The 72,089-nt window shown below is 42.1% G+C and overlaps 2 protein-coding genes across 5 annotated transcripts; one reads left to right on the top strand and one right to left on the bottom strand.

Annotated features, from left to right (window-relative positions):
• Positions 1-14,862: 14,862 nt before the first annotated feature.
• Positions 14,863-48,224, top strand: LOC111972537 (progressive ankylosis protein homolog). Its single transcript, XM_023999543.2, has 12 exons — positions 14,863-15,431; positions 25,551-25,767; positions 26,041-26,159; positions 28,009-28,092; positions 28,282-28,452; positions 33,234-33,368; positions 40,527-40,619; positions 40,766-40,858; positions 45,725-45,854; positions 46,157-46,280; positions 47,464-47,563; positions 47,699-48,224. Exons 1-12 carry the CDS (start codon positions 15,336-15,338, stop codon positions 47,807-47,809), a joined length of 1,473 nt encoding a protein of 490 aa, XP_023855311.1. The 5' UTR covers positions 14,863-15,335; the 3' UTR covers positions 47,810-48,224.
• A 4,934-nt stretch (positions 48,225-53,158) lies between these two features.
• Positions 53,159-67,733, bottom strand: LOC111973295 (ubiquitin thioesterase otulin). 4 transcript variants are annotated; one of them, XM_024000611.2, is made up of 8 exons: positions 67,592-67,733; positions 58,895-59,145; positions 58,672-58,760; positions 57,723-57,829; positions 57,470-57,637; positions 57,029-57,160; positions 54,569-54,838; positions 53,159-53,965 (listed from the first exon to the last, which is right to left on the bottom strand). In XM_024000611.2, the coding sequence occupies exons 2-8, from the start codon at positions 59,041-59,043 to the stop codon at positions 53,702-53,704; spliced, it is 1,179 nt and encodes a 392-aa protein (XP_023856379.1). In that variant the 5' UTR covers positions 59,044-59,145; positions 67,592-67,733; the 3' UTR covers positions 53,159-53,701. The 4 variants fall into 4 exon arrangements, with proteins under 4 accessions (XP_023856379.1, XP_023856383.1, XP_023856381.1 ...); XM_024000615.2 differs by having other exon boundaries at positions 57,470-57,613; positions 67,592-67,732; XM_024000613.2 differs by lacking the exon at positions 67,592-67,733 and adding an exon at positions 66,816-66,995.
• Between the last annotated feature and the right edge of the window lie 4,356 nt (positions 67,734-72,089).

Genomic DNA, 72,089 nt, shown 5'->3' with positions numbered 1-72,089 from the left:
TTCTGAGGTCTTAACTGATTTCTTTTGATTTTCCCATGATGTCTAGCAAAGAGGCACTGAGTTTGAAGGTAGGCCACAGGTGCACATCCAATTGACTCAAATTATGTCAATTAGCCTATCAGAAGCTTCTAAAGCAATGACATTTTCTGGAATTTCCCAAGCTGTTTAAAGGCACAGTGAACTTAGTGTATGTAAACTTCTGACCCACTGGAATTGTAATTGGTCTGTAAACAATTGTTGGAAAAATGACTTGTGTCATGCACAAAGTAGATGTCTAAACCAACTTGCCAAAACTATAGTTTGTAAACAATACATTGGTGGTAGGTTGAAAAATGAGTTTTAATGACTCCAACCTAAGCGTATGTAAACTTCCGTCTTCAACTGTATAATTAATATATCATGTTGCGAACAGAACTAGTTTAATAGGTTTCAAATTGAACAGGTCCAAAGTACCCCGGGCCAAACGGACAATTTAACACACTGCCACAGATTCAACAGTTTTATAGGGCCTACATTTCTCCACTCAGTGGCGTTGTGGCTGGTGTATCACCATGAGATTGCAACGTTGTGGGTTAAATCCCTGATCGAGTCTTACAAAGTTCTTGTCATTGGGATACAATGTTGCAAGTTTACAAGTATTGCACCAATTTGCTATATAGGTTCCAGAATTTTTTTTTTCTTCCTAAAGGCATCCATTTTACTGCACAACCCATAAAACATTATAGTGTAGGATCTTGAGGATACTGTAAAAATATTCCATGTAGGCTAGTAGTTTGTGTGTGTTTTGAAGTTTAATCAGCTGCTACCTTTATAGTTTGGACTTTTGCTTCTTCAGCAACCCTCATAGGCCTACAAACTCTGCATTCAACTGTGGTGAAGGTAGGCAACAACACCTCCACCACGCTGATCCTCAACACTGGGGCCCCACAAGGGTGCGTGCTCAGCCCCTTCCTGTACTCCCTGTTCACCCATGACTGCGTGGCCACGCACATCTCCAACTCAATCATCAAGGTGGCTGACGACACAACAGTGGTAGGCCTGATTACCAACAACGATGAGACAGTCTACAGGGAGGAGGTGAGGGCCCTGGCAGAGAGGTGCCAGGAAAATCACATCTCCCTCAACGTCAACAAATGAAGGAATTCAGGAGACAGCAGAGAGAGCATGCCCCCATCCACATCAACTGGGCCGCAGTGGAGAGGGTGAAAAGCTTGAAGTTCATCAAATGGTCACACCACACAGACAGTTTGATGAAGAAGGCACAACAGCAAGTCTTCAACCTCAGGAGGCTGAGGAAATTCAGCTTGGACCCTACGACCCTCACAAACTTCGACAGATGCACCGTTGAGAGCATCCTATCGGACTGTATCACCGGCTGGTACGGCAATTGCAAAATCCGCAACCACAAGGCTCTCAAGAGGGTGGTGAAGTCAGCCCAACACATCACTGGGGGCACACTGACTGCCCTCCAGGACATCTACAGTACAGCATCCGGTGTGTCATGAGGGCCAATAAGATCATCAAGGACCTCAGACACCCGAGCCACGGCCTGTTCAACCTGCTGTCATTTAAAAGGCAGAGACAGTACAAGTGCATTAAAGCTGGGACAGAGACAGAATATGTTTTTAGACTATTAAGAGTCCCCACTAGCCGGCCTCCGCCCAGTACCTTGCCCTGAACTTAGTCACTGTTACTAGCCGTCTACCACCCGGTACTCTACTCTGAACCTTAGAGACTGCTGCCCTGTGTACATAGCCATTGAACACTGGTCACCTTAATAATGTTTACATACTCAATCAATCAAACGTATTTATAAATCCCTTTTCCTACTTCATATGTATATACTGTATTAGAGTCAAGGCTCATCCTATATAACTACTGCTGTACTCACCATTTCTATTCATATACTGTCCATTCACACCATTATATAATATACACTACATGGCCAAATGTTTGTGGACACCTGCTTGTCAAACATCTCATTCCAAAATCATGGGCATTAATATGGAGTTGGTCCCCTTTGCTGCGACAACAGCCTCCACTCTTCTGGGAAGGCTTTCCACTAGATGTTGGAACATTGCTGCAGGGACTTGCTTCCATTCAGTCATAAGAGCATTAGTGAGTTCGGGCACTGATATTGGGCGATTAGGCCTGACTCACAGTCGGCGTTCCAATTCATCCAAAAGATGTTCGATGGGGTTGAGGTCAGTCAAGGCCAGTCAAGTTCTTCCACACCGATCTCGACAAAATATTTCTGTATAGACCTCTCTTTGTGGACAGGGGCATTGTCATGTTTAAACAGGAAAGGGCCTTCCCCAAACTGTTGCCACAAAATTGGAAGCACAGAATCGTCTAGAATGTCATTGTATGCTGTAGCGTTATGATTTCCCTTCACTGGAACTAAGGGGCCTAGCCCGAACCATGAAAAACAGCCCCAGAACATTATACCTCCTCCACCAAACTTTACAGTTGGCACTATGCATTGGGGCAGGTAAAGTTCTCCTGGTATCCGCCAATCCCATATTAGTCCGTCGGACTGCCAGATGGTGAAGCGTGATTCATCACTCCAAAGAAAGCGTTTCCACTGCTCCAGAGTCCAATGGCGGAGAGCTTTACACCACTCCAGCCAATGCTTTGCCCAATGACTGCAAGCCAGGCCTAATTGCCCAACATCAGTGCCCGACCTCACTAATGCCCTTGTGGCTGAATGGAAGCAAGTCCCCGCAGCAACTTTACAACAACTAGTGGAAAGCCTTCCCAGAAGAGTGGAGGCTGTTATTGCAGCAAAGAGGGAACAACTCCATATTAATGCCCATGATTTTGGAATGAGATGTTAGACGAGCAGGTGTCCACATAATTTTGGTAATGTAGTGTATATACACTTACCGGACAGTTTATTAGGTACACCATCCCGTTCACAAAAATGGATCGCTCCTACATACAGTGAGTCACGTGGCCGTGGCTTCCTGTATAAAGCAGGCAGACAGACATTGAGGCATTCAGTTACTGTTCAATTGAACGTTAGAATGGGCAAAACTAGTGACTTAAACGACTGAGCATGGTATGATCATCGGCGTGCCTGTGAGCATGGTATGATCATCGGGGCCAGGCACGCCGGATCCAGTATCACAGAAACGGACGCCCTGTTGGGCTTTTCACGCATGACAGAGTTTCCCAAGTATGGTGGCACACAAAAAAAAATCCAGTCAGCGGCAGTCCTGTGGGCGAAAACCGCTCGTTGATGAGAGGTTGAAGAATGGCACGAATCGTGCAAGCTATCAGGCGGGCCACAAACAGACAAATAACGGCGTAATACAACAGTGGTGTGCAGAACAGCATCTCGGAACACACAACTTGTCGATCCTTATCAAGGATTTCCAGCAGACGACCACAAAGAGTTCCACACCTATCAGCTAAAAACAAGAAGCTGAAAAACCATTGCCTGGTCCGACGAATCCCGGTTCCTGTTGTGTCATGCTGATGGCAGAATCAGGATTTGGCTTAAGCAGCATGAGTTCATGGACCCATCCTGCATGGTGTCAACGGTACAGGCTGGTGGCCTTGGTGTATCGCTGTCCAATCTGCAGAAACTGTGTGATGCCATTGCGTCAGCATGGACCAACATCCCTGTGCAACGTTTCTGACTTGTAGAAGCCGCACCCGGAGAATTCAGGCTGTTCTGGAGGCAAAGGGAGGTCGTGGTATCAACGGTACAGGCTGGTGGCGGTGGTGTACTGCTGTCCAATCTGCAGAAACTGTGTGATGCCATCGCGTCAGCATGGACCAACATCCCTGTGCAATGTAGAAAAAGGCCAAGATGGCGTCGCTGTGAGAGGGAGTGTTTTCGCGCTCTTCAAAGCAATATTGAGGGTTAGGTGGTTAACAATCAAATATTGGCTATTAATATTGAAATAAACTAACTATAACTAACTATATTTTTATGGACATGGGATAAGTTTAGAGTTAGTTTTTGTCAAGTTGAATGGGAAGAACACGACAGAAAGACAAAAGTAGACGAAATATCCAAGTCTCACAGAAGACGGCTGACATGCTAGCTAGCCACAACGAGGACCAGAGCAGCATGGATACACAAGAAGCCGCGATCTCTAACAAGAGAAAGAACAAAACTGACCAGGATGAAATCCTTGCAACCTCTTTACCTCAGACCCCAAGTAAAAATCCTCCGGTGAAAAAGGTAAAAGACGACATCTCCATGTCGGAACTTTTCTCTGCAATCCAGTCCCTGTCTACTAAACAAGACGCCACGCTCTCCAAAGTGTCCATCATAGAGTGGGCTACAGAAGAAACATCAAAGAAGATCGATAATTTGTCAGAAACTGTCAATCAACTACACAAAATTGTGAGCGAGAACAAGGAAAAGATAACGTTCCTAGAGAATGAGCTGAAGAAAATGCAATCCAAAAATAATGAGCTGTGTGAGAATGTAGCTGAACTTCAAAGGTACTCTCGCAGGTGGAATCTGAAAATCCAAGGTGTAAAAGAGGTAGAGGGAGAGGATATTAGAGAAGTAGTTATTAATATCCTGGGAAAAGTGGCACCATGCATCAAAGACAGGCTAAGAGACGTGATTGATGTGGTACATCGACTTGGGAAACGAAGATCTGATGGACCCCCTCGTAATATCATCTTGCGCTTAACTATGGGCCATTACAGGGACATCATATGGAAAATGGCCAAGGGGAACAAGTTTCTGGACGAGAAGAAACTCCGCATCAAAGAAGCTCTGATACCGCAGGATCAGGCTGCCAGAGAGAAACTGTGGCCGCTGATACAGAAGGCGCGACAAGAGGGAAAGAAGGCGGGGTTCAAGGGCCCACATGCGTTTATCGAAGGAAGAATGATTACTGGGTAACTCTGTTGACATGAACCAAATTGGAACTGTGAGTACTACCATGAGTACAGTTAATGTACTGCCAATAATACATGTACCGTTCGAACTACAACTGATGAACACTTGCCAAAGAAAAGGAAGTAAATAGATGTGTTATTCTGTTAACCACCGCTACCTCAGCTGAGCGTAGTTTCCGTCGAGTAATCCTCTCAAGGTTCACTGTTTGTTTTATTGTTCATATTAATACTTATCTAATTTGTGTTTTTTATTTTTTTTTTAAATGCAGGAGTTCGTTTTCAATTCACTCAATATCGTTAGTCTGAATGCTAGGGGTTTGAGAAATCCTACAAAAAGGAAAGCTTTATTTTTATACTGTAAACGCAGTAATGCAGATTTTGTCCTTCTTCAGGAAACTCATTCGGGTGAAAGTGATTTGAAATTTTGGAAAGCACAATGGGGAGATATGGCCTATTTCAGTCATGGATCAAATCATTCTGCTGGTGTTTTAACACTTATTCACAAGTTTAAAGGTGACYTTCTAGAATCCACATCTTCACAAGACGGCAGATGGGTCATAGTAACTGTTAAACTTGACAATGCTATTTTCATCATCTGTAATGTATACGGACATAACTCACATGCTCCTAATAAGACCCTTTTTACCCAATTTACCAGGAAAGTACAGGATTTAAACATCAAATACTCAGAGGCTTTTCTAATTATTTCAGGGGATTTTAATGAAACACCTGATGCATCTGTTGATCGTTTTCCTCCTAGAACGAGTCAAAACCCTCAAAATAGTAACATTATTACTACATTATGCAAGGATCTCTGTGTTGAGGATGCCTGGCGTTATTTCAATCCGGATGCTAAGGGTTATACCTGGACCAACAAAACTATGTCACGTAAATCTAGAATAGATTTATTCCTAATTTCCCCTTTTTTGTTACAATTTGTTATAGATGTAGATKATCAGTTGGCTCCCTTTTCTGATCATCACTTGATTTCCCTGAATTTACAAGCTACTAAAAAAATCAAAAGGTATTCGAGGATATTGGAAATTAAACAATACACTTCTTAAAGATACTGATCTCATTGAAAACATCAAATCATTAGCTAAAGATATTTTTGCAAGAAAAGACTTGGGTCATGGAAGTAGATGGGGATTTTTCAAATATAAAGTCAGAGTTGTAGCCATTAAACGCGCCAAAGAGCTGATGCAATTAAAGAACCATAGAGAAAAGGAGATGATGAGCAAGCTTGACAGTTTTCTAAAGAAAGATAATCTATCTGAAGAAGAGGAGTCTGTGTTCAGGTCTTTACAACTAGAATTAGAACAGACTTACACGGATCTGGCAAAAAGCGCCTTTGTAAGGTCAAGAGCAAAATGGATTGAAGAGGGGGAAAGAAACACTAGTTACTTTTTTGCACTTGAAAAGAGAAACTACAAAAGAAAATCTATAACTGCACTCAAAATTAACAATGTTTTATGCAAAGATCCCATTACAATATCATCATTTGTCAATTCCTTTTATGAAAACCTTTACAGCTCTCAATTTCAGGAAGATGGTTGTGAAAGCTACATTTGCCACATTCAGAATTGTGTCCCTGTAATTGAGGAGGATTTCCACTCAGTTTGCAATTCACCTGTGTCAATTGGAGAAATTAGAGAGGCTCTGAATTCAACGAAAAAAGGGAAATCACCTGGCCCTGATGGCCTGTCAGTTGAATTCTATAGACAGTTTTGGGAGTTGCTAGAAGACCCGATTTCCAATATGTTTCAAGATTGCATTAAAAATGGGGAAATGGTCTCCACTATGAAACAGGGCCTTATTTCATTGATTCCGAAGCCTGATAAAGACCCTTCTCTCATTGACAATTGGAGACCAATTACTTTATTAAATGTTGATTACAAATTGATTGCTCTGGTTTATGCCAAAAGATTAAAGAAAGGAATAGATACCATTATAAATGAGACTCAAACAGGATTTATGAAGGGCCGTCACATAAGCTCTAACATTCGTTTAGTCTTGGACCTTATAGATTATTCAGATGCAATTGACTCAGATGCGGTTGTCCTATTTCTGGACTTCTGTAAAGCCTTTGACACAATTGAACATGAATTTCTCTTTAGGTCTCTTAAACTTTTTGGATTTGGTGAACATTTTATCAAAGTAATTCGCATGTTTTACAAAGATATAAATAGTTCTGTGCTACTAAACCTTAATTCTTCCAAAAGATTTAGTATCAACAGAAGTGTACGACAGGGATGCCCAATTTCACAATTTTTATTCATTTTGGTTGTGGAACTTCTATCTCTAGATATTCTGAATTATGCAAATTTGTATGGCTTAACCATTTTTAACAAAGAAATCAAAATTTCCCAACTGGCTGATGATACTACTCTTTTCTTAAGAGACAAAGACCAGGTCGCACATGCCCTTAATGCTATAACGGCATTTTCTATTGCATCAGGATTAATGCTGAATGTTTCTAAATGTGAAATCTTATGTTTATTTGACTCTGATGATAAAGGAATTGAAAATATTCCTGTAAAGGACTGTGTTAAATATTTAGGAATACATCTGTCAAAAAACCACTTAGTCAGACAACATTTGAATTTCTCTCCTAAAATTAAGAGAACTAAAAATATATTTAATAATTGGCTACAAAGAGATCTTTCTGTATTTGGGAGAGTACTTCTGTCCAAGGCAGAGGGACTGTCGTTTTGTGTACCCCTCATTATCATTATGTGTAAATCCAGCTACTTGTAAAGAGGTCAATAAGACCTTTCTTGACTTCATCTGGAAAAATAAGTCTCAAACTAAAAAAATCTGTCCTTTCTAACAAAAGAGCTGAAGGCGGTCTAGAAGTGTTGGATTTTGTTCACATAAATAACACTTTCAAGATAAACTGGCTGAATTTTTTTTTGCTCGATACTGACTCAATATGGTATTTCATTCCAAATAATGTGTTTAATAAATTGGGAGGTCTTCGATTTTTACTGAAATGTAATTATATTCCTGAAAGATTACCTGCTAAATTGGCTAGGTTTCACCAACAAGCTTTAATGGCCTGGAAAATATGTTTCCTGCACAATTTTTCCCCTCATAAAGCTCTTTTGTGGAATAATTCAGACATTACTGTAAGGAATAAGTCATTGTTCTACCCCAGCTGGCATGAGAGGAATATTGACTTTGTTCTGGATATTTTTTCGACAACAAGGGTAATATTCAAATCAAATCAAGTTTATTTTATATATCCCTTCGTACATCAGGTAATATCTCGAAGTGCTGTACAGAAACCCAGCCTAAAACCCCAAACAGCAAGCTATGCAGGTGTAGAAGCACGGCGGCTAGGAAAAACTCCCTAGAAAGGCCAAAACCTAGGAAGAAACCTAGAGAGGAACCAGGCTATGAGGGGTGGCCAGTCCTCTTCTGGCTGTGCTGGGTGGAGATTATAACAGAACATGGCCAAGATGTTCAAAATGTTCATAAATGACCAGCATGGTCAAATAATAATCAGGAATAAATGTCAGTTGGCTTTTCATAGCCGATCATTAAGAGTTGAAAACAGTAGGGCTGGGACAGGTAGCACGTCCGGTGGACAGGTCAGGGTTCCATAACCGCAGGCAGAACAGTTGAAACTGGAACAGCAGCAAGGCCAGGTGCACTGGGGACAGCAAGGAGTCATCATGCCCGGTAGTCCTGACGCATGGTCCTAGGGCTCAGGTCCTCCGAGAGAGAGAAAGAGAGGAGAGAATTAGAGAGAGCATACTTAAATTCACACAGGACACTGGATAAGACAGGAGAAGTACTTACATTTACATTTTAGTCATTTAGCAGACACTCTTATCCAGAGCGACTTACAGTAGAGTGCATACATTTTATTACATTTATTTATTTATTTATTTTTTTTTACATACTGAGACAAGGATATCCCTACCGGCCAAACCCTCCCTAACCCGGACGACGCTATGCCAATTGTGCGTCGCCCCACGGACCTCCCGGTTGCGGCCGGCTGCGACAGAGCCTGGGCACGAACCCAGCCCAGCCTGGGCGCGAACCCAGAGACTCTGGTGGCGCAGCTAGCACTGCGATGCGGTGCCCTAGACCACTGCGCCACCCGGTTATACTTCAGATATAACCAACTGACCCTAGCCCCCCGACGGATAAACTACTGCAGCATAAGTACTGGAGGCTGAGACAGGAGGGGTCAGGAGACACTGTGGCCCCATCCGATGATACCCCCGGACAGGGCCAAACAGGAAGGATATAACCCCACCCACTTTGCCAAAGCACAGCCCCCGCACCACTAGAGGGATACCTTCAACCACCAACTTACAATCCTGAGACAAGGCCGAGTATAGCCCACAAAGATCTCCACCACAGCACAAACCAAGGGGGGGCGCCAACCCAGACAGGAAGATCACGTCAGTAACTCAACCCACTCAAGTGACACCCCTCCTAGGGACGGCATGAAAGAGCACCAGTACAGCCAGTGACTGAGCCCCTGTATAGGGTTAGAGGCAGAGAATCCTAGTGGAGAGAGGGGAACCGGCCAGGCAGAGACAGCAAGGGCGCGTTCGTTGCTCCAGAGCCTTTCGTTCACCTTTCACACTCCTGGGCCAGACTACACTCAATCATAATGACCTACTGAAAGATAGGTAGGAGCCAAGCCCATGTAACGCTTTAAGGTTAACAGTTAAAACCTTAAAATCAGCCCTTGCCCTAATAGGGAAAGCCAAGTGTGTAGGGGAAGCTAAGCACTGGAGTAATTATCTGAATCAAATTTCTTGGTTCTAGTCAGGATTCTAGCAGCCGTATTTAGCACTAACGAGGTTTATTTAGTGCTTGTAGCCGGAAAGTAGAGCATTGCAGTAGTCTAACCTAGAAGTAACAAAAGCATGGATTAATTTTTCTGCATCATTTTTGGACAGAAAATTCTGATTTTTTGCAATGTTACGTAGATGCGAAAAAAGCTGTCCCTTGAAACAGTCTTTGATATGTTTCGTCAAAAGAGAGATCAGGAGTCCAAGTAACGCCGAGGTCCTTCACAGTTTTAATTTGAGACGACTTTACACCATCAAGATTAATTTGTCAGATTTAACAGAAGATCTCTTTGTTTCTTGGGACCTAGAACAAGCATCTATGTTTTGTCCGAGTTTAAAAAGTAAGAACGTTTTCAGCCATCCACTTCCTTATGTCTGAAACACAGGCTTCTAGCGAGGGCATTTTCGGGGCTTCACCATGTTTCATGAAATGTACAGCTGTGTGTCATCCGCATTAGCAGTGAAAGTTAACATTATGTTTTCGAATACATCCCAAGAGGTAAAATATATAGTAGAAACAATAGTGGTCCTAAAACGGAACCTTGAGGAACACCGAAATGTTACAGTTGATTTTGTCAAGGAACAAACCACTTCACAGAGACAAAACTGATATCTTTCCGACAGATAGATCTAAACCAGGCCAGAACTTGTCCGTGTAGACCAATTTGGGTTTCCAGTCTCTCCAAAAGAATGTGGTGATCGATGGTATCAAAGAGCCACTAAGGTCTAGTAGCACGAGGACAGATGCAGAGCCTCGGTCCTGACGCCATTAAAAGGTAATTTACCACCTTCACAAGTGCAGTCTCAGTGCTATGATGGGGTCTAAAACCAGACTGAAGCATTTCGTATACATTGTTTGCCTTCAGGAAGGCAGTGAGTTGCTGCGCAACAGCTTTTTCTAAAATTTTTGAGAGGAATGGAAGATTCGATATAGGCCGATAGTTTTTTTATATTTTCTGGGTCAAGGTTTGGCTTTTTCAAGAGAGGCTTTATTACTGCCACTTTTAGTGAGTTTGGTACACATCCGGTGGATAGAGAGACGTTTATTATGTTCAACATAGGAGGGCCAAGCACATGAAGCAGCTCTTTCAGTAGTTTAGTTGGAATAGGATCCAGTATGCAGCTTGAAGGTTTAGAGGCCATGATTATTTTCATCATTGTGTCAAGAGATATAGTACTAAAACACTTAAGTGTCTCTCCCGATCCCAGGCCCTGGCAGAGCTGTGCAGATCCAGGACAGCTAAGCCCTGGAGGAATACGCAGATTTAAAGAGGAGTCCGTAATTTCCTTTCTAATGATCATGATCTTTTCCTCAAAGAAGTTCATGAATTTATTACTGCTGAAGTGAAAGCCATCTTCACTTTGGGAATGCTGCTTTTTAGTTAGCTTTGCAACAGTATCAAAAATAAATTTGGGATTGTTCTTATTTTCCTCAATTAAGATGGAAAAGTAGGATGATCGAGCAGCAGTGAGGGCTCTTCGATACTGCACGGTACTGTCTTTCCAAGCTAGTCGGAAGACTTCCAGTTTGGTGTGGCGCAATTTCCGTTCCAATTTTCTGGAAGCTTGCTTCAGAGCTCGGGTATTTTCTGTATACCAGGGAGCTAGTTTCTTATGACAAATGTTTTTTGTTTTTAGGGGTGCAACTGCATCTAGGGTATTGCGCAAMGTTAAATTGAGTTCCTCAGTTAGGTGGTTAACTGATTTTTGTCCTCTGACGTCCTTGGGTAGGCAGAAGGAGTCTGGAAGGGCATCAAGGAATTTTTGTGTTGTCTGAGGATTTATAGCACGACTTTTGATGCTCCTTGGTTGGGGTCTGAGCAGATTATTTGTTGCGATTGCAAACGTAATAAAATGGTGGTCCGATAGTCCAGGATTATGWGGAAAAACATTAAGATCTACAACATTTATTCCATGGGACAAAACTAGGTCCAGAGTATGACTGTGGCAGTGAGTAGGTCCAGAYACATGTTGGACAAAACCCACTGAGTCGATGATGGCTCCGAAAGKCTTTTGGAGTGGGTCTGTGGACTTRTCCATYTGAATATTAAAATCACCAAAAATTWGAATATMATCTGCTATGACTACAAGGTCRGATAGGAATTCAGGYAACTCAGWGAGGAACGCTGTATATGGCCCAGGAGGCCTGTAAACAGTAGCTATAAAAAGTGATTGAGTAGGCTGCATAGATTTCATGACTAGAAGCTCAAAAGACGAAAACGRCATTTTTTTTGTAAATTGAAATTTGCTATCGTAAATGTTAGCAACACCTCCGCCTTTGCGGGATGCACGGGGGATATGGTCACTAGTGTAACCAGGAGGTGAGGCCTCATTTAACACAGTAAATTCATCAGGCTTAAGCCATGTTTCAGTCAGGCCAATCACATCAAGATTATGATCAGTGATTAGTTCATTGACTATAACTGCCTTTGAAGTGAGGGATCTAACATTAAGTAACCCTATTTTGAGATGTTAGGTATCACGATCTCTTTCAATAATGGCAGGAATGGAGGAGGTCTTTATCCTAATGAGTTTGCTAAGGCGAACACCGCCATGTTTAGTTTTGCCCAACCTAGGTCGAGGCACAGACACAGTTTCAATGGGGATAGCTGAGCTGACTACACTGACTATGCTAGTGGCAGACTCCACTAAGCTGGCAGGRTGGCTAACAGCCTGCTGCCTGGCCTGCACCCTATTTCATGTTCCAGAAAAACTTTCCTCTCGGTGTAAGTTGGTTTTGTGAATGAAGAATTTGTCTTATATATTTATTACAACAAGATTTCTCAAGTAAGCCCACACCTTCCAATCTGAGTTCTGGATAAACTTTGTTATCATTTCCAAAATTATCTCCCAAAATTAATATTCTCACATATGAACAATTTATAACAATGAAAGAGTTTCCAATACCTTTCAGAGAGTTTATTTCTGTGATCAAAGCCGTTCCCAGTGGTCTAACTACACTTATGAAAAGTAATCTTAATTTTGGGAATGATAACAAAGTTTATCCAGAACTCAGATTGGAAGGTGTGGGCTTACTTGAGAAATCTTGTTGTAATAAATATATAAGACAAATTCTTCATTCACAAAACCAACTTACACCGAGAGGAAAGTTTTTCTGGAACATGCTTATTCCTGACATTGTCTGGAAAAATGCATGGTTAAGGCCTTACAAATACTGTATACCAAACAAAGTTAAAGAAGTGCACTTCAAAATTTTACATAAGATATATCCATGTAACTCTATGATTTCCAAATTTGTGGCTATTGATGATATCTGCGTTTTCTGTGAAAAAGAAGGTGAGAATCTGTCTCACTTGTTCTTTGAATGTAAATTTGTGTCAGAATTTGGGGAAAAACTTGTACTTATTTACCATTATGAACACTGCCTATAATTTTAACATAAAATATATAATATGTTACTATTGCAATGATAACAAAACCACTGAAATGATTGTTAATTTTTTTATTCTTGTTGCCAAATACTTTATACACAAGCAAAAATTCCAAAATTCTATACCAAAATTACAAATTTTTCTGATTGAATTTAATTATCTTATTAAAACACTAACCCTAGTGAATAACAACAAGAATAACACCTTCATGAATCATTATAATAAGATATTTTCAGAGTGAATATAATTGCACTTAAATGGTTTATTTTTTTGTATTTTATTTTTATATTTTTTGTATGTTTGAGCATTGTTAATACCTGTGTTTGGTTTGCTAGACATGTTTGATGTAGCAATGTAAGTTGATTTTTGTATTATGAATAAAATACATTTTAAAAATAAATAAAGTTTCTGACCTGTAGAATCTATTCCGAAGAAGGGAGGTCGTGCTGTATTGGCTGTCACAGGCACACTATGCCTGCAAACAGTTCCATCTGAAAATAATCACTGCACCGCCATAAGAATATCATGTTCATGTCCGAATCATCTCTTGTATTTATCTCAACTTGCGCATTATTTCCCCTTGCTTCCAGCCTAGCATTTAGTTTGGTACAGCGCCTGTCCAATCTCGGAAACAATGTTTAAAAAGAGATGACAACTTTTTTCTGAGCTAGGCGAAATCACGCATCAACGTCATTATCATGGACAAATCGAAGTAAATGCCAATAGGGGGGGAAAAAACTAACGAAAATGCAGCTATACTGTCATTCCAGGTTCAATGTTTGTCGTGACAGAGTTATCTGAAGTTGGTTAGCTAGCAAGTGACAAGAACATTATCCAGCCTGCATAGCAAACATTTTTTTTTACAACGGACTACCATCCATCTGCATTGCAACTATGCAATGTTATGTTGGTAACGGTAACCGTTTTATAAAATCAATAAGGCACGCGAGGCAGTGCTGTATCTTGAATAGTCACATGTAAATGGGTAGTCCATTTTGTTAAGAACGGACGACCAGACCTTCTGCAAAGCAACTATGCAAAAGAATTAGCAACATGACCAAAATAACTAACAACCAGATTTTTGTCCAGACTAAATCTTCTGGTGGAAGAATTAAATTGTATGAACTGACTTATCAAAATAAAGCTTTAATGACAATTAAATATGTTGGTAAAAGTACGTTTTATTAAAGCAATAAGGCATTGTATCGCGTCGGGGCGAACAATGTCATTTCTTTACCTGTTACAGCGCTACCTCTTGTGCCTTATTGTTTAAGGCTGTATTCTTAAATTTCCTCCACTCCAGTGAGTCAGAACGCGCTCTGGGTCGTTCGTAAATTCTGAGCATTCAGAGCGCACACTGGAAAGCTCCGACAGAGGATTGATCCGAGCGTTCTGCCCTCATAACCGCAGCCAAGCACCCAAGCTAACTGGTCGTGTTAGCTACCTTGCTAGCTACTTCCAGACACAAATAAGAGAACACCTCACTCTGACCATTTTACTCGCTCTAGCAGAGCTGGTTAGGCTGTTTCCATGTTAAATAGAGCGTTAGTGAATGTAATTACCCCCCCCCCGACGTTTACTGACACCGGCCATATTCAGAGGCTGTTTCGCGTTCGTAAATTAATCAGTTATTCTGCGCTATGAAATCAGCGTAGATAGCCAGAGTGAGTTGACGAACGCAACCTAAGTATACTGCACTGTTTGAGCTAGAAACATACTCATTTCGCTGCACCAGTGATCACATCTGCGAAATATGTGTACACGACCAATACAATTTGATTTGTCTACCTATAATTCATGACGTCAGGAGTAGGTGGAGGAAGTTTAAATTTGGTGCCGACCCACGTGTGTGATGGTTAGGTTTCAGGCAAGGCGGTGATGGCTTGCTGGCTGTTGAACGCTCAGAATCGTATGCTACGAGAGTAAAGCTTTCTGGAATTCCCTCATTGTTTTGATACAAGCCGAGGTTCTCGGTCAAATTTTTTGATGCAGCTAGCTGTCATTTTCTCCAACGTTGTCGAGCAATGGAGAAACGCCCATCTGCAATAATTCTTATGACCTTCGCCTCCTCTGCACACCGATACGTATTTCTTGGATCCAGCGATGCGGGGAGCGTTCTGACTTTGATTGTCAGTTGAATTGACATTTATTTAAAGAGAAGTGAAGTGCCTACCTACAATCTATTCTACCGATTTAACGTAATATTATAAATAATCACGACTGAAGCAGATGCCCCTGGTTCTGTCACCCCGGCTATACTATGTTGGAATTTCCATCTCTCATTCCATATTGGCCTCTCATCCGCTTTCTGGTGCCTATGGCTATTACCAATGTAGCCATCGACGTCGGTGAACAGGTAAGTCGGCGGCATCAAATTGTCATGAGACAGCGATATTTGCATAGGGTATGTGCTAGTCGGTAGCCAACATTGGTGTTTGAGGCAAGAGTTACGGATGAACGTCAACAATTAGCTAGATGTCACGCTCTGTCAAAACACGGTCCGGCTAACTTCTAGCGCTTGTTTGATTTTGACTTGAACTAAGCATTCAACATGGTACAGAATGTTGTATCTATCCATCAGACCACCACTAGTATTGGCCTACAATTCCAGAATTTGATAAATTCAGAACAGGCGCGTGTATAATTTAAAAGCCGGCAGATGGCGATATTGAGACGGGTCATTTTACCGTCCAAATAAATTATGGAGTCAGCAATACATTCGTATCACTTGTGGACCGGTTCGTACCTGACATATTCTCCATTCAGGCTGCATAGGCTTCGATTTCCTCAACTTTATTGAATGGATAGATGGCGGGGAAAATATGCTTACTTTATGAAAGACCTTTTTCCACCACCAATACTAGTGGCAAAATGCTAATCCCGCCTATACTTTCTTTGGATTGGTGGATACATCTCATTTGTTTAAATACCTTTTTGAATATTCGATTCGTTGTTGATTTCAACCGCATGTATTCAACGGAGAAATGCAACGCTACTAGCCTCATAACATGGATATGCTTAGTCATCTCAATTACAACTCCGATAAAAGTGTTTTTTTGCAAAGTTGTGGGGAAGTCACGTGTCCTACTTATATCAGTACTCCTAACAACTAAAGTGTTATGCAATTTATATTCAATGAAATAAACCTCACGTAGTAAATAAGCCATATTTTTGGGGGGGGGACCAAATTCGACACAGCATTGACCTCCATACAAAAACGTGCTTGGTAGGTGAATTTTGTTTTGTTTTTAACGTGTTAGGAGAATTAGGTTAAGGTTAGCTAAAATGCTAAAATAGTCCCAGACATTTGTTGCCATAACCAGGTCTGCCCTGAGAGTAGTCTTGGTTTCCACCAATGCGATGCTGCTACAGCAGCAGGCATAAAATAAACATAGCCCATGGTCTGGTAGTTTCAACCTGATTGGTTGAACAGATATACAACATCCGGGATTAATGTTAAACCACTCTAGCATGGGTGGAAAATGGTGTTTCATAAGGAAAGTAAGCATATTTTCCGTTACAAGAACATTCATGTGTCCAGTTTTCTGAGGGTTGGGAGAACATTTCATTACTTCCCACAGAACATGGTTGCTATGTTCTCAGAATATAATTGATATTAATGTTGTAGACATGTTTCATGGGAATGTTACAGGAACATTTGTGTATCAGAAATCAACTGATTGTACCAAAGAAGCTTTCTCCCCCTCATTTCATTTCACATCACTCCTTGTGAGGCCCTGATTGGTGAACCACTGATCCATTCAGTGTTTCGTCTGTTGGCAAAGTTAGGAACACACACAGTTTGATTAATCCCGCCCGGGTGCCCTTGTAGGTGTTTTGCTTAGGCTGAAAGTTGAATGCTTTCTATTTGGAACCTGGCTGCCTCCCGGGCGTGAGTCAGGTGCCCTGCGAAGTCGGCTCAAAACAAAAGTGACGTAATTAAGCATGTGTAGCAATTACTATGATTCTGTGTTTTCTCATGCAAAAGGGATTGCTTTTGATAAAAACGCTTTATCTGCCTTCCCAATGAAAACTATACATAAAATTATAAATGCAACATGCAACAATTTCAACGATTTTACTGAGTTACAGTTCATATAAGGAAATCAGTCAATTGAAACAAATTCATTAGGCCCTAATCTAGGGATTTCACATCAATCAGAATGAGTTTTTCTCCACAAAAGGGCTTTATTACAGACAAATACTCCTCAGTTTGTGGAGATAGTTGTGGAAGAACTTGACTGGCTTGCACAGAGCCCTGACTGGCTTGCACAGAGCCCTGACTGGCTTGCACAGAGCCCTGACTGGCTTGCACAGAGCCCTGACTGGCTGGCACAGAGCCCTGACTGGCTGCACAGCAGCCCTGACTTGGCTTGCACAGAGCCCTGACTGGCTTGCACAGAGCCTGTACTGGCCTGCACAGAGCCCTGACTGGCCTGCACAGAGCCCTGACTGGCCTGCACAGAGCCCTGACTGGCCTGCACAGAGCCCGACTGGCCTGGCCACAGAGCCCTGACTGGCCTGCACAGAGCCCTGACTGGCCTGCACAGAGCCCTGACTGGCCTGCACAGAGCCCTGACTGGCCTGCACAGAGCCCTGACCTCAACCCCATTGAACACCTTTGAGATGAATTGGAACGCCGACCGTGAGCCAGGCCTAATTGTCCAACATCAGTGCCCGACCTCACAAATGCTTATGTGGCTAAATGGAAGCAAGTCCCCGCAGCAATGTTCCAACATCCAGTGGAAAGCCTCCCCTGAAGAGTGGAGCTGTTATAGCAGGAACGGGGGACTAACTCCATAGTAAAGCCCATGACTTTGGCCATGTGGTGTATGAAGAAATAAAGCTAGAATCTTAAATGTTCTAGGTGCACTGGTGTTCCTAAATTCAAATTCCAGGTCGCACAGCAAAATATTTAGGCGCGTATGTTAATAAAATGGTCCCACTGTAGAGCCCTGGTGGCAAATACCAGGTTATACCAAATAGCCTATATGATTGTTGAGTTGCGACTGTCATTGAAAAGTAGAGGCACAGCCAGGTATTACTGCTGTGAATTGCCAGTGACCTCACAATACGATGTTATCACGATACTTAGGCTCTGTTGCGATATGTATTGCTATTCAGTATTATATTGAGAATCGATATTGTGATTTTATTGCGATTCGATTTGCCGAACATATTGCTCACCATGTCTGCTGCAGAGGGACGAGCCATGAGAAAGAGGTCAAAATCTAATTGACTCATTATTTAAACAGAAAATGGAGAAAAAGCTATGGAGTTTTGGTGCCGGTACAGCAAACTAGCAATTTTTATTTTATTTTTTATTTTCAAAATGATACGATAGTCAAAAATAATGTCCCCATATGTACCTATTGATCCCCCATCACTACCAGGCATATTGCAATATTTCAAAACATAATTGCTGGAAAACAGTTTGGAAAGCAAGTAGTTATTGCTGTAAAGAGAAGACAATGAAAATACTAATATGTCTATTAGTTATCATAATACTCAACTAAATTTAGCGAACAGTATAGCCTATCTTGGCACCAGTGGAGAGAATTGGCTGAGAGTGTGCATATTCACACTCTATCATTGTTCAGCCAGTGAAAGTTTGATTTTGGACAACAATTTCCTGCTCCAGGTTAGATGGGTGTCATATTGTATTTGTGTCTCACCTTCTTGACTTAATACATTTTGTTAAAGTTTTTTTGCAAGTTTATTTTTAATACATTATCACATTTACATAAGTATTCAGACCCTTTACTCCGTTCTTTGTTGAAGTACCTTTGGCAGCGATTACAGCCTCGAGTCTTCTTGGGTGTGACGCTACAATCTTGGCACACCTGTATTTGGGGGGTTTCTCTCCTTAGCAGATTCTCTCAAGCTCTGTCAGGTTGGATGGTGAGCGTTGCTGCACAGGTCTCTCCAGAGATGTTCGATCGGGTTCTATTCCGGGCTCTCGCTGGGCCACTCAAGGACATTCAGAGACTTGACCCGAAGCCATTCTTGCGTTGTCTTGGCGGTGTGCTTAGGGTCATTGTCCTGTTGGAAGGCGAACCTTCACCCCTGTCTCAGGTCCAGAGCGCTCTGGAGCATGTTTTCATCAAGGATCTCTCTGTACTTTGTTCTGTTCATTTTTCCCTCGATCCTGAGTCCCTGCCATTGAAAAACATCCCCACAGCATGATGCTGCCACCACCATACTTCACCATAAGGATGGTGCTAGGTTTCCTCAGGACGTGACACTTGGCATTCAGGCCAAAGAGTTCAATCTTGTTTCTCATGGTCTGAGAGACCTTCAGGTGCCTTTTGGCAAACTCTAAGCGGACTCATGTGCCTTTTACTGAGGAGTGGCTTCCATCTGGCCACTCTACCATAAAGGCCTGATTGGTGGAGTGCTGCAGAGATGCTTGTCCTTCTGGAAGGTTCTCCTATCTCCACATAGGAGCTCTGTCAGTGACCATTGGGTTCTTGGTCACCTCCCTGACCAAGGCCCTTCTCCCCCGATTGCTCAGTTTGGCCGGGCAGCCAGCTCTAGGTGGTTCCATTTAAGAATGATGGAGGCCACTGTTCTTGGGGACCTTCAATGCTGCAGACATTTTTTGGTACCCTTCCCCAGATCTGTGCCTCGACACAATCCTGTTTCGGAGCTCTACGGAAAATTCCTTCGACCTCATTGCTTGTTTTTTTTTCCTCTGACATGCACTGTCAACTGTGGGACCTTATATAGACAGGTGTGTTCCTTTCCAAATCATGTCCAATCAATTGAATTTACCACAGGTGGACTCCTATCATCCTTGAAATGTTTCTACAACTTGATCAATGGAAACAGGATGCACTGGAGCTCAATTTCGAGTCTCATATCAAAGGGTCTGAATACTTATGTAAATACGGTATTTGTTTTTATTTTTTATAAATTGGCAAAAAAAATCTAAACCTGTTTTCGCTTTGTCATTATGGGGTACTGTGTATGGATTGATGACATTTTATTTAATCCATTTTAGAATTAGGCTGTAACGTAAGAAAATGTGGAAAAGGTTAAGGGGTCTGAGCACTTTACGAATGCACTGTATATGCATAATGTATAATGGCTTCATAATTCATAAAGGTCATGTTAACTGACTGATATTATCTCATAGAACAATACGTGTAAGATATCTTAAGCGTCTGTTAACCTCTGACCTTTTTTTGGGGCGTTTATCCCAAAACCCTATTCTTTCCTCATTCCTTTTCATAAATAGGGATAGCTTAACAAACCAGAGGTAACTCATTTCTGTATTTTAGGACTTCAAGCTCCATTTGTGATATCTAGAGCAGTGAATGTAAACTAAAGCCCTTGAATTGTAGCATGGATCTAGAACCGTGAGCAGCAGATGTCTACTATAACATGGAAAGAAGAGTAGCTTTTTGTTGAATGAGTGGTGACTGATTTTAATTATTAGTAGGTGTATTGATCTACTTGTGTATCTTTGTGGCTTCTGAAAAGGCCATAATGCACCCAGAACTAAAGCCCAGTTCAGTGGAGATCTTATGAATATCATAGCCCCACGCCAGTGACCCACAGCAGTCCCAGTCATATGACAGATGACAGGCCTACTCATACTAGCTGGTATTCTTGCCTAGTCCTAGTGGGCAGTAGGAGTCCAAGCGTGCGTCTCGGAAGAGGTTAGGATTATGCATACGTAAGGGCCGTGTGAGGAGCTATAAATCGTACCCAGCCCCCTTCTATGGAAAGAGGCAGCTGCGGATCCTCTCTGGAGGCAAAGCTAAATGGAAATAATGTCTAATTCGCCTGAATGACTAATTCAGTTGTTCAGGATCACGACAGGGTATAAAGTGTTTTTAGCATAGAACTAGAATGAGTTGAATGGGCTTGGAGTTTGGAACCTGACTGGTGAACTCATGGGTACGCTCGCGATGACTGCCTGGTAATGTAGAATGTTAATTTAAATGATGCTAACTTAAGTTGCTCATGGAATGTATTTTTTGTATTGTCAATTAAGTTTATTAAACTAATCACAGAACAGATTGATAGGTACACATCCTGCTTTTACATCCTGCTTTGCTACTATGGGTACATTTGCAATTTCTGCCAGTCCACCCATTATGCCATCATTATCTTTAATGGGGACGCATGTTCTATTCTTTCTATTTCTATGGGTTTTTACATATTTCCACATGCATCCATTATGTATAGGAACATGTATATGGTCTCCAATGCAGATTTTGTTACAATATTTCAGAAAAATTTAACTGATAAAGGTTAATTTAGCTATATGTAGATATCTCAGAAGAAGAAAAACGTCCTCTCACTGTCATCAGCGTTTATTTTCAGCAAACTTAGCATGTGTAAATATTTGTATGAACATAAGATTCAACAACTGAGGCATAAACTGAACAAGTTCCACATACGTGGCTAACAGAAGTGTAATGATGTGTCCCTGAACAAACGGGGGTCAAAAGTAACAGTCAGTATCTGGTGTGGCCACCAGCTGCATTAACTACTGCAGTGCATCTCCTCATGGACTGCACCAGATTTGCCAGTTCCTGCTGTGAGATGTTACCCCATTCTTCCACCAAGGCACCTGCAAGTTCCTGGACATTTCTGTGGGGAATGGCTCTAGCCCTCACCCTCCGATCCAACATGTCCCAGACGTGCTCAATGGGATTGAGTTCCGGGCTCTTCGCTGGCCATGGCAGCGGAAATCACACACAGAACGAGCAGTATGGCTGGTGGCATTGTCATGCTGGAGGGTCATGTCAGGATGAGCCTGCAGGAAGAGTACCACATGAGGGAGGAGGATGTCTTCCCTATAATGCACAGGGTTGAGATTGCCTGCAATGACAACAAGCTCAGTCCGATGATGCTGTGACACACCGCCCCAGACCATGACGGATCCTCCACCACCTAATCGATCCTGCTCCAGAATACATGCCTCGGTGTAACACTCATTCCTTCGATGATAGACGCGAATCCGACCATCACCCCTGGTGAGACAAAACCACGACTCGTCAGTGAAGAGCACTTTTTGCCAGTCCTGTCTGGTCCAGCGACTGTGGGTTTGTGCCCATAAGCGACGTTGTTGCCGGTGATGTCTGGTGAGGACCTGCCTTACAACAGGCCTACAAGCCCTCAGTCCAGCCTCTCTCAGCCTATTGCGGACAGTCTGAGCACTGATGGAGGGATTGTGCGTTCCTGGTGTAACTCGGGCAGTTTTTGCCATCCTGTACCTGTCCCGCAGGTGTGATGTTTGGATGTACCGATCCTGTGCAGGTGTTGTAACACGTGGTCTGCCACTGCGAGGACGATCAGCTGTCCATCCTGTCTCCCTGTAGCACTGTCTTAGGCGTCTCACAGTACAGACATTGCAATTTATTGCCATGGCCACATCTGCAGTCCTCATGCCTCCTTGCAGCATGCCTAAGGCACGTTCACGCAGATGAGCAGGGACCGTGGACATCTTTTTTGTTGTTGTGTTTTTCAGTCAGTAGAAAGGCCTCTTTAGTGTCCTAAGTTTTCATAACTGTGAACTTAATTGCCTACCGTCTGTAAGCTGTTAGTGTCTTAACGACCGTTCCACAGGTGCATGTTCATTAATTGTTTATGGTTCATTGAACAAGTATGGGAAACAGTGTTTAAACCCTTTACAATGAAGATCTGTGAAGTTATTTGGAGTTTTACAAATTATCTTTGAAAGACAGGGTCCTGAAAAAGGTATGTGTGTGTGCCAGTCAAAGGTTTGGACACCTACTCATTCCAGGGTTTTTCTTTATTTTAACTATTTTCTACATTGTAGAATAATAGTGAAGACACCAACTATGAAATAAAATAACACACATGGAATCATGTAGTAACCAAAAAACTGTTAAATAAATCAAAATATATTTTCTATTTGAGAATCTTCAAAGTAGCCACCTTTTGCCTTGATGACAGCTTTGCACACTCTTGTCATTTTAGAGTCCTTTTACTGTCCCCAGGACAAGGTGCACTTGTATAATGATCATGCTTAATCAGCTTCTTGATATGCCACACCTGTCAGGTTTATGGGTTATCTTGGCCAAGGAGAAATGCTCACTAACAGGGATGTTAACAATTTGTGCAGAAATCTTCAGAGGAATAAGCTTTTTGTGCATATGAAACATTTCAGTGATCTTTTATTTCAGCTCATGAAACATGGGACCAACACTTTACATGTTTAGTTTTATATTTTTGTTCAGGGTAGGACAGTAAAAAATGTTTTGGTGAGACCTGTGGTACACTGTCTAAAATACCATGGGATTCAACCAACCAGCATTCAGGTTACAAATCACCCAGTTTATAATTAAACAATAAGGCTTGAGTGCGTGTGGTATATGGCCGATATACCACGGCTAAGGGCTGTTCTTATACTAGACCCAATGCGGAGTGCCTGGACATAGCCCTTAGCCGTGGTATATTGGCCATATACCACAAACCCCCGAGGTGCCTTATTGCTTTTATAAACTGGTTAACAATGTAATTGGAGCAGTAAAAATACATGTTTTGCCATACCCGCTGTATTTGGTTTGATATTCCACAGATGTCAGCCAATCAGCATTAAGGGCTTGAACCACCCAGTTTCTAATTGTAAATAAATCCCATTTGCGCATTTGCATAACTGACCAATCCAACAGGAGAGTTTGAGTGATAACTCGGACAGAGGATCTCAATCTTTGCAAGAAACACTTGGACGAACTTCAAAAAACCGAATGTTCGGCTATTTTCTGGCAATTGTGCCTTTTATTATGTGGCAGATGTTAAAACTACAAATGTTATAAATGGCTCATTTGCTAGATTGACTTGTTATTTCAATAGGCATAGGCTACTGACTAAAATCTGGGTTTATAATTGCAATTCAACTTTGCCATGGTTTGCTGAGCAAGATGCAGGTATTCTTATATCCCAACATCTAATTTCAGGGAAAAGTCCACAATGAAACGGACATTAAATTTGGAGAATGATACATTTATGATAGAGCTGTGACCATGATCAGAATTGAGAACTTTGAATTGAATTAACTAAACATGGCCATTTAATAATTACATAATACCACATGGCTATAACAACAAACTGAACTTATAGGGTATTAAATCTGTTTGCTAGCTCCAGCCAGGTAGGCAACACAGGTGACACATTGATTTGCATTGACTCCAGTGATATCTCCATTTCGACATATTTATTGTATCAAATGGTAGGCTACAGTAGCCTGCAATGGCATTGAAATTAACAGCCTACTTGATTCCCAACAGATGCAAATGTATCATTCTTTACATTTTAATGTCTGTTTCATTGTGGACTTTTTCCCCATAACAGAAGCACACGAGGGAGTTCCATAACTTCCATTTCAAATTTCCACTCGCTTGTTTCATGAGGTTTCCCAAAAGAAAAGTCAACATTTGAATGAAGTTTCCTTTAAACCACCTCAGAGTGAATTTGTCTAAAGCACTCTAGTGCACCTAAAGTCGTTTTCCACTGCTTTGTCGCCATTACAGTGCTGAAATAGCAGCTGCATCTTCTGATTTACATGGACAAGGTGGACCTGATCAGTAATCCTAGATCAGCAATGCTACTCTGAGACACTTTGTGAATACAGTCCTAGATCTTCCCTAAATGTTAGTTATGTGAGTGAGTACGTGTCTGCCAGGGGAAGAGGGCCGGGAGAGGAGTGTACTGAAGGTGTGTGTGATGGCCTGGCCAGTCATTTGTGGTTAGTCTCTGTAGCCTCAGGCCTTTGGCTCTTAATCTGAATCTCTCACCCAGCTCGCTACCTCTTCATTGTCACTGTTGAATGTCCTTCTCCGATCCCTCAACTCTTCTCCTTTCCTCAGCCCATGCCACGACAGACAATGGCGACACCAGTAGCCTCAGCACCACTCATTCTGAAAGGACACATTCTTCAGAAATGATATACGATGCTCAGATTACCAATGGTTAACTAGGGAGCTAGGATATATCAGGTAGCTAACCATTTACAGTCACAGCAGTTCATTAATAGGTCAATAAGCACTAACATAGTCACAACAATATTATAATCTTAAATCTCAAATAGAAATGGAGAAATGCCACTGTCTTGGCGTTAACAGAGGCATTAATATGTGGGAAAATATCCAGGCGGCATCACATCCGGCCGTGGTTGGGAGTCACATAGGGAGGCGAACAATTGGCCCAGCGTCGTCCGGGTTTGGCCGGGTTAGGCCGTCATTGTTAATACGAATTTGTTCTTAACTGACTTGCCTAGTTAAATAAAAAAAGATCTCTTAATAGATGCATTGACAGTTTATCCTGAGTTTAACTCAATTGGCCGAAGTTACCTCGCTAACTCCTCAATCCTGATTTGTACTATAACCCTCAGGCTAGTGCGTACTGGTATGAATGATGGTTGTATGATGCTGAACCTTGGGGCTAATGCGTTCTCACTCTTTCCCATCCATTCCCTTGGCCTTGTGGTCCTTGGCAGGCTCTAAACCGGGGTTTAGCGGGCTTTAAAGAGGATGCGGTTGAGATGCTCGCCAGCTACGGGCTGGCCTATTCGCTAATGAAGTTCTTTACTGGGCCCATGAGTGACTTCAAGAACGTGGGCCTGGTGTTTGTCAACAGCAAGAGGGACCGGGGCAAGGCTGTGCTGTGCATGGTGGTAGCAGGCACTATGGCATTCATCATTCATGTTCTCATAGGTGAGGATTAAACATGGTTGTTTTGTCCCAAACCATGACATTTAATAGTAACTAACTACTAGTATTTATTCTTATTTATTCCAAGTGATTATTTTAAATCCAGTGATATATCAGTTGTAAACTGCTTTAAGTTCAGCTTTTTCAGTTTTCTTCTTTTTTTTTTTAAATTAAGAGGCCAACCCACGAGCGTTTTATCATCTCAAAAGTTTCAAAACGAGTTAGTGGTGTCATCTCCTCAGTCCTTATAGTATTCTTCTTCTCTCCCCTCTCTAGCCCAGACAGACCTAGGCTACTACATTATCAATAAGCTGCATCATGTGGATGACTCCGTGGCCAACAAGACCAGGAGGGCTTTCCTCTACCTGGCAACTTTCCCACTGCTGGACGCCATGGTGAGTACTGAGTAGAGTATACGGCTTGATTCAAGGCTGCGTCCCAAATGGCACCCTATTCACTATATACAGTGTATTAGTTAAGTATTCAGACCCCTTTCCCTTTTTCCACATTTTGTTACGTTACAGCCATATTCTAAAATTGATTAAATAAATATTTTTCCTCAATCTACACACAATATCCCATAATGACAAAAAAAAACATGTAATACATTATTTACAGAAGTATTCAGACCCTTTGCTATGAGACTCGAAATTGAGCTTGGGTGCATCCTGTTTCCATTGATTGGACATGATTTGGAAAGGCACACACCTGTCTATATACGGTCGCACAGTTGACAGTGGATGCCAAAGCAAAAACTAAGCCATGAGGTCAAAGGAATTGTCTGTAGAGCTCCGAGACAGGATTGTGTTGAGGCACAGATCTGGAGAAGGGTACCGAAAAATGTCTGCAGCATTGAAGGTTCCCAAGAACAGTGGCCTCATCATTCTTAAATGGAAGAAGTTTGGAACCACAAACTCTTCCTAGAGCTGGTCGCCTGGCCAAACTGAGCAATCAGGGAGAAGGGCCTTGGTCAGGGAGGTGACCCGATGGTCACTCGGACATAGCTCTAGAGTTCCTCTGTGGAGATGGGAGAACCTTCCAGAAGGACAACCATCTCTGCAGCACTCCACCAATCAGGCCTTTATGGTAGTGTGGCCAGACGGAAGCCACGCCTCAGTAAAAAGCACATGACAGCCCACTTGGCGTTTTCCAAAAGGCACCTAAAGGACTCTCAGACCATGAGAAACAAGATTCTCTGGTCTGATGAAACCAGGATTGAACTCTTTGTCCTGAATGCCAAGTGTCACACCTGGAGGAAACCTGGCACCATCCCTACGGTGAGGCATGGTGGTGGCAGCATCATGCTGTGGGGATGATTTTTAGTGGCAGGGACTGGGAGACTAGTCAGGATCAAGGGACAGATGAACGGAGAAAAGTACAGAGATCCTTGATGAAAACCTGCTCAGGGCCTCAGACTAGGGTGAAGGTTCACCATCCGACAGGACAACAACGCTAAGCACACAGCCCAGACAATGCAGGAGTGGCTTCGGGACAAGTCTCAATGTCCTTGAGTGGCCCAGCCAGAGCCCGGACTTGTACCCAATCGAACGTCTCTGGTGGGACCTGAAAGTAGCTGTGCAGCGACGTTCCCCATCCAACCTGACAGAGCTTGAGAGGATCTGCAGAGAAGAATGGGAGGAACTCCCCAAATACAGGTGTGCCAAGCTTGTAGTTTCATTACCAAGAAGACTCGAGGCTGTAATCTCTGCCAAAGGTCCTTCTACAAAGTACTGAGTAAAGGGTCTGAATACTTAAGTAAATGTGAGATTTGCTATTTTTGCTTTGTCATTATGGGGGTATTGTGTGTAGATTTGAGTGGGGAAAATACAATTTAATCCATTTTAGAATAAGGTTGAAAATGTGGAAAAAGTGAAGGGGTCTGAATACTTTCCAAATGCACTGTAGTGCACTACTTTGAACCAGATCCCTATGGGCCATGTTCAAAAGTAGTGCATTATGTAGGGAATAGGGTGCCATTTAGGAAGCAGCCTGGCTCTCATGAACCAAAGCATGGCTAATCATGGCAGAAAGAAGCTTAAAAACACAAATGTATGTATAATTGCATTGACATCATGCTGATCTTAAAACGTACACACTCTTGTCCCTGTATTTCAACTACCGCATATTGACACATTTCAATGTGAGCTTTTGGGTTGCTTTTATTTTTTACAGAAAATAACTTGGTGTGCAAAAATTATTGGGTGGAGAAGCAACTATTGTCTCCTTAATTTTTTTTTTTTTTAGTGTTGGATACATGCTGGAATCCTCCTCAAGCACAAATACAGTGTCATTGTAGGCTCTGCCTCCATCTCTGATGTCATCACCCAGGTACTCAACAGATTGCTTCCTTGTTGTTCACTAATTCCCAATACAGTGAAGATGGGTCCTTGTAGCCAAAACAAAAATGCAATTACCCTCAAAAGTGGACTTGGCAGTATGCCCTGCTCTGATGGGTTGTGAGTGTGATGTGGTCCTAAGGGAGTGTTTCTGACTGTGGCCCCCCCCTCTCTGTGGCAGATTGTGTTTGTGTCCGTCCTGCTGCGTAGTAACCTGCCGTGTGTGGAGCCCCTTCTCATCCCCATCCTCGCCCTGTACATGGGAGCCCTGATGCGCTTCGTCATCTTGGGCCTGGGCTACTACTACAACATTCACGACAACATCCCAGACTCCAGTGGAGTTGACGTGGGGGTACGCTGTTTCCTTCTTCACCCAGCTGAGACCTTTTTAAGAGTTCAACGTGTTGTTTATTTAACACTAGAACCGCTGGGCCTTTCAGGCGATAAGTATCCGCTGCAGCAGGGGTTCCCAAACTGGGTCGCAGCCGAGACGTTTGTGGTGCATTGCATGAAAATACATTTGAGGGAATGGGAAAGAAATGCTTTCAGTGTAAACTTAACGACTAAAACAAAATAGAATGTTTGTAGAAAAAATACTGCACCTGTATATTTTTTAATAATAGCCTATAATCTTTTAGAGCCTATAATGAGCTAAATAAAAGCTAGACAATCAGGGGTCCAATTGATTTTGCTATGTTTGAGCATAAGAACACCACATTTTCCATGTCAAAATGCGTAGAATTGCAGGAAATTAGCTGGTGGCCGTGGCTCAGTCTTCGTCAGAAAATCTTAGACCCTCTTGGCCGCAGAGACAAAATGTTTTAAAGCTTAATTCCCTGCAATTGTACATATTTTGCCATGGGGCGGAGAGACATTTTTTAAATTTTTTTTATGTAAAGCTAGTTTCCTATAATTCTACACATTGTCATGGGACTGAGAAAAAATTGTGGTTTAAAAGCTAATTTTCTGCAATTCTACATACTTTACCATGGTTTATGCCGTGTTCTTAAGCCATCTGAGTGACTCAAACATTATACCATAATCAATTGGGGCCCCATGCCGTGAAATGTTTTTAATTTCAGATTCACCCTCACTGTCTAGTTTTTGTTTTATATACAGCTCCATTATCTTTTCTACATACTTTATCTGTTTTTTTACTGAAAACGTTTAAAATAAGTTGGGGAAAAATTGAGTGGCGGCAATGATTTAGGCCAGGGGTGTCAAACACATTCCATGGAGGACCTAGTGTTTGTCCTTTCAATTAAGCCATAAACAAACCAGGTGTGGGTTCCTTACTAACTAGTGACCTTAATTCATCCAAATACAAGGGAGGAGAGAACCTGCAGCCTCTCGACCTTCTGTGGTTTAGGGGAAAGACTGCATCAATATTCTAACAGTCAAAAAATTAAATTCCATATGCTATCAGAAGAATAATCATCGGTGTGTTTATGAAGGTCTTGGGTAACATTAGTATACGAAAAAAACCTATTTCAAATAACATAATAGCATTTCATTAGTTTGTTACTGTAGGTTATATGTGGAAACCATTAAAACCACCACAGCAATTTAGTTTTGGCAGGTCTTGAACATTATGGAAATAAGAAAATGTATTTCAAAAGAACAGAATAGCATATTTTAAGTTGTATTACGTTAGTACTTTACTTAGTAGCCTGAGCAATGATCCCACGAGTGCTCATGTGCTGAATGCATATACAGCGTGGGTATTCTTGGGAAAAGTGATATTTTAAAATTGAGCTCACCTCATGAATTTCTAGTTATTTGACAAAGGTCAGTGTCTTAGAAACTGCAGAATCTGCTGTTTTCTGATACTATATAGAAATCAACATGTCTTACCTACATGTGACTCTGGAGGTGGATTTGAAAAAGTGGTGACCCTTTCCCTGCTTTTGTCAATGACGAGCTGCACCTATCTCTTCATGTACATTTGGACAATTAAGTGATAATACCTGAGAAGCTAGTGTTGGAGGATATATTGGCACGGATGTTTTTCGTGTCAATATCCTCTAAACACCAGCTTCAAGGGCTTTATTACTTTTAATAATATGGACGTGAGTCAGTCATTTGTTCTAAATGTTCCGTTGCCATGGTGGTTGGCAATGTTTTTATCCCTTGCTTGCTAAGCTAGGCAATTTTGGCTTACACAATCATGTCAAATAGTGCAACAAGAATAACAGCAAGTAGCTGCATTTGCATTTGTTTAAGCTGTTTTCTAGTGTTTTTTGGGGGGGAGATGCATCCATAACAATGAGCTAATGATGTGTGATTTTTGCCTGGCGTAGAACATTTGTTCTCACGCCAGGCCACTGTTTAGAAGAGCTAGCCATCTACACTGCTAACACAATCACTTCAAACTGAAGCTGAAAACATTTTGTGTTTTTCTATTGACATTTATTTGTATATATCCAAATTATGTTGATTCGTGATTACAACTAGCTGACAAAAGCTGCCTGTCTGTCTCGTCCCGACTCCCGACACGTTCATTAGCATAGGACAGCTGGAGATCGAATTTCAATATTGAAACAATGTTGCAAATGTAGGAGAGACAGACGGCAAGGTCATTACAAATCTCTGCTGTTGAAAACCTAAATGCTAGTCTCAAAGAAATGGGACATAATGTCTAGTTGCTTTTTAAAGTGTATATCTAGAATATAAATTGCCTGGCTGAGCTGAGACTGGATTGCGCAGTCAGATGAAACGGTAAATAAGCATTTCAACGTGATAGATTTAGCCGGTTGTAACTTGTGGAATAGACACCGTCTGAATGCGGTTTTAACCAATCAATATCCAGGATTAAACCCACCTGTTGTATAATTTAAGCAATAAGGCACGAGGGGGTGTGGTATATGGCCAGTATACCACTCCTAAGGGCTGTTCTTAGGCATCGCGGTGTACCTGAACATAGCCCTATACTGAAAACCCCCAAGGTGCCTTATTGCTATTATAAACTGGTTATCAACGTAATTAGAGCAATAAAAATAAATGTTTTGTCATACCCGTGGTATACGGTCTGGTTTACCACAGCTGTCAGCCAATCAGTATTCAAGGCTCTAACCACCCAGTTTATAATTGATAATATTGTCACCCGTCAGACCTTTTGGGTTACTACATGATTCCATGTGTTATTTCATAGTTTTGATGTATTCACTATTATTCTATATTGTAGAAAATAAAGAAAAACACTCGAATGAGTACAGTGAGGGAAAAAAGTATTTGATCCTCTGCTGATTTTGTACGTTTGCCCACTGACAAAGAAATGATCCGTCTATAATTTGAACAGTGAGAGACAGAATAACAACAACAAAAATCCAGAAAAACGCATGTCAAAAATGTTATAAATTTATTTGCATTTTAATGAGGGGAAATAAGTATTTGACCCCCCTCTCAATCAGAAAGATTTCTGGCTCCCAGGTGTCTTTTATACTGTTAACGAGCTGAGATTAGGAGCACACTCTTAAAAGGAGTGCTCCTAATCCCAGTTTGTTACCTGTATAAAAGACACCTGTCCACAGAAGCAATCAATCAATCAGATTCCAAACTCTCCACCATGGCCAAGACCAAAGAGCTCTCCAAGGATGTCAGGGACAAGATTGTAGACCTACACAAGGCTGGAATGGGCTACAAGACCATCGCCAAGCAAATGGAAGAAACGCAAAAGAACTATCAATCTCCCTCGGCCTGGGGCTCCATACAAGATCTCACCTCGTGGAGTTGCAATGATCATGGGAACGGTGAGGAATCAGCCCAGAACTACACAGGAGGATCTTGTCAATGATCTCAAGGCAGCTGGGACCGTAGTCACCAAGAAAACAATTGGTAAAACACTACGCCGCGAAGGACTGAAATCCTGCAGCGCCCGCAAGGTCCCCCTGCTCAAGAAAGCATATATACATGTCCGTCTGAAGTTTGCCAATGAACATCTGAATGATTCAGAGGACAACTGGGTGAACGTGTTGTGGTCAGATGAGACCAAAATGGAGCTCTTTGGCATCAACTCAACTCACCGTGTTCGGAGGAGGAGGAATGCTGCCTATGACCCCAAGAACACCATCCCCACCGTCAAACATGGAGGTGGAAACATTATGCTTTGGGGGTGTTTTTCTGCTAAGGGGACAGGACAACTTCACCGCATCAAAGGGACGATGGACCGGGCCATGTACCGTCAAATCTTGGGTGAGAACCTCCTTCCCTCAGCCAGGGCATTGAAAATGGGTCGTGGATGGGTATTCCAGCATGACAATGACCRAAAACACACGGCCAAGMCAACAAAGGAGTGGCTCAAGAAGAAGCACATTAAGGTCCTGGAGTGGCCTAGCCAGTCTCCAGACCTTAATCCCATAGAAAATCTGTGGAGGGAGCTGAAGGTTCGAGTTGCCAAACGTCAGCCTCGAAACCTTAATGAKTTGYAGAAGATCTGCAAAGAGGAGTGGGACAAAATCCCTCCTGAGATGTGTGCAAACCTGGTGGCCAACTACAAGAAATGTCTGACCTCTGTGATTGCCAACAAGGGTTTTGCCACCAAGTACTAAGTCATGTTCTGCGGAGGGGTCAAATACTTATTTCCCTCATTTAAAATGCAAATCTATTTAAAAAATTTGTGGTTTTCTGGATTTTTTTTTGTTATTCTGTCTCTACTGTTCAAATAAACCTACCATTAAAGTTATAGACTGATCATTTCTTTGTCAGTGGGCAAACGTACAAAATCAGCAGGGGATCAAATACTTTTTTCCCTCACTGTAGGTGTGTCCAAACTTTTGACTGGTACTATATATGTAGGAAAAGTCAGGTAAGGAGCAGGATGTTTTTTTGGGTGGCTTATTTAAAATTAAAATTAAATAAAAAAGTACATTTACAAAATCAAACATCGGTTGCCGTTGTCCTATGGCGGTTCTCTTGTTAATCTTGGTCTTCTAAAAGTGGCTTTAATGCAGTTGCCGACTACCTAGATAGTAGCCCATGTCCCAGAATTAACCAGGACAATTAGGTCAATGGCCTCTATTTTATCTCGTAATCAATACTACTGCTCTCACGTATGGCAAGGAGCTACAGCTACAACTCTAAGGCACCCAGATCGAACATATCCTTGTTTTCCCCTATCATTTTGCTTCTTTGCAGGGAGATGTCACCATCGGGAAGATGTTGAGTTTCTGGTGGCCTCTGGCCCTCATCCTGGCTACCCAGCGGATCAGCAGGCCCATCGTCAACCTCTTTGTGTCCCGGGACCTCCATGGCAGCAGCGCAGCTACTGAGGTGAGTTTGAAGCCTACCTAGTCCACTCCCCAATAATATACTACAAATCAAGCTAGATCTACTCAGAGTTTTCTAAAGCTAACCAGCTTCAGTTAGCTTCGCATTCCAGCTCAGGCTTTATCTGTACAACGACAGTGGATATTGCTTGTCTGCCTGATGCTAACTCTAGCAGGCCTGTAACTGCGTGTGCATGTCGCACGTGGCTAGTCGAACACTGAACTCTTCATTGAGACGATGCATGAAAAATGGGCAAGTCAATGCCACTTTTTCATTTGTGCCAAAATCAAAATGAAGGAGAAGTTAGCCAGAGGCACTTGTCCAGGTCCTCCATACCAGGCGGTGTCAGAGGAAGGCCCCAACAATTGTCAGACTCCAGCTACCCGAGCCATAGACTGTTCAAATTGGATTTGACGCATGATTTGTAAACAACAGGTGTAGACTAATCGTGAAATGCTTACTTATGGGCCCTTCCCAACAATGCAGAGAGGGAGAACATTTTGAAATAATAAAAAAAAGTTAACGATAATTTGGCTATATACAAGGGCTACCAGTACCGGCTCGATGTGCATGGGTACGAGGTAATTAAGGTAGCTATTTTTGTATATATAGTGTATGTGGACACCCCTTCAAATTAGTGGATTCGGCTATTTCAGCCACACCCGTTGCCGACAGGTGTATAACATTTAGCACACACCCATGCAATCTCCATAGACAAATATTGGCAGTAGAATGGACTTACAGAAGAGCTCAGTGACTTTCAATGTGGCACTGTCATAGGATGCCACCTTTCCAACAAGTCAGTTCGTCAAATGTCTGCCCCGCTAGAGCTACCCCGGTCAACTGTAAGTGCTGTTATTGTGAAGTGGAAACGTCTAGGAGCAACAACGGCTCAGCTGCGAAATGGTAAGCCCAACAAGCTCACAGAACGGGACCGCCGATTGCTGTAGCACGTAAAAATCGCCTGTCCTCGGTTGCAACACTCACTACCGAGTTCCAAACTGCCTCTGGAAGCAAAGTCAGCACAATAACTGTTTGTCGGGAGCTTCATGAAATGGGTTTCCATGGCCGAGCAGCCACACACAAGCGTAAGTTCCCTGTGCTATGCCAAGCGTCGGCTGGAGTGGTGTAAAGCTCGCCGCCATTGGACTCTGGAGCAGTGGAAACACATTCTCTGGAGTGATGAATCACACTTCTCCATCTGGCAGTCCGATGCACAAATTTGGGTTTTGCGGATGCCAGGAGAACTCTACATGCCCCAATGCATAGTACCAACTGTAAAGTTTGGTGGAGGAGGAATAATGGTCTGGGGCTGTTATTCATGGTTCGGGCTAGGCCCCTTTGTACCAGTGACGTGAAGTCTTAATGCTACAGCATACAATGACATTCTAGATTCACTGCTTCCAAAGTTGTGGCAACAGTTTGGGGGAGGCCCTTTCCTGTTTCAGCAGGACAATGCCCCGTGCACAAAGTGAGGTCCATACAGAAATGGTTTGTAGCGATCGGTGTAGAAGAACTTGACTGGGCTGCACAGAGCCCTGACCTCAACCCCATTTGAACACCTTTGGGATGAATTGGAACGCAGACTGTGAGCCAGGCCTAATTGCCCAACATCAGTGCCCGACCTCACTAATGCTCGTGGTTGAATGAAAGCAGGTCCTTGCAGCAATGTTCCAACATCTAGTGGAAAGCCTTCCCAGAAGAGTGGAGCTGTTATAGCAGCAAAGGGGGGACCAACTCCATATTAATGCCCATGATTTTGGAATGAGATGTTAGACAAGCAGGTGTCCACATACTTTTGGTCATGTAGTGTATGTACATATAACTAGGAATAAAGTGATTGCTTAATAAACAGTAGCAGCAGCATATGTGATGCATCAAAAGGGTGAATGCAGATAGTCTGGGTAGCTATTTGGTTAACTATTTAACTATTTAGCAGTCTTATGGCTTGGGGGTAGATGCTGTTCAGGTTCCTGTTGGTTCCGAACATGGTACATTAGTACCGCTTGCCGTGCGGTAGCAGAGAGAACAGTATAAGACTTGGGTGGCTGGGGTCTTTGACAAATTTTAGGGCCTTCCTCTGACACTGCCTTCTATAGAGGTCCTGGAGGGCAAGGAGCTCGGCCCCAGTGATGTACTGGGCCGTACGCACTACCCTCTGTAGAGCCTTGCGGTCGGATGCCAAGCAATTTGCCATACCAAGCGGTGATGCAGCCAGTCAAGATGCTCTCAACGGTAGAGCTATAGAACTTCTTGGGGGTCAAAGGGCCCATGCCAAATCTTTTCAGCCTCCTGACGGGGAAGAGGCGTTCACGTGCCCTCTTCATGATTGTTTTGGTATGTGTGAACCATGATAGATCCTTAGTGATGTGGACACAGAGGAACTTGAAGCTCTCCACCCACTCCACTACAGCCTGTTGATGTGAATGGGGGCATGCTCAGCCCTTCGTTTCCTGTAGTCCACGATCAGCTCATTTTTCTTGCTGACGTTGAAGTCGAGAGGCTGTTCTCTCTGCTACCGCATGGCAAGTGGTACCAGTGCACCAAATCTGGAACTAATAGGAACCTGAACGGCTTCTACCCCGAAGCATTAAGACTTCTAAACAAGACAGCTAAATAGTAATGAATGGCTAGCTGGGCTACATGCATTGACCCTTTAATTGATTTGTATTAACTCTCTTGCTCTGACTCTACACACATACTTACACCCAAACACACACATACAGTACACTGACACACACATGCATACTGATGCCACACACACACACACTTTCACACTCACGACATGCTCTACTGCTCACAAGCTGCTGTTACAGCGGTCTATTATATCATGTTGCCTAGTTACTTTACCCCTACCCTTGACTTATTCCACAATTTTTTGTTAAAACCTGAATATTTTTTATCACCCAATACCCCATAATGACAAAGTGAAAATATGTTTTTAGACATTTTTGCAATTTAGTATTCACACCCCTGAGTCAATACATGTTAGAATCACCTTTTGGCAGCAATTACAACTGTGAGTGTTTCTGGGTAAGTCTTTAAGAGCTTTGCACATTATTATTTAAAATAAGTTGGTTGTTGATCAAATCCAGTGTATATTTGGCCTTCTGTTTTAGGCTGTCCTGCTGAAAGGAACCGTTGTCTCCCAGAAAGCAGACACAACCAGGTTTTCCTTTAGGATTTTGCCTGTGAATACTTTAAGGCACTCTATGTACAGTGCCTTCGGAAAGTATTCAGACCCCTTGACTTTTAACACATTTTGTTACGTTACAGCCTTATTCTAAAATGTTTTTTAAAAATGTAAAAAATTCGGAGCAATCTACACACACTACCCTGTAATAACAAAGCGAAAGCAGCTTTTTTGAGTAGTTTTGCAAATTTATAAAATGTAAAAAACCTTTATTTAACAAGGCAAGTCAGTTACAATGACGGCCTACCAAAAGGTCTCCTGCGGGGACGGGGGCCTGGGATTAAAAATAAATATAGGACAAAACACACATCACAACAAGAGAGACAACACTGCATAAAGTGAGGCCTAAGACAACAACATAGCAAGGCAGCAACACATGACAACACAGCATGGTAGCAACACAACATGGTAGCAGCACAAAACATGGTACAAACATTATTGGGCACAGACAACAGCACAGAGGGCAAGAAGTTAGAAACAACAATACATCACACAAAGCAGCCACAACTGTCAGTAAGAGTGTCCATGATTGAGTCTTTGAATGAAGAGATTGAGATAAAACTGTCCAGTTTGAGTGTTTGTTGCAGCTCCTTCGTCGCTAGCTGCAGCGAACTGAAAAGAGGAGCGACCCAGGGATGTCTGTGCTTTATGGAACCTTTAACAGAATGTGACTGGCAGAACGGGTGTTGTATGGGGAGAATGAGAGCTGCAGTAGATATATCAGATAGGGGGGAGTGAGGCCTAAGAGGGTTTTATAAATAAGCATCAACCAGTGGGTCTTGCAACGGGTTTACAGAGAAGCATAGAGTGCAATGATGTGTCCTATAGGGAGCATCGTGGAACAGCCAAGACTTCCTAGAGCTGGCCGCCCGGCCAAACTGAGCAATCGGGGGAGAAAGGCCTTCATCAGGGAGGTGACCAAGAACCCAATGGTCACTCTGACAGAGCTCTAGAGTTCCTCTGTGGAGATGGGAGAACCTTCCGAAAGGAAAACCATCTCTGCAGCACTCCACCAACCAGGCCTTTATGGTAGAGTGGCCAGACCTGAAGCCACTCCTCAGTAAAAAGGCACATGACAGCCCGCTTGGAGTTTGCCAAAAGGCACCTAAAGACTCTGACCATGAGAAACAAGATTATCTGGTCTGATCAAACCAGGATGGAAATCTTTGGCCTGAATGCCAAACGTCACGTCTGGAGGAAATCTGGCACCAAAATAGCTGTGCAGCGACGCTCCCCATTCAACCTGACAGAGCTTGAGAGGATCTGAAAAGAAGAATGGGAGAAACTTCCCAAATACAGGTGTGCCAAGCTTGTAGCGTCATACCCAAGAAGACTCGAGGCTGTAATTGCTGCAAAAGGTGCTTCAACAAAGAATTGAGTAAAGTGTCTGAATACTTATGTAAATGTTTTATTATCGGGTAGTCAGTTAGGAAAGCTAAGGCTAGCTTTTTCAAACAGAAATTTGCATCCTGTAGCACTAATTACAAAAAGTTTTGGGACCTGTCTCTTATACACATCTAGATGTGTATAAGAGACAGCTGTAGCACTAATTACAAAAAGTTTTGGGACACTGTAGTCCTTCGAAACAAGAGTACCTCCTCCCAGTTGCCCACTGCACTGTCACCACCGATAAATCTGCGATAAGCAATAATTTCAATAAGCTTTTTTCTACGGCTGGCCATGCTTTCCACCTGGCTACCCCTACCACGTCCAACAGCTCTGCACCCCCTGAAGAAACCTGCCCAAGCCCCCCCCCCCCCCATACACTTCTCCTTCACCCAAATCCAGACAGCTGATGTTCTGAAAGAGCTGCAAAATCTGGATCCCTACAGATCACCTGGGCTAGACAATCTGGACCCTCTCTAAAATTATCCGCCGAAATTGTTTCAACTCCTATTACTAGCTTGTTCAACCTCTTTCGTATCGTCTGAGATCCCCAAAGATTGGAAAGCTTCCACGGTCATCCCCCTCTTCAAAGGGGGAGACACTCAAGACCCAAACTGTTATAGACCTATATCCATCCTGCCCTGCCTTTCTAAAATCTTCAAAAGCCAAGTTAACAAACAGATCCCCGACTATTTCGAATCCCACTGTACCTTCTCCACTATGCAATCTGGTTTCCGAGCTGGTCATGGGTGCACGCACCTCAGCCACGCTCAAGGTCCTAACCTGTATCATAACTGCCATTGATAAAATACAGTACTGTGCAGCCGTATTCATCGACCTGGCCAAGGCTTTCGACTCTGTCAATCACCGCATTCTTATTGGCAGACTCAATAGCCTTGGTTTCTCAAATTACTGCCTCACCTGGTTCACCAACTACTTCTCAGAGTTCAATGTGTCAAATCGGAGGGCCTGTTGTCCGGACCTCTTGCAGTCTCTATGGGGGTGCCACAGGGTTAAATTCTCAGGCCGACTCTTTTCTCTGTAAATATCAATGATGTCGGTCTTGCTGCTGGTGATTCTCTGATCCACATCTACGCAGACGACACCATTCTGTATACATCTGGCCCTTCTTTGGACACTTAACAAACCTCCAAACGAGCTTTAATGCCATACAACACTCCTTCCGTGGCCACATTAAGCATCTCCAATCCAAAATGAAATCTAGAATCGGCTTCCTATTTCACAACAAAGCATCCTTTACTCATACCCTCGTAAAACTGACTATCCTACCGATCCTTGACTTCGGCAATGTAATTGACAAAATAGCCTCCAACACTCTACTCAGCAAATTGGATATAATCTATCACAGTGCCATCTGTTTTGTCACCAAAGCCCCATATACTACCTACCACTGCGACCTGTATGCTCTCGTTGGCTGGCCCTCACTTCATATCCGTCGCCAAACCCACTGGCTCCAGGTCATCTATAAGTCTCTGCTAGGTAAAGCCCCACCTTATCTCAGCTCACTGGTCACCATAGCAACACCCACCTGTAGCACGCGCTCCAGCAGGTATATTTCACTGGTGATCCCCAAAGCCAACACCTTTGGCCACCTTTCCTTCCAGTTCTCTGCTGCCAGTGACTGGAACGAATTGCAAAAATCACTGAGACTGGAGACTTATCTCCCTCTCTAACTTTAAGCATCAGCTGTCAGAGCAGCTCACAGATCACTGTACCTGTACACAGCTAATCTGTAAATAGCACACCCAACTACCTCATCCCCATATTATTACTTACCCTCTTGCTCTTTTGCACCCCAGTATCTCTACTTGCGCATCATCATCTGCACATCTATCACTTCAGTGTTAATGCTAAATTGTAATTACTTTGCCTCTATTGCTTTACCTCCCTAATCTTACTTAATTTACACACACTGTACATAGACTTTTTCTATTGCGTTATTGACTGTACGTTTGTTATCCCATGTGTAACTCTGTTGTTTTTGTCGCAATGCTTTGCTTTATAATGGCCAGGTCGCAGTTGTAAATGAGAACTAAATTGTTCTCAACTGGCCTACCTGGTTAAATAAAAAAAAGTATTGTATGTAGATTGAGGGGAATAAACAAAGCAATTTTAGAATGACTAACCTAACAACATTTGGAAAAAGTCATGGAGTCTGAATACTTTCTGAAAGCTACCTCAATTACCTCATACCTTTGCCAATTGACTCGGTACTGGTACTTCCTGTATATAGCCATGTTATTCTATGTGTATTTATTCCTTGTGTCACTTGCTATTTATTTTATCTTTAACTCTGCATATTTGGAAAAGGACCCGTAAGTAAGCATTTCACTGTTTATCTACACCTGTTGTTGACCAAGCATGTGACGAATAATATTTGATTTGATAGTTATGGGAAAATCCACATGTGATTACCAACTTAGCACATTCATAATTGTCTTTGTTGACAGGCTTTGGCTCACAGTTGTTTTAACAACTTTTCTACATTACTGTAAGCTGTTTAAAAAGGAAATGAAATATGAGTCCTAATGACTTCTCTGTCTCTCTCTTTGCTTGGCCAGGCTGTGGCTGTCCTCACTGCCACCTATCCTGTGGGTCACTTGCCGTACGGCTGGCTGACCGAACTGAGGGCCATCTATCCTGCTTTCGACAAGGTAAACCAAGACCTCATCCACAGTCTAAGAATAGCCTCTTGTTGCAGATCACAACATAGTAAATATCATCAGATTTAAATGAATACAGGTGACTTGTATTGGCGTCCTTTATTCCCCAATAATGATACTGTTCTCTTCTCCAACAGACCAATCCCAGCAATAAGCTTACTTCTGACACACCGGTTACAAAGACGCATATCAAAAAGTTTACAGCCTGTTGTTTGGCACTATCACTTACGGTAAGAAGGATCTATAGATGGAAGGATGTATGGATCTGTTTTTATTCCAATACTGTATTTTGATAAGTCACAGAATCCAATTATATTGGGAAGTATACCAACTCTACAGAAAAAAAAGAAGTCTGAGTATAGAATTCAGAGCCAAAACAGGTTGAGACTCAGCAAACCGAGCAAATCGTCCCTTAAGATTCCTGCACTGACAAATGCTTGGTATTTCTACCTCTGTCAATGCTTCTTACATAACATCCGGTGTCTTACTTATTAATTTCCTGAACTATAGCCTACTTTTTTGGTCCTAGCTGAAAACGATTGTGAGAGAAGGAGGAAGGCAAAGCTGGCACATCTGATAGATTAGCACATTGCCATGGATGGATGGATATACAGTACCAGTCAAAAGTTTGGGAACACCTACTCATTCCAGGGTGTTTCTTTATTTTTACTATTTTCTACATTGTAGAATAATAGTGAAGACATCAAAACTATGAAATAACACATATGGAATCATTTGAGATTCTTCAAAGTAGCCACACTTTGCCTCGTTGACATCTTTGAACTCTTGCCATTCTCTCAACCAGCTTAACGAGGTAGTCACCTGGAATGCATATCAATTAACAGGTGTGCATTAAGTTATTTTGTGTAATTTTTTCCCTTAATGCGTTTCAGCCAATCAGGTGTGTTGTGACAAGGTAGGATTGGTATACAGAAGATGGCGCTATTTGGTGAAAGACCACGTCCATATTATGGCAAGAACAGCTCGAATAAGCAAAGAGAAATGATAGTCCATTACTTTAAGACATGAAGGTCAGTCAATCCGGAAAATGGCAAGAACTTTGAAAGTTTCTTCAAGTGCAGTCGCAAAAAACATGAAGCGCTATGATTAAACTGGCTCTCATGAGGACCGCCACAGGAAAGGAAGACCCAGAGTTACCTCTGCTGCAGTGGATAAGTTCATTAGAGTTACCAGCCTCAGAAATTGCAGCCCAAATAAATGCTTCAGAGTTCAAGTAAGACACATCTCAACATCAACTGTTCAGAGGAGACTGCATGAATCAGGCCTTCATGGTGGAATTGCTGAAAAGAAACCACTACTAAAGGACACCAATATGTAGAAGAGACTTGCTTGGGCCAAGAAACACGAGCAATGGACATTAGACCGGTGTAAATGTGAGGGCCACCTACTGAGTTTAGTTATGCCCTGTCATAAACCGTCTGGTTTTTCACTTTTACATTTTTTAATTTACAATTTAAAAAGGACTGGAATTGGTGAAACTTGCAGTTCGAATAATAATCATAATAATTCAACTTCTATAGAGCTTTTCATTCAAAGCACAGAGCTGCCAACTCTCACGCATTGGCTGTGAGATGCATTTGGACCCTCTTCTCACTCCCTCACACCTCGTATGTCTCACACATTGAAAACTACTGCTTTTATTTTTCTAATTAGTCCATTTGTGTACTCTGCGTGTTAACTTTTCAACTATGCTCCAAAATCGTTTTGATATTGCAGCGTCTGCGCCTGCAATTTAACATGAGTGGTCTTATCTTGCCACAGAACTGTGAGCTGCGGCACATTTGAAGCATATGATTGGTATAGTTATGTAAGGGACCAAGGGGATTGGATGCACATTTTAAAGAGAGCAAGACGTTCTCTGAGTTAATAAAACTGTAACTAGAGCAGTACTGTAGCGCTACTTTATGTACAATGTTGTCAACAAAATTAGGTTGTCTTTATACCCGTCCCTACTGCAGAATGCAGCCTTTTGACAGCATGTACTGAAGGCAATTTAATGCCTACTTGCCTTAGTCCCCTCATTTGGTGATTGGCATTTAGGCTGTGACAAAGAAATGGCGGCAGGTGACCTGATTTTGTCAAACAGATTGTGAACCCAAAAGTGTGAGTTATGATTCTAGAGGGGGGGGGGCAGTACATTGAAAAATAATTTGGTTGGGGTGTAGGGGCATATTTATGTAAACTTGTCTTAAACATATTTTATCTCTTACTTTATTTAGTCTGATCAGTGGGACAATCAGTCTTAATGGGCTAAAATATAGGGTAATTACTGTGCTTGTCATTAAGAACACTACAGTTATTACCCACAATTATTTTATTATTCCACTTCTCAATTTTGCCAGTAATCACATATTTGAAATCTGATATGCCTTGTCTTAAATGAATTATATGAGATGGTAGGGGGACTCAACTCAAACGCATCCTATTTTGTCTATGTAGAGTAAGATGGCAAGGATCTTCAACTAGTAGATATTGGTATTCATTAGATTTGTCTTGAAGGTTGGGTGATTTTCAGAAATTAGCCCTGTTTTAAAGAGTTCACCCAAATTACAAAATACGAAATGTTTCTGTCCTTACCTTGAAAGCAGTCTATGGACAAGGAGACTGCAATATATGATTTGGTTACCCACTGCCATCAACCATTAATATAAAAATGACCTGTGCGGCGACTTGGTGTAGTGGTAACACCCCCCGGCAGGTGTTGTATACAACTTTCCACTTGAGAATAGGGATCAATCCCTACTTCCAATATTTCTACCGTTTGCCTATCTAATTACTTTCTGAATAAAGTGTCAAACCACACAAAACAAATGATCATACATTAAATGTAATCCCACAAAATTCTGACAGTAACAAAGTTGACGAATTTTGAGTTCATTTTAATGTTCAAAGCATCCTCAATCCACATGATCTGGGGTTTTATTTAAAGATGTTCCACCCTGGTCATGGGCCTAAGCCATGTCAAAATACATAGAAATGAGTCCCCCGAGGTTGTGCCAGAGGGCAATTCAATTCACATAGCGAATCTCACTCCAAGTTTTTATCAAAAGTTGGCAGCCCTGAAAGCACAAAAAAAGACATGTAATTAAGAAAAACAACATTACAACTTCATGATGGACAGTCATGAGAAAGTTGATGGCTTGAGTGATATCTGAGGGAGGTGGTCAAGCAGGGAGAGAGAGGCCGGAGGCAGGCAGGTAGCTCATCAAGGTGTCTCACTGTTTGTCTTTTCCATAATCTGAGCTAAGCCACTGTAGCCCATGGACTCTGTAGTAGGTAGGTAGCTAGCTAGCTATTTAACTATTCCTTCACTACTACCAAAATTAAGCAGCCACTTGGATGACACTGCAGCAGTTACGTGGCGCCAGAAAGCACACCACATTTCAATAATAATTCAAGAGCAGCCTCCCTACGATCCTCATCACCACACACCTCTGCCATCTTGCTTTCGGCTTCTCTCCATCCTCAACGCCTGGACATTGGCTGGAACTCGAATCAAAACAGCTAGCCAGCTAATGTTAGCTAGCTAGCTAGCCAAACAAACAAATTACTTGCCAGCTTCAGTCTTAATGCTGTGGTTGATTCTGATATGAATTAGCTATATTAATTCTTAAAACCAAAATGAATTGATGACAAATATTTACAAAATGTACAGGAGCTCTCCGCTTAGCCTGCTAGGGCACCATGGAAACTGTAGAACTATGTACAAAATGATCGTCTTTCCCTAAAATCATGGTGGTCAGTACTTTTTTACATTACAGGGGAGGATAACTGGGCCCCACAGACAATCGATCTGAAATCAATCATGGGATTTTGTTTTGCTTTAACCCCTGTAGGGTGGAAATGGGAATAGTAAGAAACTGGTTTGAAGTTTGTGGCCAAAGTTAGGTCTTGGAACCCGAGAAAGAAGTGGCATTCCAGCCAGATGTGGAATTCCAGTTTTTAAACAAGTGGGGTGTGGGCTCATGCCTGGCAGCACACAACACGTTGGGCCAGATAGGCGTGGCCTAAGGGCTTGATGAAAACTCGGGCAACGCCTGTCTGACAGGCCAGGACTTTCTCTGATTTGCGTCTGACTCCGAGGGACAGACAACGGAGAACAGCACAGAGCGGACAAGATGGATAACGGTGCACAAGAAACACCGGGCGCCAAAGACGTGGATGTCGATTGTGACAGCCCCCCCCCCCCCGCACCTCTCTGATTGAGGGGTTGGGTTAAATGCGGAAGACACATTTCAGTTGAATGCATTGTTGTACAACTGACTAGGTATCTACCCCCACCCCCCTTAGATGGCGTTTAAAGATTTAGACTGAGTAAGGAAGTCTGGCGAAAAAGGGAGGAAAACCACTGATTCATTGACTCAAAATGACCACTCTATTTGTGTAGAGAGTATGACAGGTGACTGACTGTCTACAACTAGATAAACATCTGATGGTAATCAGCATGACTACACTGCTACATTTTCTTTGACAATACAATGTTTTTTAACCAGAACCTGATGAGCGCTACAGATGGTTTAGAAGTTGATTTGCAATATTGTTATATACTGTATCTACAGTACATTGCTACCACAATTTGAATGACTTCGGTCACACGTCTGGCTTGTTAACTTCTAAGGGACCACAGTGAAACGAAACCACTCGCCTTAAAGGGGAAATATGCAGTTGCTACCTACATTTTTGGATTTATAAATGCCTCATGAGCTTAGTTGTCGTACCTCATCAGAACCCAAAATATAAGCTTGTTTTATTCCAATGTTTGTAAACAAATAAATGTAATCAAACACTATATAACCTTTTAAAACAGGGTTAAAACTGATTTTGATATTGTGGATGGTCTCCAGCCCCATCCTTCAGCTTTTTACTGAAAAATGGGTGGGGAGGACGCGTTATTATTGTTATAGCTGCTGATTACCGCTTTAACGATCTAGTAAATTCTAATGAGGCATGGTTTTGGCAAGGTTGACCAACTTTGTTGTGTGTGTGCTTAACACCAAGTTAAATTACTCTGTTTATTTGCCCAGCTGTGTGTGATGTACCGACCACCTCTGTTTGTTTTGTTAAACTTTGGACAGCTCTGCTTCATGGTGTTCTGGACCCCTCACATCTCGGAAATGATCCTGGTGAATGTGATTGGGTTGGACTTGGCCTTCGCGGACCTCTGTGTTCTTCCACTGAGGATAATCTCCTTCTTCCCTCTGCCAGGTAAGAAGAACCGCTCTTCTTATTTCAGCATTAAAACACTCCCTATGCCTCTTGAGCAGTTGGCTGGAGCGTAGTGGATGCAACACTAGAGTTGTGGGTTTGATTCCCGACGGGCCACATAATTTATTTAACCTTTTTTTTAACAAAGTTGTTTTAACAGGAAATATCTACTGGAATTTTTGACCACCAAAATGCAGTGTTTTGTTCCTCTCGTCTCTGTGAACAGCAATGAGCCATGGTTTAGCTGAGAGAGCATTGTGTCTGGGATGTAATGTTTCCACTGACTTCCCCTGTGTGTGTAGTTATAGTCCGGTCCCACCTGACCGGTTGGTTCATGACCCTGAAGATGACCTTTGTGCTGGCCCCCAGCTCTGTGCTCCGCATCGTCGTCCTCATCACCAGCCTGGTCGTGTTGCCTTCTATTGGGTAGGTGGACAATTCAGTGGACACAGACCAGCCTCTGTCCCAAATGGCACCCTATTCCCTTTATTAGTGCATTACTTTTGACTAACATGACACATGATGTTCTATTCTAAAACTGAATCACTAAAGATGGTTCATTTTGAATTCGGCAAACTTTGCTCAGTGTCATTTTGATCGGACTTCAATCTGACAGTTGAAGAGCTGCGCCCTGTTTCATGATGAGCAAATATTCATAGATCTATTCAGAGGTGAGTTTTTAAATCGGGACAATGTAAAGGATCACCATTCACTGCATCACCTACCATCAAATGCAGTCTGTGCAGATTCATTGTGAGGTACGCATTAATGGATTCTCTGCAGTTTTGTATTGAGCTAATATACACATTGAATCTTTATACCGGTTCCTTATGCATGGTTTTGAATTAAACATAAGGCATAAGGTTATCAAAACATGAATTTATGAGCTATGCCACCAGAATTTGACCCATCTGCAATACTAGCTGCCCTTATTTTACTCTACCTTATCCGTAAATGTAAGTGAATATGTTACTGCCGTTTCTCACAAAGCCATTTTTATATCTGAAACGTACGCACCAGAAAACTGTCACTTCAAGATGGTTGTTTCTCTGTGGGCAAACTGCATCTGCACTTATTCCGCAAAAATATTAGTGAGTTACAAATAAAAATGTATTGTTATATACGTCTATAATGTATTGTTATAAAATGTATTGTTATATACCATAAAGACTGGCCATATAGAGATTACATTTCGTCCTTCGCTTAGCAACACCTTTCATCTGGACTGACAAGTGGAAGCAAGTAGACCAGACCTGCTGCTATAGCGAAGACTCACAAGAGTGGAAAATCCTTTTAATCTTTACCCAACCAACAATATCCATCTGTGCCAGATGTCAGGCTATTTCACGACAAGACATCTCAGATGACTCATGTTCTTCCGGGAACCCGCTCGCACATTTTTCGCTCGCCACACACTATAATAGACCTACAACTAAATGGCTGCTTTGTTTTTGAGGAAGGGTTAAGTGTCTTATTTTAGTCTAATATGGATCCTCAAAATGTATTGAAAAATGGTAAGCCTGTACCACATAGGCCTACTGTATATCCTGTATCCTGATCTCTACTGGTCAGTGGTTCCAGTGTTAATGAATTTGGGTTTGTGTTTCAGTGTCCACGGGGCTACTCTCGGGGTTGGTTCCTTGTTGGCTGGTTTCGTAGGGGAGTCTATCATGGTGGCCCTAGCTGCCTGCTATGTCTATCAAAAACAGGTGAAGTCCCATCCCTAAAGGCAAAAGGAGCGTAAGAAACTGTATAGTCACAGTGAAGTACAAAATCACTCTACATTTCTCTTCATTCCTTTCATGTCTCTCTCCTTTCTTTCGATCTCCACTTCTTTTGCACAGAAAAACTATGAGATGGCCAGCAAGCTGGTGGAGGGAGAGGAGTCTGTTCCGCCGAGTGAGGTGTGTTCCAGAACTGAGAAGGACGCCATCGAGGAAGAGGAACATGAGTAGAGGCACTCGGAGGAAAAGGGACAGGAGAAAATGGAGCTGAAAGCCACAGAGAAAGGGAATTCCAGTGGGTTGGTCCTAATACCGGACCTGCGAGAACAACTGAAAGGATCACACAGTCCTTAACCCTTACACTCATACTCATATACTGGTTGAAAAGTGTAGATTTGGGCACTAATAAGAGCCTAAATTGGAGTGTTGTGGCTGTACAGTAACATGCTATATATGATGTCACAGCGCTGTATGGGTTTTGACTGACAGCCATTCTGAACTTGAGCACCCTGTGCGACAAGAAGTTTCCCCCATCCCTCCTGATAATTGGGCAACTCTTGCAATTTCTGTCTGAGAATGCTTTAAATGAAAAAGATGACTATATTTTGAAAGATGAGGATTATAATAAATGATGTCAAACCAGCAACCCGAACAACTTGTCCAAATTTGCACTTCACATTTCCAAATCATAGAACGTATGTAATATACAGTGTCAACGTTTATGATCACTGTTTGACGTACAGTTACAAGATGACATGGTGCCATACTCTGGGTTGTTCTGAACAGAATGAGCCTGTTTGTTTATTGTGAAGAAAATTTGCTGCTGCACTTGAACTTGTATGCACTCATGACTCCTTTCTATGCTCACCGAAATTACCATCTGTTTCTCCGAATTGCCTTGTAAAAGCCTAACACTGTAACGGCGTGTTTTATAACTTAGCTCGTCATTTTGGCAATAGAACAAGCTTTCAAATCATGCCCACCTCACCCAGATTGCGATTTATGGACTGTTTTTGGATTGCGTGAACAACAGTAATTGTGTGATGGCGGGGATGCAGGGTTGTTCCAAACAAAACAATTGCAGGTGTGCTTGCTCTAGTTCCTCAATGGCACAGCTAGGAGAACTAAAAGTACCTTATTGTTGAAGACTTCTTTGGCTGCGTTAAGTCATCCCAATTCTGAGATCAGCTGTGGAAAAAGAAAATAACTGATGTGATTGGTCAAAAGACCAATCAGTGGAAACATTTCAGAATTGAGCTGCCTGTGGAAACGCAGCCTTAGTCATTAATGGGCATTGAAATTGCTGTGCACACTTTGGAAAGGAGTGGCCACTTGAGCCTAATTTATACCTGTCGCCAAAATGTCCTTCCTCATGATCTTGACCTGATGTCTTGATCTTGTCTGTTTACACTTTTAAGATCTGGCCACAATCAGATCTCTGTATTTTAATAATCTACATCTGTCAAAAAATGTGGGCACAATCAGAATGTGGACAAGATCAGGACAAAATACAATGTTGGCACCAGGTATAAACTGGGATATGGACTCAAGTTAGTCCTCACTCAAACCCTTGTAATTGTTTTGTCTTATGGTCCACCTAACCCACATTTTCCAGGAATAGTCTTGTTACTGAATATATTCAAGTGGTTTTTTTCATGATCAACAAATGCTGCAAAAGTACAGTAAATGTGAAATGCACAAAATCAAATGTACTATTTGGATTCAGTTGTGGACTTTTTGGACTCTATTTTATTTCACCTTTATTTAACCAGGTGGGCTAGTTGAGAACAAGTTTTCATTTGCAACTGCAACCTGTCCAAGATAAAGCATAGCAATTCAACACATACAACACAGAGTTACACATGGAATAAACAAAACATACAGTCAATAATACAGTAGAAAAAAATAAAACAAAAAGTATATATACAGTGAGTGCAAATGAGGGGAGTTAAGGCAATAAATAGGCCATGGTGAAGTAATTACAATATAGCAATTAAACACTGGAATGGTAGATGTGCAGAAGATGAATGTGCAAGTAGAGATACTGGGGTGCAAAGGAGCAAGATAAATACAGTATGGGGATGAGGTAGATAGATGGGCTGTTTATAGATGTGCTATGTACAGGTGCAGTGAGCTGCCCTGACAGCTGGTGCTTAAAGCTAGTGAGGGAGATATGAGTCTCCAGCTTCAGTGATTTTTGCAGTTCTTTCCAGTCATTGGCAGCAGAGAACTGGAAGGAAAGGCGACCAAAGGAGGTGTTGGCTTTGGGATTGACCATTGAAATATACCTGCTGGAGTGCATGCTACGGGTGGGTGCTGCTATGGTGACCAGTGAGCTGAGATAAGGCGGGGCTTTACCTAGCAAAGACTTGTAGATGACCTAGAGCCAGTGGGTTTGGCGACGAGTATGAAGCGATTTTCCCATTATTTATTTTTCCTATTATTTACAAACTGTATCCCTTTCAGTTGCTACGATGGTTATGCATATTAGTTTCAGATTTCTTCTGTAAGAAACGTTTAAATTAAGGACTAATCCATATAGGACAATTCCCAGGAATGTAAAGGGTTAATTGGCTCCTTGAGTGTGGACAGTCAGCCAATAAGAGTGTAGATCTGCCATGATGAGGAACGCACACTGTACAGACAAGCCATGCACTAAAGTGTTCATACATTTAAATAACTTCCATCATGTTACTGCTAATGGAGCATGGGAAACAATGTGTTACTTGATCTTAATGCCGGGACATTTTTAAGGACCTGTTGAGTTGGGCAAGTGTATTTTATACTGGTGACGGGTATTGAAAAGTGTGTATTGACTAACAGTGAGGGGTCGGAAATACATGAGAAGCTTATTGTGTGTGTGACCCTGGGCCGGATTCAATTAGATCCGCGTTAGCCGAAATCCACAAGGTGTTTCGACGTGTCGAGGTGGTACTGCGAGCTGTCAAATCCACGAGCGCACATTATCCTGAAGCGGACATAGCAGACGGAGTCGCATAGAGAGAAATCCCATGCAGAACACTAGGATGGAGATGTAGGCTAATCTACGCCTCGATTAGGCTGATAGAAATCCTCATTACGTTGAATTATTTATTTTTTAATTTGAGGATCATTATTTCTATATAGGCAACACCAGGGGTATTCCAATTCTAACCCTACGACAGGGTTTCCCAAACTCGCTCCTCGGGACCCTTACTGCAGGCCAGTCAAGATCTTCCACACCGATCTCAACAAACCATTTCTGTATGGACCTCGCTTTGTGGACTGGGACATTGTCATGCTGAAACAGGAAAGGGCCTTCCCCAAACTGTTAGCACAAAGTTGCAAGCACAGAATCGTCTAGAATGTCATTGTATGCTATAGAGTTAAGATTTCCCTTCACTGGAACAAAGGGGCCTACCCCAAACCATTATTCCTCCTCCACCAAACTTTACAGTTGGCACTATGCATTGGGGCAGGTAGCGTTCTCCTGGCATCCCTCAAACCCAGATAAGTCGATTGGACTGCCAGATGGTGAAGCATGATTCATCACTCCAGAGAACTTGTTTCCACTGCTCCAGAGTCCAATGGGGGCGAGCTTTACACCACTCCAGCTAACGCTTGGCATTGCACATGGTGATCTTAGGCTTGTGTGCAGCTGCTTGGCCATGGAAACCAATTTCATGAAGCTCCCGACGAACAGTTATGCTGACGTTTCTTCCAGAGGCAGTTTGGAACTCGGTGGTGAGTGTTGCAACCGAGGACAGACAATTGACACGCTTCAGCACTCGGCAGTCCCGTTCTGTGAGATTGTGGCATACCACTTCGCGGCTGAGCCGTTGTTTCTCCTAGACTTTTCCACTTCACAATAACAGCACTTACAGTTGACCGGGGCAGCTGGAGCAGGGCAGAAATTTGACAAACTGAATTGTTGGAAAGGTGGCATCTTATGACGGTGCCACGTTGAGTCACTGAGCTCTTCAGTAAGGTCATTCTACTGCCAATTTATGTCTGTAGAGATTGCATGGCTGTGTGCTTAATATTTATACACCCGTCAGCAACGAATGTGGATGAAATAGCTGAATCTATATATATATAAAAGTATGTCTGCCACTTTGTGTAGCTGTTAGTAATGCTAATAACAACAATCTTCAGGTAGCTGGAAAGACTACGGCTACATTCAATCAGATCTGTTTTAGCCAACATTCACATAGGGGTTGTTTTGATTGTGTCTGAGGTGGAACTGCGTTAGAGATGTCAAATCCACAAGTGGCTCCTGGCATTATACTGTACCTAAAGCAGACATTGCCATTGGCTGCATGGAGTCAATCCCATGCAGCCTTGTTTACAAATTAAAATACTGGAATGTGAAATGTAATCTACACCACAATTATGATGATATAAATCTTCATTATTTTATTAATTTAATTTGAGCGTAATTATTTCTATATAGCCTACAATTTCTCGTTCTGAACTCGTAACGCCAGTGGGGGCAAGTGTGGCTTGTAACAATGATTACAAGAGCAGCTGCTCAACGATTTGACGCTCCAACTGCAGTTCCACTGACATCGCTAGTTAACTCTTGATTGGATTGAATCTACATGTTGGCTTAAGTACAATCAAAAGTTAGGTACAAATTAGCCTATGCCTACCTGGCAGAATCATGATTGGCATCAATCCAGCGGATATTTGTTTAGCAAATTCCAACACGTGCGTTACAGAAAACACTGCTAATTAAAAAAAACGCCTAGGTTTATATGCATTTGAATTACAAGGTATTAAACTACTCAAATCTACAGCTCTTACATTTTTCCCAGACCTAAAAATGTGGTCTCCTGGTGTGTTTCAGAACATCAAATGTTTTTCTATAAAAAAACTAGCTGCTTTTTTGGTGGTATTGAAGTCAAAATTCTGGTATCGTGACTGTTTACATCATTATGCTTGTCCACTTTTAATGCAGACTGGGAATCTGCACTTTCATTTTATTTTGACAAGTATAGCTATTTTCTTCATATTGTAAAGGCATCTTATTTGGCACATAAATATATAAAAATAATAGAAGACAATTGAAACATTGACACGTATTGAATTTTTTTATATTTTATTTAATCTGCACAAATTGAACACTGTAGAAAAGCATTTACCCAAGTGGTATAATCATTGTTACCTTTATCTTTCCTTGCTAAATGGTCTCTAGGCAGAAATTGCCAATCTTCACCCCTATTGTGCATAAATGACTTAAGGCAACATGGAGGACCAAGCCAGGCTCCATATCTGGAACCCAACTAAGTGGTGGTTTGACAATGAACCTGGAAACAGTTGCCAGTATCTGGATGTTGCAACAACACGGGCACAATGTTTTTCTCCTAGAGCACCTTGGTTAAAGGCAACATGTTACATATCGAAAAAAGATCACACCTTCAGTCAAGAGCATAATGGCAAAAGCAGACACCAGGCATGCCTTTGACACAGGGACAAATGATCAAACAATCTCCTCTCGACTGTATTCTAGTTTAAGCCCATCTTCAAATACGTTATTGCTCGTGCTAACCTTACGATTGTCTCAAAATGCAAGTGTATATCATGTTTTACATTTTAAAAAAATGTCACATAGCAAATACGGGTATCAAAATGGTTTCATTGTCAAACAATGTTAAAGTTAAACCCTTAACATGAAGTAGTAGTCATCTGTTCTATTTTAAATGACGTGCTGTGAGGTTTCAACCTCTGCTTACTGTAGTTTGCTCTGGTCACCTTTTGCAGGATGGTTAAGTGTCCATCTCTCATGCAAGTGGACATCTGACAGACAGCATTTACACCTGATATTAAAATGCATCGTGATGGTATTGTGCAAAGCCTGTGATCGGATATATTTATTCATCAGTTGTGGGAACGGGATTCAACGCAAGCAAGCCACATTGGGGCGGCAGGTAGTCTAGTGGTTAGAGCGTTGGGCCAGTAACCGAAAGGTTGCTAGATCGAATCCCTGTGCTGACAAGGTAAAAATCTGTCGTTCTGCCCTAGTCATACTCCAAAAGCTATTTTTAACTAAGTGTAAACTGTCAATAAGCAGGAGTCTTCTTCCAGTCAACCTGAGGAGCCTTCTGACATTATGGCCCTGTGTGCATGCCATGAGCTTTTTCTTCAGTGGCAATCAGCCTGCCGTGAGGTCTTCTGGGACTTAGATCCCAAACAGTCTGGAGGGACGTACTCTGGGACTTGGAGTTCATTGTGCTGGCCCACTGGGACGTTGTAGTGGCGGTCATCCTCTGTGACCAGACACACACAGGGCCAGTCTTCTTTATGGTCATCAGGATAATAGGTGACAAACTCCTCGGTGTCTGTCATGTACAGCCTGTAGACCTGGATGGTGCACTGCAAGGCATATCCCAGCAGAAACATCTCCACCTGAAGGAACCAACGAGATACAGAGTTGATGCTTTAAAACATAATTATTACACACTGTATTTAAAAACTGGGCATTAAGATTTAAAAAATGGGAGTGTTTACGTTGTTCAGTTTCCACTTTGAAAATGAGCTTTAATCAGTAGAAACCTCTAAAAAGTACGGTTGTGTAATACATTCTTCCCCGAGACACCTCACTGTCATTGATGATAATAACCTTCAAACCAAAATTAAAAATGTTGTGCTCTGGCTTAAGACCTTCCCAAGAAGGTCACTGAACAATTCAGACAGACCCGGAGGCTTAGACTGGACAGCTGTTAAGTGCCAACAGAACAGATGGTGCGGTGCAACTGTATGCATGTTAGGCTTTGGTTTGTGGGAAAGCTGCACTCCCATCCTACTGTATCCTCCGGTTTGTGATTTACCACCATTTAATTGAACAGGGAACCATGAATGTGTATTCTATAGTCGTACGGCCACAGCTCTGGGGTGAAGTTTCCCCTAGGTAAAAGATCCAGGATTATATCTTTCCCAATCCTAACTAGTAGTGGGGAAAATGCTAAACTGACCCAAAAATCAGCATCTCGGGACAACTTCAGTGCTCACCTGCTCTAGACCCCCGCTGAAACCCACTCGACTCAGGTGGTTGAAGAGGAATGTGCGTGGGCAGTCGGAAGAGTCGCGTGCATAGAGCAGCCAGCAAAAGACAGGCACGTCCCCGCCCTCTTGCATGGTGGTATGGAACTCCGACGCCCGTACCAGCATGAGGAGCTTCAGGGCCTCCAGCAGCCCCAGCTCCTCCTCCCCTCCCTGGAACACACTCTCACACAACCACCGTCTCTCCTCCATGCTGGAGCAGCCCACAGCCGCCTGCCACTGGGCACAACACACAGACATGCCACAGTGTCAACATTACCATGGCTGGAAATAATACACAGCATGTATATTGAATTATTGCCCGTTTCTTGACTGCAATTCACACACGCACTTACTGTCATCATTTAGTGTAAACCATATTGAATATTCAAATTTTGCTCTTTCCGCAACTGCAATTCATGACTTCACTGTCAGTTTTCACCATAATACACAGGTGAAAGTGTGCACCATTTTCCCCTTAGTTAGCGATGCTAGGGTACAGCTACCAACCATTTAACGACAGGAGTCTTTGAAGTGTAGAGTGTAATGAACAGAATTCTTCAAGAACTGGAAGAGGCTGTTAGATGGCAGCCTGTAACTTTTGGCAGAGGTCTCAAGTCTACGTCACACATATGTATTAAACGGTTTCCTGAAGACTGAGGGTCCATCTATCCTGTCTCCTGTTTCCAATCAGACTGGTTCAATAAGACACAGCAATCCACGAGGAAGGGTACAGTTGTTGCAGTATACCAAACTATCCTGAAACTGCCATTAAAACCCTCTTCTATATGGCCATAATTACAACCATAAGGATTGGGAATCAGCAACATCTCCATTGACAGTAAAAAGGACATCAGTGTTTGAGTGTTTAAACTAGAGAGCACAGTACATACAGTTGAAGTCAGAAGTTTACATACACCTTAGCCAAATACATTTAAACTCAGTTTTTCACAATTCCTGACATTTAATCCTAGTAAATATTCCCTGTTTTAGGACAGTTAGGATCACCAATTTATTTTAAGAATGTGAAATGTCAGAATAATAGTAGAGAATGATTTATTTCAGCTTTTATTTCTTTCAACACATTCTTAGTAGGTCAGAAGTTTACATATACTCAATTAGTATTTGGTAACATTGGCTATAAATTGTTTAACTTGGGTCAAACGTTTCAGGTAGCCTTTCCACAAGCTTCCCACAATAAGTTGGGGGAATTTTGGCCCATTCCTCCTGACAGAGATGGTGTAACTGAGTCAGGTTTGTAGGCCTCCTTGCTCACACACACTTTTTCAGTTCTGCCTACACATTTTCTATAGTATTGAGGTCAGGGCTTTGTGATGGCCACTCCAATACCTTGACTTTGTTGTCCTTAAGCCATTTTGCCACAACTTTGGAAGTATGCTTGGGGTCATTGTCCATTTGGAATACCCATTTGCGACCAAGCTTTAACTTCCTGACTGATGTCTTGAGATGCTGCTTCAAAATATCCACATAATTTTCCTTTCCTCATGATGCCTTCTATTTTGTGAAGTGCACGAGTCCCTCCTACAGCAAAGCACCCCCACAACATGATGCTGCCACCCCCGTGCTTCACCGTTAGGATGGTGTTCTTCGACTTGCAAGCCTCCCACTTTTTCCTCCGAACATAACGATGGTCATTATAGCCAAACAGTTCTATTTTTGTTTCATCAGACCAGAGGGCATTTCTCCAAAAAGTACAATCTTTGTCCCCATGTGCAGTTGCAAACCGTAGTCTGGCTCTTTTATGGCGGTTTTGGAGCAGTGGCTTCTTCCTTGCTGAGCGGCCTTTCAGGTTATGTCGATATAGGACTCGTTTTACTGTGGATAAAGATACTTTGGTCCCATGGTGTTTATACTTGCATACTATTGTTTGTACAGATGAACGTGGTACTTTTAGGTGTTTGGAAAATGCTCCCAAGAATGAACCAGACTTGTGGAGGTCTACATTTCCCCCCCCTGAGGTCTTGGCTGATTTCTTTTGATTTTCCCATGATGTCAAACAAAGAGGCACTGAGTTTGAAGGTAGGCCTTGAAATACATCCACAGGTACACCTCCAATTGACTCAAATGATGTCAATTAGCCTATCAGAAGCTTCTAAAGCCATTACATAATTTTCTGGAATTTTCTAAGCTGTTTAAAGGCACAGTCAACTTAGTGTATGTAGACTTCTGACCCACTGTAATTGTGATACAGTGAATTATAAGTGAAATAATCTGTCTGTAAACAATTGTTGGAAAAATTACTTGTGTCATGCACGAAGTAGATGTCCTAACCGACTTGCCAAAACTATAGTTTGTTAACAAGACATTTGTGGAGTGGTTGAAAAATGAGTTTTATAATTACTTCAACCTAAGTGTATGTAAACTTCTGACTTCAGCTGTATGGCTGTGGAAGGAAGACATGGGCGGTACCCTGTTCTGGAGGAGTTCCATGTAGCGTTTGAGCTGTTGGACGGCGTCTTCGCTCCCACCCCCCTGTCTGCACTCCGAGGGGAACATCCACTGGCCAATCAGCCCCTCACGTGCCTCCAGCTCCTCCGCCCACTGTGGAGAAGAAACAGGGTCATATTCATTATGCACCAAACAGAAGAAAACAGACACAGGGAAGGAAAACCTAAAACCCCAAAATGTGCTAATTTTAGTTATGTTGCAAAATCTTTTGCTACGGTGTGCACTAATGAATATGACCCAAGATTAATACAATAAACTAAAGGCAAGCCACACAGACCATCAGCTAATGTCCACTCAACTGTATACTTGCACTTCCACTGAATGTACAGACAGTATGAGGGCTAGTGACTTATTTAAAAGTGTCACAGTGTAGTCAGCATCAGTTACGCAAGCATGGTGTACCGTGGAGATGTGTTCGACCTGCAGCCAGACAGGCGGCTGAGTGCTGGTGGAGAGCACCTGGAACAGAGTGGCTCGGAGGGCACAGTAGTTATCGCCTCTCACCCGTCTCAGGCTCTCAAACCTCTGAGACAGCTTAGTGTAACCCTGGGACCAGACAGGAAGAGGGATCTAGGTGAATCATGAACGATTTAGAAGAATGCCCGAAATTTTTATTTGGAAATATAAGATCATAATAACTGTCAAATCAACTGACCTTTCTAATAAGGGTACTTTTGGCAGTGTTTCCCTTCCACTCTCTCTCACTGTAGGACGTAATATCCACCATTGGCTCCAGACTGCATCGGTCCTCAACCTTTGGAACTGAGATATGGAGAAGAAAGTGAGAAGGTGCAAACTAGAATTGTTTCTAAAATATTTTGGGGTGTACCATTTAAAGTGCCAATCCACAGCTGAAACAATAAGAGGGCACACCACCTCTTTTTTGGTAAAAAGCTGACGGATGGGTCTGGAGAAATGTATGAAAAATAATAGGAGCTCAGATGCAATAATTGTACAACCGACATTTAGACAGCCAAGCAATCTTCATCAGGGTATAATGACAAACATTACGGGTTACTAGTTTATATAGTTTGGAAGGACACACAGGTATATGTAATCATGGCAGCTGTGGCATATATAGATATATATAAAAACATGAATGGATAACATACGATCATAGATACAAATTAGGCTACATAGGCCTACAAACATGATTTACAATCAATAGCAAAATCACAATCACATGAATGGCTTCAAGTCAAACTCTACGTTGAGACCGAAGGGAGCAAGTGCTTTAAATTAAAGATCCAGGAGGCCACTCGTTTTAAACAAATTGTCAAGGTTACCTGGAGAAATGTAACCACAATCAAATTCATAGAGAGCACTATGGATGCAAGGACTGATCATCAATGATATCATTTTAACCATGTTGAGGATATACATTTTTTGTTTTACATTTACAATGTTTACTAACATTGAAATAAAACAAGTTTATATTTTCTGGGTTCTGATGGGGTGTGATCGTAACATTATTCAAAAGCTATGGGATCATATCATTCATTTATAAGTAAAACAATTGATCTGACAACTGCAGATTGCCCCTTTAAGGAGACACTTCTGGAAAACAATTCTGGGAAAAATGAAATGATCTGAAAGTGACTGACGTGTGACTTCAAACAGTGCGTCCGGTCCTGCATGTTTGACTGGCCCTTGGGGGAGTTCTTCAGCTCCTCGATACAGGTCTTCCTCCTCACTAAGTGGAAGATAGTTAACAATAATGTAATTACTAACAATTAAATAAGAGAGACCCATTTTGGCTCTATTATGTGACATCGACACAGATCTGCGGTCAGCTGTGAGGTAATACAAAGCGGGACTTTGACAAACCTAACTTCCAGATCCTCCACAGCTGGACCATATTCCTCCCTCGCATCAGCTAAGGTGCTAGGCCCCTGGTGGGCCTCTTCTTTTGGGTCCTCCTCCCCTCCCATGGCCTCTGTCACAGCAACATTCTTCCTTCTCCTTTTACTTTTCATCCTTCTGTTCCTGGCAGTTCTTCCTCTAAGAGGTCTTCCAAAGATGGGACTTCAGTCAATCCACATTGGATATCTCCTTTATCGTCCTCATAGGAGTTCTGACTGGAGAGAAAAGAGTGGATAAAGCCATTGTAGGAAGTGCATGTTTTTGCGCGTCACGTTATACAGGCAGGGATCCCACCGTAAACTTCATGATAAGATATTTATGAAAATAACCTCTTCTGTCATGGTCTGGCCTCAGGCAAGCCATAATGTAAGTAGTGTTCTAATGTTCAACTCTAGAAGACACACGATTCCTCAAGGAGGTAGGTTAAAGTATGTTCACAGGAGAAAACATTATGGAACATAGATCAAATTATAATCATGATAATGGTGAGAAGCCAAAGAGATTTCAAAAGGCTTTTCCGGGAGAACAGTAATGTGAGATTGTAAACATGCTCTATGCTGCATTGCTATACCTCAAGAGGCCACTCAGACAGAATAAATAATTCCTTTCGCTCAAACTCAGTTCACTATTAAAATAATGACGGCCATGATTACACATTTATACACGGTCATATAGGAAACCTCAGCTGGAGGACTATTTCTTTTTTGCTTCACTTTTAAGAAATGTAGGACAGTGTCCTTTTCACATTACATCATAGCATCTCATCTCTATGTTGAAATTAGGGATTTTTTTCAACACCTCAGATATTACTTTTACGGTCTTTGGATGCCCCCTAATGGTGGCAAATGAGACAACATCAAAAATGCTTTGTTGTAGTGAACTGTACTTGTTAGTAATTGACAAAGACTATTATATTAACAAGATACTTGATTGACCGGTCTAACAATGGAAATACATGTCCTCGAAGATGGAAGGCGGCGAGATCAGGTGGGACCATTCTAGCCAATGTGAAGGCAGATGCGTGTTTGAACAACAGGCCATCTTTGCATCTGTACCATTATAGCACCTGACAGAATGGGAAGCGCCAATGAGGCAATCTGCATTTTAAAGTAGTACATTTTCCTTCTTCATTGGCCGATTGCTCCTAACTCATAGGCATCCCCACCCTGTTGGCTACTTTAAGATGGTGGAAGCAGTCAATGGCACTGTCCATGTTAAAACGGGCTATACCCATGATTAGTCCTCTCTATGACAACATGCACAACTCCCGATATAAATTAGATGTTTTCAACGTTGCCAAAATGCCACGTGCGTCCACTTATAAATCAGTGCATTTGTAACAACCTAACCATTACCAAACTTATTTTCGATAAAATAAGCCTCACAGTAGCAATTACATTTTTTGTTGACCAAATTCGACACTCGTGAAGTCAAACAAATTCCTCACTCATGCGTCGCCTCTTCCTTCCGGGTACTGAGATGTATGGCAGAGACTCACTTGGCACGGCTCTCCCCACGAATGCGCACCGACTCCCGCCAATTCGCGCATTCATTGATTCAATAACCACGTTTCGATCTACCAGTGTATGCGAGTAAAGTCATACCGTATCTAAAAAATACAATTTACAAAAGCTGTGATGGAAACGGGACGTTTCAGTACAATTGTATAAATGCAGACAGAATTTGTTCGATATGGTGCGATCTGTGTTGGTTAAATTCATTATGTGAGAAATGGCAGTGGAAACGCCTTTATGAGCAAATATTGATCATATCGAATTAAAGTGGACGCCGATTGTCCCCCCACTACGACTCGGGAAACCATGCAGTTTATTAGGCTACAGATGAAAAAAGTGATGAACTTCACAGGGTGGCGGAAGTGCATAGTGATCAGTTTGATGTTCCTTTCCAATAACTATCGAGGGTTTTATTCTGGTGACATAATCGATGCTTGACTGCCATTTGACAAATATTCCCCTTTACCCATAATCTCATCACGTAGACTAGCCTACCCGCATTGTATCTCCGGATTGTTGGCTATAGTGTACATGCCAAGACAACAGTAGGCACATTTGCTTTTTTAACGCAACAGTTTGAGACAAAACCATCCCGCACTGATTTTTATTCTCAACAAACACCACTGATTGGAAAATGTGCAGATTTTGCAGATTTTATAATATTCACATGAAAATCTGTCACCAATTGGATGGAAAGCAGCTAATGTGTCAATCGTGTGCCCTTTGACAATGTTTATACATTCGCAGTTAAATATATTGGCCTACTCAGTATTAAAGTTACCGTTAATACCCGCATTTCCCCAGTCATTTTAGAATGTTAGTGTTACGGCAGGTAGCCTATTTTAGAATGCACTGGGTGAGGAAGAAGGTGATACAAGGTGTAGGTGTCCCGGTAAGAGGACAAGGATAGGAGAGACACTTAAGGATCTGGTTTAGCTCCCATTTGTTCCCCCCAAACAATTCCATGTGTGTGCATTTAAAAAAAAAAACATTTGCATCTTCATATTGTATATCTTAAGCATAATACCAATATTCCTTGTCATTCATATTTCAACAATCTCAGAGCCAGTAGCCAAACCCTAATTATAATCAAACCCATTATTTCCATTACATAATTCTTAACCCATAATTCCCAAATGCATTTACAAAATAGATTAATCATAAATGTAAAATAAGATCATTTCGATACATATCCAAAATTACTATCCATACATTCTAACGCAAATCACAACAGTGTGTCTTTAAATGCACACGGAATGACACAAATTAAAGGAAAATGTAAACAATACTGCAGGTTACTCACGTGGGATATTGGATATTGGATTAAGACAATAAAAGGGAGAAATTCTGGAGAGTTAAGAGCATGGATGGTTTGTAACTGTCTTTTAGTTCAAAGGTACTCAGGTACTTAACGGGTAGCTACTTTTAGCAACGCCGGTGTATTTACATACACTAGCGTTGCTTTCAATTGTATTGGGCTGAACAAAAACAGTCCGATTGGCACACGTGTTTTTCTGATGCTGATTAGAAACACGAGATTTCAGTCTTGGACGTGTGTTTCCTGACCGATTCTGCGTTTGGTTAATGAGGTTTGTCCCCCATGAGACACTTTCACTTCCTCAAAATCACAGGAATTCGTCTAAGATAATTACAGATTTCTCTAGTTTACGTTTTTGCTGAGGATGTTTTAGATCTAACTAAGGTGTTTGGTGGAGTATTTATCAAGTTAAAAAAATGCGCAACGTGTTGTCTTATGTAAACAAGGTCGGAGCTGCTGGGCAGGTCTGTCTCGCTGTCTATGCTATTGGATAGAGAGCAATCACCGCAGCTGTTCACCCCATGTAGTGGGCATATGGACATCTTCAAATCAAACCCCAACCTTCATTTACCTGTTGTGACGCACGGATGTTCCAAACTACATTTTAGGCGAGACTGACTTTACCAAAATGATCCTATTTACACTTTGTAGTCTGTTTAAAAATACTGCTTTTGTAAAACCAAACACAATTGAAAGCAATGCTAGTTTATGTAAATACACCCGCGTTGATCAAAGCAGTTAGGTAACGGGTTGGAGGTGCGCTCAGAGGTGCCCACAATTAAAGGGACAGTTCCCTAAAAAGTATAAGAAAATGAGAGCCTTTCCTACAGTTTGTTTAGTCATTTCTGTTAATTCATTGAATATATTACATACATGTTCTCTTCTCATTCTCATCGTGGAAACGTACATTGTTTGGAGAGCTCAAACTGCATAACACTTGTGATAAAGCTTTGGTTTATTCAATTATTTTTTACCAGTTCTGTCCATTTCTTCATTTTCTTAGTTTGAAAAATGTTCAATTGTAAAATGACTAATACATACATTAACAGAAATGTATGTAACCAAATGACTGGGATTAACAGTACATTTACAGTTGATTCGGAAATTATTTCAGTCCCCTCAACTTTTTCCACATTTCATTATGTTACAGCGTTATTCTAAGATGGATGAAATTGTTATTTTCCATCAGTCTACACACAATACCCCATAATTGACAAAGCAAAAACAAGTTTAGAAATGTTTGCAAATGTAGTTTTTTTAAAACTGAAATCTCATTTACATAACTATTCAGACCCTTTACTCAGTACTTTGTTGGAGCCCCTTTGGCAGCGATTACAGCTTGGGTATGATCGGGTTAGTGTTCCCTCATGGCCATATCTCCATGTTACAGCGCTTGTTTACGGAAAACAAGAGGCGATCACCTGTGCTAATTAGTTATCAGCATGTTCCGAGCACCTGTATGTAAGCATAACTTGGGAATTGTAGTTTTGTCAGCTGGAGCCACCCATAGCTATATGAATCTGTGCAAAACTGCAACAGTAAGTATCTTTTATTTGAAGGATTCTTTCTCGCTGATTAAAGAAAGTGCCATGTTTCAAAAGCCATAACAAGCGATGATTGACGTTTAAACACAGCGTCGGGATTGTAGCTCACATGAGGCAGTCGTGGGCAAAGCTAATGGCTGAGAACTGTAGGGAGAAGGAATAATCCAGTATAGTTTGAGGGCCAGGTGAGCCCAATATTGGACTAAAGAAGGGTAACGTTACTCCTTAGTCCAAGGACCTTACATGTTCTGTTTAAAGGGCGAATTGGCTCGAAGCCAAGACAGCCAAATACTCCATCTAAACATGAATCGGTTTTCAATTGCGGTACAATTCTACCAGGGCCGGGCTGCTCATTAGGGTGTCATTTTCTGAGTTAAACTGACCAAGATGTACCTCCAACAACACATAAAACGACACATAATTCTTCCCAAAAACAATGACATTTCTCCCCACCAGTGGTATTTGGCCTTTTTAGGTGGGCGCTGATACCGCCCTGGGATAAGCAGTGCTCACTTTATCAAAGGCAAGGACGCCAAATATTTATCTTGTCAATTCCCAGCGTGGCTCACCATGGTGCTGTTGGAGAGACCATCTCTGCAGCACTCCACCAATATTCTGCCAAAAAACTAAATCTAACATAAATCATGTAGCAGATATAGCATATGGTAGAAAGAGTATGTGCCCTTTTCTGTAGCCTACAGGCTGGAGATAAAATGTATGACAATGTAATGAGAAGTAAACTTATTGCATTAGGTTTCTACGATCAAATAGCCTGACCTAAATGTTGCCCAATCAACAACAACAAAAAAATGTGGTGATATGTTAACAACATCCTAAAAACAGGACAGTTCAAAGTAAAATGGACAAATCAGGCTACTCAACTGCTGTCCAGGAGTTTCATCCCATAACTGGTTTCATGCTTGTATGTGCCAATTTTTTTTAATAAGCTGTTCATAGCTAAAAATATACTTCTGCATCTCCTGCTGTGTAAACACATTGCAAATAAGCAATGGATAACTCCTCTTGATAAAGTTGGGTAGCTGTTTCAGAGATCAGTGGAAAAAAAGTTGTTGGACTAACATTACTTCCTGCACACGGTTGCCCGGAGTGACTTGACAACGGGCCAAACAAGCTGTAGCTAGCTACAAACCAAACGGAAAAGACATGCTACCGTGAAGCGTTCATCCATATATGGGTAAGAGTCTGCCTACATTTATATATTAAGTTTCTAATTTAGTCAGAAAGTCATCTTCATTGCAAGATAAAGCATACTGTTAGCTAGATAGCGAACGTTAGCTTGCCAGCTAACATTACGTGTATGATCTGTGTAGTAATATTATTCGTATCTCAGAAAGCCATCTGCATTGTTAGTTATAGCCTAATGTTAGCTAGCTAACATCAAACCTAGTTGGTTAGCTTTAGCTACATGCAGATTCATACTCCAGCATTTCATGGATGGTGGCTAGCTACTGTATGCCAATCATTTTGTACTGTAGCTATGGGTGGGATTATGGTAAATTGTTTAGCTAGCTAGCTACCTGTCTAAACAAAAGACTCCACAAGAAAATGATTACATGACCCATGAAGTTAGCCAGGTGTGTCTGGGGGTTATTACAGCCATCTTTTGTATTTCATGAACATGTCTAGACAATAGTGACCCATCCACAGCTAGATATGGCTGGGAGGGTGGTTATAGCATTTCCTTCACATGACCCATCAATTTAGACAAGTGTCTGTGTAAGCACTTTCAATGTCGGATCATCTAGGCCAAGGACTAGATAGTGTATTTTTTACATGGAGTTCTGCCTTATTGTAGGCTACTACTTTCACCACTTTTAGTCTTTGGTTGGTTACCTTAGAGATGGTTGGGGCTAAGGCTTAAGAGGGTGTGAACGATGCTGAATAGGTGTAGGCAAAGAAGAGCTCTCCAGTAGCTTTACCAAAACATTCCAAAGGCCAAGTGGGGTTACAAGTTTATCAACTTTCAAAGCAGAATTATTTTCCCCATTTCTCCCCAACTGCAGTGTATGATATACCATTTTGTAGCTCTGAGTCCAATGTAAAAACATTTTTTTTTAAACATTACAAATTTTGCTACATAAGATCGAATCGAGACGTTGGGTCACAAATGGTAGGCATACCTAAAATTCAATTTCAGACGACACTGTAGGCTATACCCCAGTAAGCACAGACCGACGCTGGCGCCTTTTAGATGTTTTTTTTTGTTGCTCTGCCCGTGAGTCTTTTTTGGTACAATCTGGACCGGCCTTGATTTCCACGTCCACGGACGTTGGTTTTTGGTCTGAATCAATCATAGACGTCTATGTTTGGTTCAGATTTTGTCCTGTATGGACCAGCCTTGATTTTCCTTAAACGTAGATGTCTATAAATGACATCTTTTCAACTTTCATTCAGAACCCAAATTGAACATACGGAAAAATTGGTATTTTAGGACGTCTTTTCAACGTAATTGTCCTTACTGGGACTATTCTAGTAAGGGCAACAATGTGTCTCCCCTAGGGCGGCAGAATGGCCAGGACCGGCCCTGGGTTCTACATTGAACAAAAATATAAACGCAACAATTTCAAAGATTTTACAGAGTTACAGTTCATATAAGGAAATCAATCGAAATAAATAGAGGCCCTAATCTATGGATTTCACATGACCGAGAATACAGATATGCATTTGTTGGTCACAGATAACATAATAAAAAGGTAGAGGTGTGGGTCAGAAAACCAGTCAGTAGCTGACCATTTGCCTCATGCACACATCTCCTTCCAATAGAGTTGATCATGCTGTTGATTGTTGCCTGTGGAATGTTGTCCCATTCCTCTTCAATGGCTGTGCGAAGTTGCTGGATATTGGTGGGAACTGGAACACGCTGTCATACATTTCGATCAAGAGCATCTCAAAACATGCTCAATGGGTGACATCTGGTGAGAATGCAGGCCATTGAAGAACTAGGACATTTAGCTGTACTGATGCTTGCGACTTGTGGCAGTACATTAGCATTCTGAAACATGAAGTGATGGCAGCGCATGAATGGCACGACAATGGGCAACAGGATCGTGCGGCGCACAATTGGCCCAGCGTCGTCCGCGTTAAGGGAGCGTTTGGCCACTAAGGATATCCTTGTCCCATCGTGCACGCTGACACAGTCGCAGTGTTTTTACAGTGTTTTTCCTCCGACACATTGGTTCGGCTGGCTTCCGGGTTAAGTGGGCATTGTGTCAAGAAGCAGTGCGGCTTGGTTGGGTTGTGTTTCAGGGGATGCACAGCTCTCGACCTTCGCCTCTCCCGGGTCCGTACGGGAGTTGCAGCGATGACACAAGACTAACTACCAATTGGATACCACGAAATTGGGGAGAAAAAGGTTAAAAATATATATATAATAATAATTGCCATTGATAAAATGCAATTGTGTTGGTTGTCGTAACTTATGCCTGCCCATACCGTAACCCCACCATGTGGAAATCTGTTCACAACGTTGACATCAGCAAACCGCTCACCCATACAACGCCATCTACCCGGTGCAGTTGAAACACGGGATTCATCAACGAAGCGCACACATCTCCAGAGTGCCAGTGACCATCGAAGGTGAGCATATGTCCACTGAAGTCAGTTTCCCTGAGACAGTTTCTAACAGTTTGTGCAGAAATTATTTTGTTGTCCAAACCCACAGTTTCATCAGCTGTCCAGGTGGCTGGTCTCAGAGATCCCACAGGGGAAGAAGACAGATGTGGAGGTCCTGGGCCGACAACATTTTCAGTGGACACACGTTTGTGACGTCTGTCTTTACACAATTAGCACAGGTAGTCTGTTTTCCGTAAACAAGCGCTATAACATCGACTTATGGCCGTGTGGGAACCCTAACCGTATAAAAGAGGTATCAATTTCACTTTTTGTTAATGATTTCTCGCGCAGTCCTTATGATTCCAAACCCGTACCGCAAGCGATGCGTGTTAATGTTCAGACCGACCGTTGGCGGCTCGTTAACAAAACACCGCCCTACAGAAGACTGCTTCGTCCAATGACGTGTAATGTAATTGAACTGAAAGTGCTAGGTTAGCATGTTCCCTTCCTTGTAACAAGTTAGCACAGCTAATCTAGCATGCTAATGTAACAGTTTGTTACAAACACCATGCGCTTCAAGACAAAACAGAGTTCAGAGTTCTGACAGCTCAGGTTTCAGATTGTATTCCTGGCAGTCAAGACACAGTTACCGCATATACTAAGTATATATATATATCCATGCTTGACGTACACTCGAGACAAGTCTACTTACGTTTAACGCTTCCAAAACATATTTTACACAGGTGTCCCACTTGCAAAAATGCTATATAGCCACCAGTTGATAAACGCCGTGGTGCTGTGTGCATAGGACGTATATGATAGCGCAAGACCAACGTTTCCTCAGCGACATAAAATAAAGTATTTCCGGTTCATGTAATTTAGGAAATTATCGAAATAAAAGTCCCCCCAGGTAACAGTAGAAAAGTGTCAATAACCTGTATTTATTCATGATGTAATAAAAAGAATTGTCTAAACATTAACAGTGATTCATTTTTGTTCATATTTAAGTTACATTTGCATTACATTTGGGTTTTTAAAACATGTTCCAAAGTCAAATAAATGCCCCCGAAGCAAATCCCTGTATATGCATTCAGTGGGACCTGTCATTTAGCAAAACATTTTTAACAAATAAATTATTTCATTTTTTTGTGGGGGGGGGGGGGGGCTTGCCTGCTTTGCATTTTATTTTGGCATTAATATATGTCACATATCAGTTTGCAAACGATGTAAAAAATATATATAATTGACTTAATAAAGCCGCATACAAACGTGGTCTCTTTTTTGTTTTCTTGAGTAAGGCAGCTCCAAAATGCAGGTGTTTCAGCCTAGCTCAGTTCTTTCTGTGGTCGGGCAAGCCAGCAGAAAATACAGAGAGTAGCGGCGTGATTGGCTCACTGTTCTGTCACTCATGGGGACACTACGTCACTGCCAAGTCTAAGGGTAGAGCTTGAAAATTCAAGCCCCTTGGATGCTGCCATAGAGTTACATTAGAAGTGCCCGTCCAAGAAAGCTCCAGGTCATTGGCCACAGATAAAATGACATCAAATCACTTTATATCTACAGTAGCTTTGATTGGACTGATCATGTCAACATCATACTTTCAAAATCTTAGCTAGCAGTCATCATCACGAATCAAGTCAACAATCTATTTGCAAATCCTTTTTAATCCTTATCATATGAAGAGAAATAATAATGAGAAACTATAGATCAAACGTATCTGTGCTCATCGGCCATTAGACAAGATTAAGGGTCTCTTTTCCTAGTTTAAAATTATAAACATTCAACATTGGCCACGCTGTCAATGACGCATGATTTTTCCTGCGCTAAAAACAATTGTAAACTCGGAACTGGGAACTCGGGGAAAAACGAGCTACAACTGGGAAAATACATTTGCACTTTCATCCAACTCGGAATTGTAAATCCATAACTCAAGCCTCTTTCTAGAGCTACAACCTGAAGATCACTGAGGTCATCATGATTCCATTTTTTTCTTTTTGAGTTCCCAGTTGTCTTGAAAGCACCATAAATCCAGAGAATGGCAGACTTTGATTACAAAATGGATGATAAAATTTGCTCAAGGACCGCCGCGCCACCTTTCTGTTCAAGTGAGCACACTCCAACAAGGTGAGTCCAAAAATGTCTTATATGCTATTGCATAAATTATGTAATATGCCAGGGAGATATGTATACTGTAGCTAAGAAAGTAATACTAAGTGTATGTTGTGTAGTAAGCTGTTAGTAGCCCTTGTGCTTCACTGTTATAATTTGGTCTATTTTCAGCTACTGTTCTGACTTGGTGGTGCATATGTAGCCTATAACCTGTTTTTGAGAAATGTAATCATTGAATATTGAAAGAGCTTTCATTGTCTGCTTATATAACCCCTTTATTTATCCTACGGTTCTGACTTGGTGTACAGGGAGAGCACTGTAAGAACGGCCCATGTTCTGAATTCTGTCACTGTACATTTCAAAAGTGCTGAACAAATAGTTATAGTGACTACGTCCGTCCTAGCTCGCTCATTGTTGTCTTAATCGAAAATCCGGATTGCCTCTTATCCGCTTGTTGTCCCCTTATGCCATAGTTTGTACATCTAAATTGTCAGTAGAAACCACATTTGTTTAAGTAAGTCAGCCATATCATCATTTTTTTTTTTTTAAGGCAGTAAATAATGCTGAATGAACTGCTTCGATGCCAGGCAAGGCTCCACTGATAGCCAGGTGTAGCAGTGGTAAGGTGTTGGGACTGCTGATGGGACTCTGTTGTTGGGACAGCTTTATGTAGGCCCTAACAGTTTGTGGGCACCTTTTGTCACTGTTATAGTGCAATTAATGTATTGTTTAGTGTTGTGTAGTGGCTTTGCTGGCATGCATCCCCCATTTTTCTTTTTTTTGCCGCACCAATATTTACATGCTACAATCGCCACTGTATGCATTACATCTTGGCTTATAGAGAAAAAACGATTGTGTGCCAATGTAAAAGTGGGGTGGGAAGTACTCAGTAGGGTCTGTAGAATCTAAATATGGTGTAATTTCATGGGGCTCTGAATAATGTGTGTGGAGTGTTGCTGGCCTTTAACTCCGCCCATTACATTGGCCACAATTCAAATCATTGTTAATACATTAACATATTTGCTTATAGAGAAAACCATTTTATTTGTGCCAATGTAAACAATGTAAAAGTTTTTATGTTTTTTACTTCTTTTCACAGATGGATCTAAGGACCCAGATAGTGGGCACACAGGAGCAGGCATTTACATTCCTGAATTTGATGTGCAGATATGTAGAAGACTAACAGATGAACTGTCACTCAGTTGAACTGTTGGCGATAGTAGTTGCCCTCCAGTGGGTGGAGGATGTTCAACCTGTTAGAATTGTAGTAGTGCTCATATTCTCTGTCTGTATTGAATAGTTTATCATCTGGTAAATCTAATAGTAGTGGCCTACTATTGGTTCTTTGCTTCTTTGCTCGCTTTGACGTGCCACTGATGTTCCACAATAAAGTGCCACTGACACAGCCCGCTACCAAAACCTGCGGGCCGCAGCAAACGTGAGTAAAACATTTAAATGTGTTAACCCTCGCAGGGCTGCCGAACCAGATGGCATCCCTAGCCGCGTCCTCAGAGCATGCGCAGACCAGCTGGCTGGTGTGTTTATGGACATATTCAATCAATCCCTATCCCAGTCTGCTGTTCCCACATGCTTCAAGAGAGCCACCATTGTTCCTGTTCCCAAGAAAGCTAAGGTAACTGAGATAAACGACTATCGCCTCATAGAACTCACTTCTGTCATGATGAAGTGCTTTGAGAGACTAGTCAAGGATCATATCCCCTCCACCCTACCTGATACCCTAGACCCACTCCATTTTGCTTACCGCCCCAATAGGTCCACAGACGACGCAATCACACTGCCCTAACCCATCTGGACAAGAGGAATACCTATGCAAGAAGGCTGTTCATCGATTACAGCTCAGCATTTAACACCATAGTTTAACACCCTCCAAACTCGTCATTAAGCTCGAGACCCCGCCCTGTGCAACTGAGTCCTGGACTTTCTGATGGGCCGCCCCCAAGTGGTGAGGGTGGGAAACAACATCTCCACCCCGCTGATCCTCAACACTGGGGCCTCACAAGGGTGCGTTCTCAGCCCTCTCCTGTACTCCCTGTTCACCCATGACTGCGTGGCCATGCACGCCTCCAACTCAATCATCAAGTTTGCAGACGACACGACAGTGGTAGGCTTGATTACCAACACCGACGAGACGGCCTACAGGGAGGAGGTGAGGACCCTCGGAGTGTGGTGTCAGGAAAAATAACCTCACACTCAACGTCAACAAAACAAAGGAGATGATCGGGGACTTCAGGAAACAGCAGAGGGAGCACCCCCCTATCCACATCGACAGGACAGTAGTGGAGAAGGTGGAAAGTTTTAAGTTCCTCTGCGTACACATCACGGACAAACTGAAATGGTCCACCCACACAGACAGCGTGGTGAAGAACGACTGTCCCAAAGTATGCCTGGAATATTTATTTCTTGCATAGAAGGACAAGTTGGCCAATATAATAAGTAAACTTTTGTACTATGGGGGACAGTAGATTGACATAGGCTAGTACTTTTGCTGTTTGTTAGGCCTACTCACCTTGTTGGCTGACGAAAAGTAGGCTAAATGTGCACAGTTCTATCTTAAATATGCGCCTAGGAATTCGATTAGAGGGACGGAGCGGTTGTATCTTAAATATGCGCCTAGGAATTCGATTAGAGGGACGCGAGCGGTTGCATCCCCCGATGTTTCTGTCTTCATTCACTTGTAGCCTTCTTCCTAGCTGAAATGCCTGTGAGAAGAACCCGATCGTGTGACAGGCATTGGCTGCATCTGAGAGAGCCATGTGAGTGAGAGGTGCTTCGGAGCACTGCAGCTGGGAGAAGGGAATTATAATTAGCCTATTATATTCAGCCCAAGGGCACAACGGCCACTTTGGCCTCAAAAGGCATGCATTTTTTAGGGGACATTACGGCCACACAAGGGGGATGCTGCCGGGAAATTCGAGGGCTGGTGCAAATATTATAAAGTGCTTGTCAAATTGTGAATGAGAGACTGTTGAAGAGTGTGCAGATTGCGCCTTTTTTCAAATCATAACTCATAACTCATTCTAAGGCTCATATCATGCAGCCTTAGAATGTATTAAACATCAAAACATAGAGCCCAACGTTTG

This window comes from Salvelinus sp. IW2-2015, linkage group LG14 (genome assembly GCF_002910315.2).
Source record: "Salvelinus sp. IW2-2015 linkage group LG14, ASM291031v2, whole genome shotgun sequence".
Lineage (NCBI taxonomy): Eukaryota > Metazoa > Chordata > Actinopteri > Salmoniformes > Salmonidae > Salvelinus > Salvelinus sp. IW2-2015.
Note: the sequence above shows the minus strand (reverse complement) of the source record. Positions and strands in the feature narration are given on the sequence as shown.

Coding starts and splice junctions, on each gene's coding strand:
- LOC111973295 (XM_024000611.2), bottom strand. CDS start 59,043: ATGAAAAGTAAAAGGAGAAGGAAGAATGTTGCTGTGACAGAGGCCATG. Junction 54,839..57,028: donor TGGAACTCCTCCAGAACAGG/GTACCGCCCATG, acceptor TGTTGTGCCCAG/TGGCAGGCGGCTGTGGGCTG. Junction 53,966..54,568: donor TCAGCGGGGGTCTAGAGCAG/GTGAGCACTGAA, acceptor TGGTTCCTTCAG/GTGGAGATGTTTCTGCTGGG.
- LOC111972537 (XM_023999543.2), top strand. CDS start 15,336: ATGTTGGAATTTCCATCTCTCATTCCATATTGGCCTCTCATCCGCTTT. Junction 26,160..28,008: donor TCCCACTGCTGGACGCCATG/GTGAGTACTGAG, acceptor TTTTTTTTTTAG/TGTTGGATACATGCTGGAAT. Junction 47,564..47,698: donor GCTATGTCTATCAAAAACAG/GTGAAGTCCCAT, acceptor TCTTTTGCACAG/AAAAACTATGAGATGGCCAG.